We start from the raw sequence: 60,612 nt of genomic DNA, 5'->3' as shown, positions 1-60,612 counted from the left end.
GCTTTCTGGGTTTATTGTGTTTACCCTTTACCAATTTTGACTCAAAATTGGTTGTCTTGTTTTTGGTTTTCATAAGAAACTGTGCAAATAGTAGATTTCGGCGGTCAATCACCTCAGTTTCAATACATTCTATTAGAAACACAATTGGTGATTTTGGGTATATAAATCAATCCTTTTGAGTTCTTTCTTCTCCTGAATTATTCATCATTTTCTATTAATCCAGGTGCATCGATTGCTTTGACTCAATCGACTCAATGGAATAGAGTGGGGACGAAGAAGAAGAAGAAGAAGAAGAAGAAGAAGAAGGGGCAGTGATGGGGAAGCAGTAAGAGGCGATTGGGGGAAGTATTTCACATTGTTCCCTTCTATTGCGATAGGAAGGGAAAGCAGGGGTAGTTTTGACATTTTGAAATATTTTATTGACTCCTTGACAATTAATTAGGGGCAATTTCATAATTTTATTGGCTTTCCGTCTGAATCAGTGACGGAAGGGAGGTTTTTGTCGAGATCTTTAAAGGTTTAAGGGAAGTTTTTGCTAAAGTAAAACTATAGGGGAGGTTTTTATGATTGTCAGAAATTTTAGGGGAGGTTTTTATATTTTACCTATTATATAATATTCTAATTTATAGAATATTATGTATATTTTTTGCTACTAATAATATTATATAATATATTATATGTTTTTATTATATATAATATTATGTACTAGGCTCAGGCTAGGCTGGGCTGAGCTTATTAGGTAAAGCCTAAGCTCAAGCCCGTGGGCTTAAAATTTATCCAAGCCCAATATAGAACAGGCTAGGCTGGGCCAGCCCATGAACATGTCTACTCCTTTGGAAGAAGCAAATTACTTTTCCAACATATAAGATATGCCCATTGCTAATAACGTGGTAACAACCACAAGGGTGTTGGTTGTACAAATTTTGTATTTTGTATGAGATGCATGCATCGGAAAACAAGAAAAATGTTTGGGTAATACAATGTTAAATTGCTTATTGTTGTTTATTACACGTAAATGTCACTAACACCATGTAAACTGTAATGCCAATAATTCAATAATTATTGAACCGTTGTTGACCTGGATGGTTGGACCTTTGGCCCGAAAATCATCCAAGCAACCGGTTCCGTTTCATCCTTAATCCATTCTTGGATCATAAATTGTTGATTTGGTCAGAGATGCTCACCTGGCGGTCAAACCATTGAGCCATTTGATGGTTTGTGTTTTTGTAGGATGAAAGGACATCAAGAGATGGGGAGAGACTGAGACTTAGATTGAGGTTAGATCCTAGAGAGAGAGAAAAGCAATATTGCAGATCCAAGAGAAATCAATTATCAGATTTAAGATCTTAGTTCTCAGATCTCATATTTGAGATCTCAGAGAGATCCGAAGTTGTCACCGCCATCACTGGTGAATGTCACATGCTCCTCCTCCTCTTCCTTTCCTCCTTGCTTTCTTTCCTTGTTTCTCAACCGACAATGTCTCTTTTTGAGTTTTTTCTTATAAAAGACTAAGGACAGTGAAATCCTGATTTTCCAATCTAATCAGACTGCATGAACCATTCAACCCGGATGGTCAAACCACTGACCCAGAAACTGGTGGCTAAAGCGTTTCCGTTTTTGAATTAGGTTTTAAAACTTTGAAAATCATTAAGGTGACAGAAGAGGCAAAGGGTGTGGTGGGTTCATATAGGGGTCAAGCTACAAGAATAAAGAAAAAAAAGGTTGTGGGAGCTCTAACTACAGTTAGATGATTCAAAACTCAAAAGAATAAAATAATCAACAGCAATCCCAGTTTCTAAGGCTTTTGCGAGAATAAAAGGAAGATTGTTTGGGGTAGGGCCTAACAAGATAAAATCAAAAGACCAATCAGAAGAAGACAAGAAGCCAACACTCAAAAAATAGAGAAGAGATAAAGATCTGGTGTCCCTTTTGGGGGGATGGGATTTTGTTTGGGTCCTTTGAGGGATGCCGGACAAGCTTTGGTTGTTTTTGGGTTGTGATGTATCTTGTGTTTGTTTGGATCTTGTCAGCTTCCCTTGGGTTTTCTCTTTGGTTTGTCTTTTATCAGGTGATTTCTTATCAATTTTTTTGTATCTTTTTTTTTTTCTTTTAGATTATTTTTGGTTTAAAGGAAAAAGTAAAGAAAGGAAGGGAAAGGTAGAAAAACCTTTATAAATCTTGTATAGATTTTCCTTCTTTTCCCTTCCTTTCCCTATATTTTCCTTCAAACCAAACATAGTAATAAATTTTCTCTTTATCACCCAAAAAATTATCCTATTTGTCATTCTTACTAACATATTAGGAAGTCATTCTAATTTACAATTTTCTTCAAGGACAAAGTCTGGAGTGACATCTCCTGCAAGATTCAAAGAGAGTCTTCGCCGCACCCGTCAAATTGATGGTTCAGGTTATGATTTACTGTATTATTTGAATCATGGTTTTTAAAACTGACCCAGTGATCGAATTGGTCAGGGGTCTGGTTACTGGTTCGAACGATCGGTTCGTTCAGACAAAAAAATAAAAAAAAATTGAAAAATGGTCAAAACCATTCAAACGGTTAACCAGCCGATTCAGCAACTTACTGACCAAAAAAACAGTTTTGGGGAAAAACAGAACTAATCAAATAACCGGTTCCCGGTTTTTCTAGTCCGACCGTCCAGTCCGGTCCAATTTTGAAAACAATGATTTCAATACATCCATTCTTGGTGGTTGTTTATATTGTAACTCATTGGAAAATATTCTTATTATGGATCTTAAATGTATTAGGACCTTTGGTACGTGGATTCTATGTTATAAAGCGACTTGATGTCAATTTCCACTGCTCATGTTTATATTTATAACATTCCAATGGAATAGCTTGTATGAAATTGTTGCAGGAAAATTTATCATAAGTTAGAATAAATATATGAATATGTAAACTTATATAGAGAGAGTACTTCTAAGTTTTAGGAAATTGACTAATTTTATTCCTATTGTTTACTTATTAAAATACCTCTAAGTTTTCCAATAATTGACTAAATCCTCCTTACTGTTAGTGTTTGTTAGTGGAAGGATTAAAAAGATTATTTTGCCCATCATTCTTCTTTAAATTTTCAAAATGAAACTTTTGACACCTTATTGAAAGTGGGAACCTTAAAAAAAACTCGTCTAAAAATGTCAGAGATGATGGACCAATTTGAACAAAACTCATCTCTTGCGACTGGGAACCTTTAGAAGATGTCGGAGACGATGGCTGGAAGATGGGTTTTGTCATCATAATCAGAAGTACTCAAATAGGCATTACCAGCCGAATGGATTCCAATCAAGGGTGTCGGAGATACGTGAGTGGGGGAAAAAAACGGACGCTCTCAGTGGCTTTCAGTTTGTGACACATCTTGTATGTGTTTGGTTCCGTTTGTGTTTTTGCTGGATGAGGACCTGGATTTCGAGCTGACTAGGCCGAGCTGGGGGTGGATCAGGTGCCGAGCTGACCAGGCCGAGCTGGGAGTGGATTAAGTGCCGAGCTGACCAAGTCGAGCTAGGAGTGGATTAGGTGTTGAGCTGACCAAGCCGAGCTGGGAGTGGATTAAGTGCCGAGCTGAGTTGGCCGAGCTGGGTAGTTCCTTAGAGAAACCTGCAAGGAATCAATGTCAGAGGACCCGGGGTGCCTAACTCGGCGAGGTCGCTCTGATGGTTAAGTTAGTACTCTCGTAGTAAATTGCGAGTTAAAAATCATAAAATATGAGAGTTAGAATGTACTTCCCTCCTCCTGCGTCATTGGGGTTGGTGCCTTTATATAGGCCTTGTTTGATGTGGGCCCCACGTACCGCATCTGAGATTTCCCGGAGGTTGTGCCTGACCGGTCCGAGATCCTCGGAGGCAACCGCCATGCACGTTGACCATCTTCTGGAACGTTCGGTACGTGGGCCAACTTCCAAGAATCGTGGGAGTGTCGGGATATGCATGTCGAATTTTTTGGCAAGCACGTCTCGCAGGTCGCCACCTGGACCTCAGTCAGGCCGGCACGCCCTTGAGGGAGGTTGCTCCTTGCGTCGATGTCACCTCAGCTAGTGATGAGGTGCTGTAGGTCAGCCCTGGATGAGATTCTTCTAGCCGACTTGAATTGTGGTCGAGGTCGCCAGGTCGGCATAAAGGCAGGTCGCCAGGTCGGGGTAAAGGCAGGTCACCAGGTCGGCGCTAGAGGCAGGTCGCCAGGTCGCGACAGTGCCAGGTCACCAGGTCGGCGACAGTGCCACGTCACCAGCTGGGACACCATGATTTTGGCTAAGGCAAGTTGTCGCCTAGGTGGTTCTGGGTGTCACCCAGTTGTTCCGAGATGCCATGTGTCACAATGTCATTGGAGGGCCAAATCCGCCCTCATCAATTGCCAATAATCAAAACCCAAGAAACCCACATTAAGAAACCTCTACTATAGATAATAAAGATAAATAAAAAGTAAAACTCACCGCCATTTTTTCCTTAGAAAGATTTGAATAAAACTCAAAAATAGCAGACAAAAAAGAATTCTTCAATAGTATTCAAACTTCCTCCTCGACTACCCTCCTAGTACTAGCCGAAAAATTCAGAAATATCCAGCTTCTTCACCAATTGATCGGCACCACCCATTGACCTGCAAATATACTCTACATTTCCCCTGTATTAGTATTTAGTATTTACTCTCTCTCTCTCTCTCTCTCTCCGTTGTTCAACGTTAACAGTAAAAACATTTGCTAAATTCAAAACCCATCTAGATTTGTTTTTGTAAAATATCTAAGACCCATCCACTAAATTCAACTTTTTTTATCATATTGATCTATGTCATTGTAAATGACATTGTAAATGAATAAAGTGCATAATTGATTCATGTGATTTGGTGTGTTTCTGTGTAATACTCTTAAATGAGTCACATATGAGACTCGTGTTAGTTCAGAATCTTCACAGTCGTTGGATATATCTAGAGAGATTTATCCTGCCAACACTAGCACTGATGTGCCGCCAAGTTGGTTGGAGTGGCTTGTCTCAGTTGCTAAGGTGAGACTTGAGGTACATGTAGTGTGGGTTTTCTTGAAACCTTGAACCAGACCAAAATTTCAGTATTGCCCTGGACCTTGGAGATAGATGGACAAAACTAAAATATTACACCTGACCCCTAGACTCAATTATGATACTGGACTAGGTGTCGGATTGGGCTGCTTTTGATGTGCCAATCAGTGAGATCCTTAGAGGGGATCAAAACCTGGGTATGTTGGGACAGTCCAAGAATTCATCTGAGTGGGTGATTATAATGATAGGATCAGCCCCTTTACCGGACAAAGTGAATGATCGGGGAATGCGCTCTCTTTGATGGAAACCTAAACTGTCGATAGTTGATTTCAAACTTTGAAATTTGTTTTTGCAATATATATATATATATATTATGGTTTCAAAATGTTTGCAAAATGTTTTAATTCCCGGGATCCATGTGAGTAGAGAGTGCAACACTGTTCCTTGCAGTCAAGGGAGAGGTCATCTCTTTTCAGGTAGTGATTGATCATTAAGGGTTAAGAGGTTAAGTGTAAGACCATTGAGGGTAATACCTGATGGGCTAATCTTGCATCTGCCCACAGTCCTTGGGTTTTCATAAGGTGGCTGGACCCAATGACCATTTAGTGTAAATGTTGGGCCTATTAAGAGCCCATGGTGATGGACTCAGGGGTTCACTGTCTCCTATAGTGAATTCGGCCAGGCCTTGTAACAAAGCCTGGGCTGAACCCATGTGGTTGATGTGTAGATCGATGTAAGGGTCCCACGCCATACAAAGAGAGCCAACTGGGCAGCAGGTTAAGGAGTAAGTGAGCACATAAGCTTAATGGGCCTAAAGCCCAATTCGAAGTGGGCTTAAATTAGTTAATTAAAAATGGGCAAGATATGATTTATAATCTGATTAGGATTAGCTGAAGGATAAGATAAGTTTTATCCATTCAAGAGTCCAGATTCAAATATTAGATTTGGATCAAGAAACTCTCTCCTAATTAAATTAGGAGGCTGATCCAAAGAAGACTATAAATAGGGGGTGAACTCCTCAGTTTAAAAACATATAGCAATCTATAGAATTCTCCCCTGTTCTTGCCGCCCCTACCCAGTTCGTTATCCACTTGTGGTAGTGATCAAGAAGTGTTCTTGATATTACTTTTTGGTAGAAAAAGCAATTTGAAGTCGTGCTCACTAGCCCTTGTTCGATTCTTGCTGAAGAATCCTGGTTCTTGCTGAAGAGCCATCCTATTGATCCTGCTTCAACACGCATTGTGTCATCTTCAGTGGAAGCAGGTTTTTGGTTTTCTCCTTGGGCGTGAATACCTTCATTGAGAGTTACTACTACTTCGTCTCAGGTATATCCCTCACTTCTTATTGGTTTCAGATTTATTTCGGTTTTGTTTCAAGAATGATTATTGAAAATGCAATTTTCTAAAATAGGGAATGTGATTCCCAGATGGAAGAAAGAGAATTTTTTAAAATTTCGTCCAACCTTCGTGTAGGGTTCAGCCATCCATATGATGGATCTCTCATCCTTTCATCAGAGAACATACCGGCTGCGAGAAACATTCATATGCGGCAATACTCTCTAAACACCTTCAGATGTGGCAACACTCTCTAAAACCTTCAAAGAAAACAGATATATTGCTGAAAGTTGGGAGAAAAGACAAAACAAAGAGAGGATAGGGAGAAAATAGAGAAAGCAAAGAGAAAATAGGGAGAAAATGGAGAAAGCGAAGACCTTCTCGCCGGCGGCAGATGCTCTTCCCTTCGGTGAAAAATCCCCTCTTTGGTCGTCGCTGGATTGGTAGATCCGGGTGTTCTCCTCTAGGCGGCAGCTGCTCTTCTCTTTGGTGCGTTAGGTTATCGAGTGAGGAAGAAGATCTACCTTTAGAATGGTAGATCCGTGTTGCACCGGATCATCATTGCTAGACAACACGTCAGCGGCCACATCGGATCCACTTCAGGTCGGTGTTTCATGAAACGCCCAGCCGTTGGAGGAAGTGAGAAATTTTCGCTTCCCCCAACGGCTATATGTACGAAAACCAATGTAAATAAATGAATAAACATTTATTTGCGGTTTTTAATAAATGGGCGCACTAAACCGTGTTTTTTGAGCCAAAAAAACGTTTATCCCACCAGATGCTGATATGGCGCTGATGTGGAGCCGTTTTTTCAATAAACATAAACGGTTCCAAACATCTAATCAAATCAAATCCTAGTGAGGTTCCTATACTAAGGCTTTTCTTTTTTCTTCTTCGCTTGTGGCTACATGGGAAGCCTCATCACCAGAGGCTTTCATGAAGGTATAATTGTATATCCAGTTTCACATGGAATTCTAGATTCTGGTGTTCTTTCCCCAGATCAATGCTGCACCTTGGAGACAATCCTGCCCCCAAGAGCAAACAGTCATTTGGTTGGGCATCTTCGAAACGCCGAAGATGGCAGCCACAATCAATGACATACATCGTAGAATTACAGCTTAGAGGGCGGTCGGTGAAGCTCAACTGCTCAACAACGTTACAACTTCAAAACGCATATGATGTTGCTTTCCAGTGGAACATGTCTTTAGCTACAGGGCCAACACTACAAGACGTCGGAGGATCCTTCTGCAAATCCTTAAATTCCTTTAGGAAAATTTGCGTCGTGAGCTTGAATTCGTTAATAGACAGAGATATTATGGCGTCGAAGGAGACGATTTTCCTACAAAATCAATGACCACCCTTGACCCTTGAGGTTCAATTGTACCTCTACGAGAGCTTTGCGAGATGGACCTCTTTCAAGAATATGCCATTAAAGCTCTCGTAGAGCTCAAGAAAAATCCCAACAGATAGAGAGAGAGAGATGCCCTTTGAGTGTTAAACCTCTCGCAGAGCTCAGAAAAATCCCATTAAAGCTCTTGCAGACCTCAACTACTAGCCATTAAGTGGCATTTAAAAAGAGAATTGCCCTTTGAGTGCCATCTAATTTTCCTTATCAACCATCCAAACGTTGATAGAAAATGAACAGTTCTAAATCCTTGCCTCTTCTATTCAAGAAAGTTGGGGTCACGAAAATGCTAACCCCAACTTTCTTGAATAGAAGAGGAAAAGATTTGGGATTGTTCATTTTTTGTCAACGTTTGGATGGTTAATTAAGAAAATTAGATGACCACTCGAAGGGCATTATGTCTTTTCAAATGTCAGGCTGGTTAATGGCTGATTAACGATAGGTACTGTGTTGGCACGTTTTGAAAGTTTGGATACTGAATTATCGTGTTTTAAAGTTTAGGGACCAAAGTGACATTAGGCCCAAAGTACAAGATACTAATTGAGAATTTTCCCTAGCTTTTATGTTGTAGTATCAAGATTTTGATTTATATCATAGAATAGTGCAGGTTGTTGTATACTCAACTTCTTTACATTAGCATGGTATTCCTTAATTGTCATCCTAGTAAAAGTTTACCGGGACGGGTCTGAATTGTCAATTAAATTAATTAGCAAAGACATGGCATCCTTTATTGCCCTTCACTACTATATTCCAACAATAGAGGATCCATTATAAATTTGAAATGAATAAGACAGTGGTCATTAATGATTCCAACTCTTTATACCAAGCTACGTAAAAGGTTTACTAGGTTAGTAGCTAGGGAAACAAAGATAAGTTTGGGATAGTATGTGAGGTGCCACCAATACGTTGTAACTTGTATCCTTCTTCAATACTTGATGTTCCTTTTGTGAAACCCAAGTGAAAATTATAAAGCACTATCTTCATTTTACCACCATGGAATCATTGGGAAAAAGAAAACCCACAATCTACCTCAATTTGAGAGGTATATTTAAGAGATATTTAAGAGATATCTAAGAGTTCATTGAATTCCAAAGTTCTCTAGTTCACATCTCAAGAACTATAGTCATCTGAAGATGATTTTCTTGAAATTTAAGATAAATTATAGACATGGAAGTGCAAAAAGCTGGCAAAGGGTATTATAACACATTTCATAGTAGACTATAAAATGTGTTAATTATAATGTTCAAACATTTATTGGACGATGCGATGATGGTTGTAGGGATGTGAATCATTAATCATCAAAACATATATGTTTGAACCATAATTTAATCATAAAGAAAAAGGATCACATAGAAAGAACAAAAGAAAACATTTTCGTAAAGAAAAAACATCACACTACCTTGCATTTTAGCCTTCGCATTCTTGACAACATAAGAATTCTCTAATAGATACATTTAGAATTTGGAAAAGGAAAAACCTTATCATCCTTCCCTTCATTTCTTTAGTATATACTATGGTTTAAATGCCTACTCGTAATTGATTACTTAAATCATAACAAAGGAATTAAATTTATGATAGAAATTGTTGGTTGTTCATGTTGCATTTGAAAATGAAGAATTTACCAATCTAGTATGTAGGGTTTAATGTTATATCAAATAAGATTACCTTAAAATAAATCTTGCAAAATAGTAGTATTTCAGCAATTGATTTGTTGTTACCCTCTTCAATGTAGCTCACTTCTCTTTGTTGACAAGGATGTTGCAGCCACCCTTCACCAACTTGAAAGCACGGATGTTCAATGGAGATGTTCTAATGCATCTATTAGGTTTGGATTCAATCAAATGGGAGGAAACCCTAATATGATGGAAAGAAAGAACAAAAAGGGAGCTACACTGGTTCAAAGGGAGAAGAGGTTTTGATTGCTAAAATGAGAAGGAAATGAAGCTACACTGGTTTGAGACTTGTGTATAGCTCAGGATATGTAGTGAGAGCGTCTGGTTTTGAACCATTTATCCTCAACTTACAAGAACACAGGAGAGTGAGAGGGGAGGAAAGAAGGCCAGAAGAGAGGAAGAGAAGGAGAAAGGGCAGAAGAGATCAATGGACCCTTTTTTTCTTGAGCAGGGTCATTGCAATTTCAGAATTATAAAAAAAAAAAATTATGGAAGAATGTGACATGGAATCCGTGTTGGATTGCCACCTCATCGACACAATAAAAATGCTTACTTGGCATGGGAATCTGTTCCAACTTTTCAAAAAAAAGAAGTATTTACATGTCTTTCTCGAATCTGTATCGACTGGACTGGAGTTCAGAATTCTAAATTGGGCCTATCCATACTTTTCCCAACACAAAACCTACTCTCCATATGCAACTTCAGGGTGTTATTGACAGGTATAGAAAAGAAAAGCATTTATATTCATTTCTTTTACAAATGACAATTGTGGATAGGGTGGTACTTGTAGTTGGGTTTATCTTGTTCTCTTGTGCTGTTCTATACGTTGTTTCAAAACATATTGGGCTGCTCAAGTTACAGAGAAAAGTTGCTTCTGCTATCAAGGCAAGGATGGTTGGCCAGGGAGGAACCAGATCAGGGGATGCTGAAGATGGCTTTAAAACTTTTGCATGTTCCAACATATATAGATGTCCCCTTGGAACATATGCAAGTTGAAGTTTGAATTTTAATTTCTTTTTGTCAAACCAATACAGCTTTTTCTGTTCCTATTCTGTGATCTGTGCACAAAAAGCCTAAATCGATCCCTCCCATGACTAGCTTCCCAGCATGTGATGGTGACACATTTAAGTTTGGTTGGTTTGACATCATTGACATTCATATTTTTTTTCCTGCTGAAGAATGAATATATATTCCCCTGTGGACATCCATCCGGTCCAGTGTTAAAAGTCAGAGTGCTATTCTACTAATTTTTTCACTTTTCACTGGTGAATAGAGAAGCTTTTCCATGGATGTGCTCATCATCAACTCTGTACAACAGATATTCCAATCAGAAGGCAGGTTTTGGACAGAAACAACCCAGAATTTGGAGACATACTATGACTTCTCTTTAAACAACTACAGGCCGAGTGTTCTGATAAATTTTGTTTGATATGCATTTATTTATGTTGTAAATTTAAATTATTTTTATGGAATATTATTTGATATATAGATTTGTTATTTAATTTAAGAGATTAAACTAGGCTTTATTTCTAAATAATAACTAACTTTTATGGATTCTATATCATTTGAAATGAGTTTGTATTTTTATTTTCGAGGTAACTAACATTTGAAGCTCATACTTTTTTCTTTTTTCTTTTTTTTTTTTTTTTTGCAATGGTGAATAAACAATTCTGAAAGACATAACCTTTCTTGAATAAAATACTGGAGATTTATGCACTGGAGTACTATATTCTTCTCTTGCTGCTTGCTGGTAATTGGTTAGGAAATTTTTCACCATTTTCTTTGGGCATGTTTAATGCCCGTAATCCTTCTTGAACTATGAAAACCATTCAATCTATGGGTGACATGGCACTCTCTGCATTTGCAAATTGAAACTAATGTATGTTGGTATGTCTTTTTGCTTTTACCTCTATGCCTGCAAACAATACACACTACACACAGTTGTTCATAAACCAAGTTCCAGGAATCAGAAAGATCATCTACTTCAGTCTTGGGACTATTTACATTTCAGGCAGTTAAAGTTGAAGTTGAAAGAAAAAGTAAAAAAAGAAAGAAAGAAAGAATTGAAAGAAAACATGAATAAGAAAGCCATCGAATCCATAACCAGGAGGAGAGGGATAGCGACTAAGAGATCCCAGTTAACTAGTTCTCTGAAACTCCTGACACATCATGATTACCAACTGTTTCAGGACCAAACAAACAAGCTATTTCTTCTCTTCTAAGATCAAACTCCAGCAAAATTGTGATGAACTGGGTGACTTAGATGAAAGCCCAGATGACTTGAAGGAGCTCAATGGCCTTAGGCTACGCAAGAAGCCAGAAATTCTTTTGGTTCTTTGTGTTTAGAACATACCCTGCATTCTGTCCCTTCTTTTGAACTCCAATGCATGTGCACTTGCTATTCTCAATCAAATAATCTGCTATATCCATCGCCTTTGTTCCTCCTGGGCCTAGTGTACATCTGAATTTAAAGAAAGATCCATTCAGAGACTCAACTTGGAAAAGGCAAATTAATGTTGATGAAAAGTGGTCTTTCATCTATAAGCTTCAACCTCTAGGCGACCTATCAAAAAGTTGTATCTACTCAAAGTGGTTTTTATTACTTCAGCCAAAGCCAGAGGGAGAATATGATGGTCATTTTTTTTTTCTCAAATGAAAACAAGCTGTGTTCTCATATCTAAACTCTTTCTTTCTTTCTTCAATTTATAATCATACTTACCACTAAAAGATCCCAGTTTCATTGGTTCACTTTAGCTCATTTCAGTGGTCAACATGGTTTTTCCCCAAATGAGGGCCGACTTGATTCTCTCATAAATAGATACTCATTTAGGGGATGTTCTATGACATGAATGTTTTTTGTTCATTTGCTTTTGAAATTGACCCATCACCTAAAAACAAAAACATGTACTTGAACTGCATTTTTACATGTTTTTGTTTTGATGAAAAAAAAAAATATATATATATATATATAAAACATTTTGGTTTTGTTTCAAAAGATAAACCATGTTTTTCAAATCATCAAAATGATGGTTTTTGAAATAAAAACAAATTTTGGAGTAGAGGTATTGTTTATGGAAGATGATGGGAGACCATTAGATAAAAAACACGCTCTTCAAACCTGAAATTCAAGAATATGTTTTTCATTTCAGTTTTGGAAATGAAAAAACATATACAATCAAGAATAAGTTTTTCATTTTTTTGTTTGAAGAACTAATTTATCTTTAAAACTCAAAACAAGAAAAGAAAAAATCACACTGGAGAATCCCCTAGGAGATTCCAACAAAGAATTATGTTAATGGCAACTTCAGTACTTGGTTCACCCCTTAAAAAGAGGTTATTCAACCAATAAAAAAAAGGGTTGCATTTATATTTTCTTATGCCTTGTAGCTTATGTTTTAATTAGGCAATATATCAAAAAACGACCAAAATGTACGTAGAACCAGTCATAGATCTGTCCAAGCCAGCAGTTTAGTGGTTCAACCGGTTGGTTAGTTGTAACGATCAAAAGTATGAAGAAAATTAAAAATTGGACCAGGTCAGCTGTCCAGGGCTCCAGAATCCCGGGTCATAGGGTAACCGGTTCGACCATCCGAACTTGAAACCATTGGTGTGGTGTGGTTTATAAATATTGAATTCAATATTCAAGAGCTCTCTCACCCTAAGAATGTGGGGGAACGACGCTGGCCAATGACGAGGGTATCGATGGAGAGCTTCCTGCTTTGCCGAAGAATGGTAGCGGCCTTGTCTTTGCCTTCTATTTCCACTCTCTCTACCTGCACTCGGACTTTGGGCTGAGCCGCCTCGCATGCACTCTTCATCTCTTCAAGAAACTCAAGGTCTCCACCACCTTCCGCAGCGGATCCGGATGTGCTGGTGGCAGCTACCGGCAACGACGGTCTTCTGCGGAAGGTTGCCAGAGCGTTGCGCTTCCATGAGGATGGCTGTTCCACATGGAGGAGGATCAGCTCATCGTTCTCCAGCAGGCCATGAGAAAGAACCCACTGGAGTGCATCGGCCGACTCACGGCTGCCGTTGGCAACTAGCATCACCTTCTTTGTCGGTGCTTTTCCGGTTCTGGAGCCCCTTTCCATCTCACTATCACCTCCGCCGCCGCCACCACCACCTCTTCTCAGCCTACAGGAGGGCGTTTGGCATGAAAATTTAGCAACCCAGATACAAATTTAGGTTGCCATTTTCTTTGGTTCGTCAAAAATGATAACAAAAGTAACCAGTAATTAGCTCGTCTTTTGTGATTTAGCTTCACAACCTTGTGGTCGATGCTAAATATGGGTATGTATGTTATCAGGACCCGTCCATGAGACCAGGTCAAAGCAAACAATTGCCATCAAATTAGAGGCCTAGCTGGGATATGGATAGTCACCCTGGGTTAGGTGCAATTATTGGCTATGTTAAAGAGCTGTTTGGTCAATAATATGTTAATAACACCCCATGTCAGTAATGCAGGCGAGGTGGTGGTTGTGGGGCATTAGGGCTTCAACTTAGGCTGGGTTGAGTCGGTTGACCCAAACCCAATCCCATTTTTTGGGGTTAGGTTGGGGTCGGATTGAAATTAGGATTAAGGTTTAGGGTTGAAAGATATGAATCTGAGATAGGGACGGCAATTTTTTCCATTTCCCTTACTGTGGGGACGTTTCAGGGTGGGGATAGGGATGTATGGAAATTTTTCATTCCAATTGGTGGGAACAGGGAGAGTACCTCCCACCCTATGGGGCTCTTTAATCTTCACCTTATATTTATGCATGTATTTATATTAATATTTAAAAAAAATATGTTTGAATATATTTAAAAGATTATAAATTTTAAGTATTTTGTTTTTAAATGAAATAAAAAACAAAATGACTGACATAATAAGAAAATCATGCAGGGAATGAAGATAATTAACCTTGTCCCCACCGGCAAGGATGGGGATGGGAACGGGAATAGGGATTTTTGTGGGGACGGGGATGGAGAGTGGTTCCCGATCCCCGCCTTATGTTGTTACCATTCCTAGTTGCCTTAGGTTTGATGCCTTCCCCAACCCAAAACATACTTTGCTTCATTTTTCTTTCTTTTGCTACATATTTGTTTCATAGTTTTATGTATGAAAATTATAAAAAACATTTATTTATGTGTGAGTATTTATGTATATATACATAGAAGTATGTGGCATGTATGTATATGTGTAGAGCTATAATGAGCTGGTTCTACCAGATCGACCAAACCAAACCAAATTAGTTTTGGGTATATGATTTTGTCCTCATTGATGGAGCGCGATCTGACTACTCCTATCTAGAAGGCAAACCGGACTTCAGATGGACGACGAGTTGGATCGATCTACAAAACAGTCTATCAGAGAACCCGGGGTAATTGACCCAGTGAGGTCGCTCCGATGCTTAAGTCAGTAATTACGCTGTGAATGTGAGTTGAATGCTTGAGAGCTTGAGTGCTAGTGAGTAGAGTAATCACACGTACCTTTGCCTTGAGATTTCGAGTCTTTATTATATATTGGAGTAGCCGTGGGCTTCACGAAAGAGCTCCAGGTTCTCCGGGCTGTAGAGATAAGGTTGGTTCCATTCTTGAAGGAGAGCAGTACGTGGATGAGGCTTATCGTCTACCCTCGATTCAGGCAGAACCGGGATGAGTTCTTACCAAGATCTCGTGAGATTCGGGATCTGTTAGGGAGGCCTTTGGAGTTGGTTATACGATGCTTCGGCTCATTAGCTCTGAGCTGGAACTTCAATTCTTCAGTCCCAAACTGGATTGGATACCCGAGGTGCCTCTACACCGAAGCGGGTTTTGAGCTGAGGTGGCTAGATACCCGAACTGTGAATGTTGCGAACTGGGCTTGCTTGGTTGAGTTGTCATCCTTCAATCAGATCGTGCCTACATGTCCCCTTCCTGTTAGGTCGTGCCAAATCACCCTTCATCAATTGCCCCCCACTCCTTGTGCCAGGGGTCCCAACCTGGTGCGAGGAGTTCATTAAGGGCTTAGGTGGATTTGGCACGAGGTCTAGTCAATTTGGAGAGCGAACTGTTGGTCGGGCCTGTTCAACCGTCTGGCTTAACCACGAAATAACCCAGGCCGCGTCTCGGGCATGCGCGGACGTCACGCGGTTTATAGATTCTGCGGATGTCAAAGAGCGCGCTCAATCGATTTCGTCCTCAGGTATCGTGCTGCCGATTTTCATGGGAGTCGTTGGATCGCACAAGTCTCAGTTGTTGATCGCCATGTGGTGAACTATAAATAGGAGACCGAGGTGCCCCTTTCCTTTGGCAAAAATCTTGTGATTGAGCTCTCCTGAGGTCGCATCGGAGTCTTTCAGCTCGCCACTCCTTCCTTTGTGTCTGAGGTTGTTTTCGTCCTTTTGGTGAGTTTGTCTTCTTTCATTAATTTGTTCTCCTTTCCTTTTCCTGTTCCAGTATGTCTAGAGTGCTAGTATAGATAGGCTACTTAGTGATTCTAGTGAGCCTGAGGGTGCCGAGGTGCGGTCCTCGGCTCTCACTGGCAAGGTCAGCTCTTCACTTGAGAGTTCCTCTCTTCACCTCTTAGGAAAAACACCCTTACCCGACGTCGGGCCATCTCGGCCCGAGGAACCTAAAGCTCAGGTAGAGGGACCGACCTCCAGAGAGGGGGTCCCATCTTCTTCTCGGGGTCGGGATCCGGATGACTTCGGCCTTCCACGATGACCTCGGACAGATTACTGTCCTTGGTAGCCCGTTATCGTCTTCTCGGCACCCTTAATTTTAGTATTCCTTTGGGTCGGTACCCTTGGGTTCATGGTCACCATGTGCTCGTGGTTTTTGAGGAACATCTCGTAGCTGGGTTGCGCTTCCCACTCCACCCTTTCATCATAGAGATTATTAAGTTCTTTGACATTACCATTGACCAGTTACACCCAAACTCCATCCGAAACAAAGTTGGCACGATCTCTTTGTTCCACGAGTATAACCGACCTCTTTCCTTAGACACCTTTAGTTTGATCTGCTCGATCAAGAAGAACTCCGCTTGCCTGCGCGGGGGGTTGGCACGATCTTCCCCCGCCCTGGGTTCAAAATCCTGTTCGGTAGCTCGAACAAAGTACCGGCTTGGAAGAGGAGGTACTTTTTCGTCCAGAACCCTAAGGGGTGGCCCTTCCTGACTCACTGGCGAGTGGCCATCAAGGACCCCGGGGTGAGGTTAGATGCTGAGACTAGGGTGGTTGTTAATTCCTGGAGGGACCTCGGCTTGGAAATGAAAGATTTCTTGGCCAAGGAGAAGCTTGTACGAGTTGGGCTGAGTCCTCCTGGTAGGCCTCCACCTCGGCGCTCATATTACTCTTTCTTATTTTGTACTTACTTTGGCTCGTGACTAACTTCTTCCATTTTCTCTTGTAGAAGCTATGTCAGACGTCGATGCAGAAAACCTTCTGAAGAGCGTCCAGAGGGGGAAGAAGAGGAAGGCCTCAAAGAAGTCTCGTCGGGAGGTCGATCCTTCAGTTCCCGCCCAACCCGAGGTCGTTGCACCGGAGCTGATCTCGACCGAGCTCCCGGAGGAGGAGGTTCGTCCCCAACCTCTAGTCGTGGACCTGGACGAAGACCAGGATGAAGGAGCTCCACCTCGCGAGCCCGAGGGTGCTTCAGTGCCCGAGCCTCAGCTCTCGAAGGAGAGCATAATGACCCCGCGGCTCGGGCTCCTCAAGAGTAAAGATGTCGTTTTTCCCTGCAGAAGTCACAGAATGGGCTGACATGTCCACAAGTTAGCTTGGGGGCAAGGTGTCCAGTTACTGCATGGTGGTGAGTACCTCGCCCTTTTGTTCTCTTTCCTTATTCATCTGTTAATGATACTTACATCTGCTTTCTATTCGCCAGGTGAACTCCGCCATTCATTTACTTGTCTACCAGTCCGAGATTCGCTTGAAGCGAGCCCGGGAAGCCGAGGAGAACGCTCGGAAACTTTACCGCGAGCTGGACTTAACTCGGGGTGAGGTTCTTCGAGCTAAGAAGGGAGCTCGGAGCCAGCAGGAGCTGATCATTGTACTGACAGAGGAGAAGGAGAAACTCATGCGCGAGATCAAGAACCTCGATGCGATGATCAAGGAGCACACTGAGATCTTTGACACCGCCATCCAGGAGGCGCGGGCTCAGGAGAGAGAGCGTGTCGTCGAAGATTTCAAGGTCTCTGGAGTTTCACAATCTCTAGGTTGAGTACGGATCAAGCTCATATCGGTCCAGTTTCAAACTTTGCAAGTGGCTGATACAGTGGAAGTTTCCCGAGCTCGACCTCGAAGCTGTTTCCATGTCGGATGTCACTCCTGAGATGGCGAAGGCGGCTAATGAAGAACCCGACTCCTCCAAAGAGGAAAGCGAAGATGAATTCCTTGAGGCGGGGCCGTCAGGAGAGGCAAGCCGAGAGGACGTGGAGGAGGATCGCATGGAAACCGACCTACCTGGCAAATCGGATGTATAACCTTGCCTCTTTTCTTGGACCTCTTTATGTGCAATGTACATCCCGGGCCTCCGAGCTTGGTTATAGTAGTTTTTTTTTGTACTTAGAATTCTACATTAATGAAATATAAGTGTTTTGGCAATCTTCATGTGCAAAAAAAAATTCTAAGTATAGATTACTCCCGAGTTGGCGAGATAAACCAAATAGGAGCGAACTTTTCCTAAGTATAGGTTGCTGCCAAGACGATCAAACACTGTAGGGTACATACCCGAACTGTCTATGCTTGGGTTGCTTATTTGCCTAAGTGTTGGTTATCTCTAAGTGTCGAGCTAACGAGCTCGGCTCCGTGTGGGATTAACCTTACGTTGTTGTACGCCAAGGTGAACTAGACACCGTAAGGTTTGCACTCGAGTTGCCTATGCCTCATAGGCGACTAAGACTCGTCTGCCTAGGTGAAGAGGCGAGTAGGGCTTGTCTGCCTATGCTGAAGAAGCGACTAGGACTTGTTTGCCTATGCCGAAGAGGCGACTAGGACTTGTTTGCCTATGCCGAAGAGGCGACTAGGATTTGCCTGCCTATTCCGAAGAAGCGACTGGGACTTGTCTGCCTATGCTGAAGAGGCGACTAGGACTTGTCTGCCTATGCCGAAGAGGCGACTAGGAATTGTCTCAGTGCTGAGTTCTTCTGTTAGCTCGATGCCATAGCCCGTAGGCTTCTGGGAGTGACTCGCAGTCCTCTCTCCAGTCCATCATCCTTGGGTTGCAAGTTCATGAGTAGTACCTTCTTAGGTTATTAATATTCCATTCTTGTGGTACCTACTTCCCTTCTAAGGTTCCGAGTTCATACGTGCCTTCCCCGAATACCCATTTGACTCAGTATGGTCATTCCCAGTTCGGTCTGAGCTTGCCAACGCCGGGCTCTGGTACCATAACCTTTCGAAGAACTAGGTCGCCGACGCGAAAGTGTCATTTTCTGACCCGGGCATTATAGTACCGAGCTACTCTTTGTTGGTAAGCTACGGTTCGAATGTAAGCCAGGTCTCGTACCTCTTCTATCAGGTCTAGGTTGGTACGGAGCTCGTCATCGTTCATCTCCTTATCATAAGCCTCCAACCGTAGTGTGGGCACCTCGATTTCCGGTGGGATCACCGCTTCTGTGTCGTATGTGAGGTTGAAAGGGGTTTCACCTGTGGTAGTCTTAATGGTAGTTTGGTAGGCCCAAAGGACATTGGGTAATTCGTCCACCCACAACCCCTTGGCTCGAGCTAAGTGAGCTTTCAATCCACGAAGTATCGCTCTGTTAGTGAATTCTACTTGCCCATTCGCTTGGGGATGTTCCACCGAGGTAAAATTCTGTTGGATCCCCATTTCAGAGCACCAATTTTGAAACTTAATATCTTTGAACTATTTTCCATTGTCGGATATCAGCACCCGAGGTAGTCCGAAGCGACATACTATGTTTTTCCAGATGAAGTTCTGTACGTTGCGGGTTGTGATCGTTACCAAGGGTTCGGCTTCCACCCACTTCGTGAAGTAATCTACTGCTATAGCTAAGAACCTCCTTTGCCCCGTTGCTGGGGGGAAAGGACCGAGGATGTCGATTCCCCACTACGTAAGGGCCACGGGCTAGTGAGGTATTTCAGATCAGCAGCGAGTTGATGGTGAATGTTGGCATGCCTCTAGCACCTGTCACATTTTTTGACGAGCTTGAGTGCATTTGCCTTCATCGTGGGCCAGTAGTAGCCTTGCCTTAACGCTTTTTATGCGAGAGCTCTGCCCCCCAAGTGTCCACTACACAAGTCTTCATGTGTGTCGCGAAGTACATGCTCAGATTCTGAAGGTCGCAAGCAGCGCAGGTAAGGAAGTGTGAAAGACCTCCTGTACAGTTGTTCGCCTATGATGACGTATTTTAGCTGACTAGTGTTCTACCCTTCGGGTTGCGTTACATTCTATAGGTAAGGTCCCGTGGAGCAGATAACTCACGAGTGGCCCAATCCAACTCGGTTCCGCTTGTGATACAGGAGCGACCTTTCCTGCCCCCCCGAGAATGCTGGGCGTCGTGACAAGGCGTCGGCCTTGTCACAGTTCACATGGTGTTGCAGCTCGTGATGGCTAGTCATGACAGGGCGTCGGCCTCAGCATTCTCGGACCTCAGAATCTGTCTGATGAAGTAGGAGACGAAGCTGTGCAAGATCTCTCTGACTTTGGCCAAATAAGCTGCCATAGTAGGGTTGCGAACTTCGTACTCACCAGTGACTTGGTTAACCACCAGTTGTGAGTCATTGCATACAATGAGGTGCTTGGCCTTCATTTCCCTTGCTAAGGTTAACCCAATGACCAATGTTTTGTATTCTGCATCGTTGTTTGATTCCTCGAATCCGAACCGGAGAGTATATTCCAGTTTCACCCCGCTTGGACCGTACAGTATCAGTCCTGCACCGCTCCCCTGTTGGTTAGACGAGCCATCGAATTGGGGGATCCAGGGCTCCTTCATCCCAACTCGGTTTTGCTCTGATCGGGACCGGTGCCGCACTGGTCAAAGCTCCCATCGTGTGGTCGAGCTCGCTCAGCTTGGGGGTCATTGTGTTGAATGTGCATTCTGCCACAAAATCAGCCAAGACTTGAGCTTTTATTGTTGGACGAGGCTCATACCGGATATCATACTTGCTTAGTTCGATGAACCACTTCGTCAATCCCCCAGATACCTCGAGTTTGAGTAGGATCTGCCTCAGGGGTTTGTTGGCGAGAATGACGATAGTGTGGGCCGGGAAGTACGAGCGGAGCTTCTAGGCTGCTATGATCAGTGCATACGCTAATTTCTTAATTTCCGGATACTTGGTTTCTGCGTCCTGCAAAATTTTACTAACATAGTAGATGGGTTGTTGGACCCGATCTATTTCTTTGATTAGTACCGAGTTAACCACCTAGTCGCTTGTAGAAAGGTATAGTTTTAATACGTCCCCTTCTTCGGGTCGGGTTAAAACTGGGGTGGTACCTAAGTATCTTTTTAGCTCGTCAAAGGTGAGCTGGAATTCTTTAGTCCATTCGAAGTCCTTACTCTTTTTTATCGCATTAAAAAAGGGTAGGCAGCAATCTGCCAACTTGGACATGAAGCAACTCAGGGTGGCTATCTGACCAGTCAGCCTCTGAACCTCTTTTATTTTTTGGGGTGGTCTCATATCTAGTATGGCTTTTATTTTATCCGTGTTGGCCTCGATGCCACATCAGTTGACTATATAGCCTAGAAATTTACCCGAGGTGACTCCGAAGACGCACTTATTTGGATTTAGCTTCATATTATATCTTCGTAAAATTTGGAAAACACTTTATAAATCATCCAATAAAAAATTCGAAAGTTGGGTTTCCACGACCATGTCATCAACATAACACTATTTTATTGCCGATTAACGGCTCAAAAATCTTATTTACAAGGCACTTAAAGGTTGCCCCGGCATTTTTTAACCCGAAGGGCATGACCTTGAAATAGTATAACCCGAGCTCGGTTATGAAGGTGGTCTTCTCTTCGTTAGCAGGATCCATCCTAATTTGGTTGTAACTAGAATAGGCGTCCAGGAAGCTCAGCAACTCATGCCCTGAGGTCGCGTCCACTAGGTGGTTGATCTTGGGTAGCAGGAAGCAATCTTTCGGGTGCTCTATTCAGGTCGATGTAATCGACGCACATGCGCCACTTGTCATTGGCCTTTTTCACCATAACCGGGTTAGCCACCCAGCTCGAGTAATGGACTTCCCTGATAAAGTCTATTGCTAGGAGCTTCCCAACCTCTTCATCGACTACCCTCCAACATTTTGGGGCGAGGTTGCGCTTCTTCTGTCTTACTGGCCTAACTAAAGGGTCGATGTTCACTTTGTGAGTTATAATTTTTGAATCAATTCCGGGCATTTCTGTCGTGGACCAAGCAAAAATATATAAGTTTTCGAGTAAGAAACTTACTAGCTGGGAGCAGAGTGGTTCGTTGATCGAGGCACCGATCTAGAGAGTCTTGGTCGATTCGTCAACAGAGACCAGTATGTGGACCGTCTCCTCTATCGGGGCAGTTCGCTCGTTGGTGTACTCCGTAGGTCGCTCGAGCTCGACATCTTCTGCTAGCTTCGCTTTTCCTTTAAGAGCGGCTACAGAGCATTTGCGCAACTCGAGTTTGTCACCTCGCACGACTCTCACCTCGTAATCAGTTGGGAACTTCATCGCCAAATAGTAAGTGGATACCATCGCACGTAGGACATGCGTGATGGGTTGACTTACTATGGTGTTGTAGGGGGAGGGAGTCGCCACTACCAGGAAGGTGTGCTCAAATCGCACGATGTTCGGCTATGTGCTGGCTTCTATAGGTACTGTGACTCACCCAAGAGGTTTGACCTCCTCAACGCTAAACCCTACTAAAGGGGTATCTGCCAGTTTCAAGTCGCTCTGCTATAACTGTAATTTATCGAACGTCTCCTTGAAGAGTATATCAGCCGAGCTGCCTGAGTCTACCAATATTCGCTTTACTTTGAAGTCATTGATTCGCAACTTTACTACTAGGGCATCGTCATGAGGATACTAGATCCCGTGTGCATCGTCCTTAGTGAAGTATATCAGTCCTTCAAACCGAGGTTGCTTTGGTGGGTTTTCCTCTTCATTTTCTAGCTCGCAGACCGAGGTCCTCCCGGCCGCCAATGTGCACCCATCGATGATGGATCCGTCAGTAATCATGTTAATTACCCCACAGATTGGTCTCTCTTTTGGCAACTGTCGTGGCGGTTACTCGTTCTGCCTGTTGGCTTCTGGGGCATTTCTCCTCTGATCCCCCTGTCGGTGTGTTTGCTGATCTGTTTGTCCCCTTTCTTCATGTAAGATGAAGTTCTTCAGGTATCCGCGTTGGATGAGTTCCTCGATCTTGTCGCGAAGATTCATGCAGTTCTTTGTGTCGTGCCCGTGATCTCGGCGAAAGTGGCAATAAACGTTCGGGTTCCTTGCTGCTGGTCTCCCCTTAGCCTGGGAGGCCATTTAATGAAGGAGGAGTCCTTAATGGCCATTAGAATCTCTCCTCTTTTAGTGTTCAAGGGTGTGTAATTCGTTCTCTCCACAGATGGGGTCCTAGAGCGCCGACCTGATTTACGAGATCGCGAAGGGGACCGACTTCTGGAGTTGTTTCTTCCCCTGCTCGGGGACTTGCTTTTCTTCCTCTTCTGTTCGCCACTACTCGTCCCTTCATTTTCTCTCTTCCTCTTTTCTAGTGGTGGGTTATCAACCTTCTGATTGATCTCTTCCTCGGTACCAATGAACTCATCCGCTAACTTGAGGAACTCGGTGATGTTCTTTGGTTTATTAGCTACAACATGCCATTTAAACTCTTTGTGGGTGATTCCTTTTTCGGCTGTGATGAGTCTTACTGCCGTGTTGAGATCTGGTATTTGCAAGCAAGTGTTTTTGAAGCGCTTGATATAGCTTCTGAACGATTCTCCTTCCCTCTGAACCACATTGAAAAGGCTTTCCTGTGACTTTGGACACTTTTTGCTGGTGATGAAGTGTGCGGTGAACAAATCGGTGAACTGTGACCATCTTTTGATTAAGCCCGGCACGAGGTTCCGGTACCAAGTTCAAACTACCCCTTTAAATGTAGTAGAGAAGGCTACACACATGCAAGACTCATTAGCCCCAGCTAGGTGCATCTGAGACTGGAAAGAGTCTACATGGTCATTAGGATCGAAAGACTCGTCATACTTGTCTAACAGGGGCATCTTGAAATCTTTTGGCATTGGAGCCGCCAAGAGCTTGGGAGATAGAGGAGATCACCTGCAAAGTAGTGGAGGTGCAGTCTTTGTAGCCACCGAGTTCGCTTCTTCCTTCCCTTTGGTTTGCCCTTCTCGCTAGCCTGTTCTGACGTCTCCGTTGTTGCTTTTTCATCGGCTCGGCGTTGGTGCTGCTGACTTCAGTTTGATTTGGTATTGCGGTCCTGTCACGAGGTAGATTCTGGTTTCTTGAGGGATTTTGGGGCTGCCTATCCCGAGGCCTTGTCTCGAGTTCGCACCTCAAACCCCCAACTAGTTATTTGCTCCCGAGCCGTCTTTCTCTCGCTGTGAGTACCGAGGCAGATTAGGTTGACTATCTCCGGACCTACTTCTGACATTTCCTTGTGAGGCCGGCGGAGTGTGCTGGTCGTCTCTTCTCCCATGGGGCGAGATCTAACTCCTGAGAGGAATCGGTACTTGTGAGGTCTCTTCGCCCCGATGGGGAGATCGGTTGATTCTCTAGTTAATCCCAAGGAGATTCGGGTTCTGACCATGATGGGGCCCTGGGTGCCGAGGTGGGACTGATTGCTAGTTTGGCTGTAGTGGAGGGAACTGATGTTGATACTGCTGGTAGAAGTAATACTGTTGGTACTGTTGAAACTGCTACATCTGGATCTGAATAGTCCGGATGCACTGAACGAGGTCGTGGAACTGGGAATGCCCAACTCCGGGAGGAACCACAGAGGGCTCAAAAAAAGTTGTGCCTACCACTGGGGAAAGTGGGGCGCTCACTTGTGTGGTGCTCGGGGGTGCAGTCAATGATGGGACTCCAGACGCTGTGAGCGGAATGGTGAACTGGCCGATGCACACTATAGGAGCTTGGGGGAAGGTTGGTTGCTAGGCTTGCACCCCGGTGGTGTTCATCTCGACACTTTTCCCGGTGTGGCTAGAGGATGCCATTGAAGTTGAAGTTGAGCTTGAAACTACAAAGAGATAGGGATGACCTTTCGGTCGTTTCCCACAGACGGCGCCAATTGATGGTGCGCGATCTGACTACTCCTAGCTGGAGGGTGATCCGGACTCCAAATGGATGACGAGTTGGATCGATTTGCAAAACAGTCTATTAGAGAACCCGGGGTAGCTAACCCATCGAGGTCGCTCTGATGCTTAAGTCAGTAATTACACTGTGAATGCGAGTTGAATGCTTGAGAGCTTGAGTGCTAGTGAGTAGAGTAATCACTTGAGATTTCGATTCTTTATATATTGGAGTAGCCGTGGGCTTCACAAAAGAGCTCCGGGTTCTCTGGGCTGTAGAGATAAGGTTGGTTCCATTCTTGAAGGAGAGCAGTACGTGGATGAGGCTTATCGTCTACCCCCGATTCAGGTGGAACCGGGATGAGTTCTTATCATGATATCGGGAGATTTGGGATCTGTTGGGGAGGCCTTCGGAGTTGGTTATACGACGTTTCAGATCGTTGGCTCCGAGCTGGAACTTTGATTCTTCAATCTTGAACTAGATTGGATACCCGAGGAGCCTCTACGCTGAGGCGGGCTTTGAGCCGAGGTGGCTGGATACCCGAACTGTGAATATTGCGAACTGGGCTTGCCTGGCTGAATTGTCATCCTCCAATCATATCGCGCCTACATGTCCCCTTCCTGTTAGGTCATGCCAAATCACCCTTCATCACTCATTAATACTCAGTTTAGGACTAGGATACCCTTTTTTTTCAATCCCCAAACTTTACTCCAGGTGGAGGGCCTTAGAATTTTATTAGAGGGAGGACTTAGCCTCCTTTGCCTCAAATCTAGATAATATGCACACTACACTCAGAAAAAGAAAAGTCCCAAAACCTATTCACAACGATGTCTAGGAATAGATAAAGCATCATCAAACATTACAAGATGTATATTATTTATTCATTTCATTTATTTATATATGTATGTGTGCACCTATCTATCTATAGGTATGCATGTATGTGTATATGTATATGTATGTGTATATCAATCAACAATTTTAAAATTAAATAAAAAATTTTCAATGATAACTATGCTCTTTTGCATTTAATAACGCTAAAATTGAATTGATCTCAACTATTGAGTCTAAGAAATAAGAACATCCAACAAAAGGAGGTAGAGAGATGGGTCAATCCCAACCCAACAAAAAAGGATTAGGGTTGAGGGTTCCATAGCTTGGGTTGGGTTAGGGTTGATATCAACCTAATCGAATCCAGCCCAACTTGCACCCCTACAGGGAATATACTTGATGGCTGACGTGGGGCATTATTATTGGTTAAATATCCCCTAACAAAAAAAGGCTATAATTGTTAGGGTAGACAATTTTTCCTTCCCCACTAGTACCCAACCTCCCTAACCTAATTGGGTCAGGGATGGAGATTGCCTTGGCAAGAACAGTGACAAAGATGGGGATGAAAGCTGTTGCCCCGCCCCAACCCTGATTATATATATATTAAATATGTAATATTATTTATATTATATTATATTATTATTTAGATTTTAATTATTTTCTTTATTTTAAATAAATCTTCCCCCCAAAACTTTTAATTGAAAAATAATAAGGATTCAGGTCCTTGATAGAAACTCATCTACATCAAGGATCGGGAATGGAGGTTAACTTTTTCCTAACAGAGATAGCTGAAGGATGAGGATTTACAAGTTGGGGATGGGCATCTAGGTAACAATAAATCAAAGCAACAACGGACTAAGATAAACTTGGGTTGATTTGCATAAGGCTTTTGTATCCATCTGATATCATTTACAATTTTCATCGAGAAATAGAATAGATTCACGGGAGCCACGGCCCACGGGGGCATATGATCTACTATGAACACAAATGTAAGAACCTAGCTAAGTGACCAATCACGACATGTGTACAAAACACTTGGCATGTTCATGATTGGTCATTTAAGTCAAGCCCATACCCCACTGTATATACATTGGCGTGTTCACTTATGATTGGACCCACATTGTGCATCCACACTAGGAATGGCAATGGGGTGGGTCAAGGGTGGTGATCATATTCTCCATCCCCGACTTTGATCCCCATCGAGGATAAAAGCCATCTCTATCCCTGTTCCTCGACGGAGACAGATTCCTTATAGGAACCTAAATCCCTAGAAATTTTTAATTAATATATTTTTTGAAAAATAAATTTATCTAAAATGAAGAAAATTTTTAAAACATAAATAATATTTTAAATATATTTTGATATATAATATCTATTTAATATGAATAATATTATATATATTATGGGTTGGGGGTGGGGACTCCACTCCCCATCCCCATCCTCGCCCCGTGAAGGCAATATCTATCCCCAATCCGATGGGGTTGGGGAGGCCTTGTACTCGATGGGGATGATGAAAATTGCCATCCCTAATCCACATATGGATAATACAACTCTTGGATCCCAATTGTCAAATGTGAATGTAGAAATGGAATAGTTGAATAAACAAGTGTGTTTGAATCGTCATTGACTCAGACGATTAGACCATTCAACTTGAAAACCATCCAAGCAACTAGTTCCGTTTCACCCTTAACCCAGGTAGTCGAACCATCAACCCATTCGACCTGAACAATTGTTTTTGGCCATTTTTATTTTAATTTTTTTTTTTTTAATTTGAAACGGGCTATCTATTTGAACCGAACGATTGAACTAGTGCCCCGAAAATCACCCAGCAGTTCAGGTTCCGGGTCGGTTTTTAAAACATTCGAATAAACTCTACAACACTTTTGCTAGATGGAGAGAACGGTTTTAGTTATACGAGAATTTGATAGATCGAGGGAGCAGACTTAGCAGTCTCTCTGTTGCGTTTGATTGAAGTAGTTTTGGTTGGACCGTCGGAAAGGGTAGTTTGCAACTTGCAAGTTTTGGCGGGAAAGAGGATGAGTTCGTCGGCGGTAGAAACAGACACGCCTGACCTGGTGTGTCAGCTGGACAACGTCCAAGGAATGGTGGACGCCCTCAGCTGCGTTAGATGGAAGAGACAGCAGGTTTGTTTTCTGGTCTTCCTCATCTCTACTGCCTACACTTGCCTAGGGTTTTACGATTTTTTCTTTTTTTAATATAATAAAAAAAAAAGAAAAACTTGAGGGATTTCTTTCTATGACACCCATTTCTGAAATTTATAGGGTTTCGATAACGTTGACTCATCTGATCATTCTTCTCGGTTTTCTCAATCAGGACGCGGTTGTGGAATTGTCGGAGCACGGCGTGGTTTTGATTGTCGAAGAAACCGGTTGCCTTCAGGCCAAAGTCTATCTGAAGCGTGAAGTACTGGTTTTTAATTGAATTTGGGTTTGTTGAACAGTCTACTATCTCTTCCAATGTACAGCCCAGTTTTCTTTTTTCTTATTTAGATTTCTGCTTGCAGCTTTTTCTTAGTTATGAATACAGTGCTGAGGGTCGCCCTAGATTTGGAGTAAGCCTGAGCCTTTTTGTTGATTGCCTAAACACATTTTCTGTTCCTGGACATTTAAGCACGATCGAGATTCGGTATCCAGGACCAGACATGCAGCTCCTTCTCAAGTAAATCCCCCTCCTTTCCATCCCTATTTGATTAACTTAACTGATTTTTGCTTGTGATTTGATCACGTCATCCTCATTTATGTCTCATCCTTATCCTCAGTCCCTTGAAAATTCTAATCTAGTGTTCATCAATTGAGGCGCGTTTCTGTCACAAGTTTGGCTTCAAGACATAAGGACTACACCTTGTTCATGCTAGCCTTCAATCCATGAGACTGTTGAGGCAAATCAAATGGAGATTGCCTTGCCTTGAGGTGTATGCCTCCTCTCCTCACCTGACATCCTTTTAAAACCATGCTCTTAATCTTGAAGCTGATATTTTTTATCTTCAATTGGGAATTTTGATTGCAATGGATTCTTTGAACATGGAATGATTTTTAAAGAAAGCTTTGAGTTGTGCTTGAATGCATAAATATTTCAACAAATAAAAATGAAATATAATATTTAAAACAATAGGCTATTTAGAATATAATTGATTTGTTAGTTGTTACAGCAAGAAAACACTTAAGTTCTGCTTCATTGACTTATAAATTTATGAGTGTGAATTTCTATCTCTTGCATTCTGTTGTCATCTTTCTTGCTTGGCAGTTCTTGAAAGCTAATTTTTCGTGTAAAGCTAGGTCAATTGATTCACCAGATGCTTGCATTTATGCGGAGATAAGAACCAGGATCCCGGATACAATTTCTTGGGACTACAACTTTGAACCTGCAGGAAGGACCCCACTTAGTTTTACCGTTAAGGTGCTCCTTTTATCTGTCTTCCCCTTAAGGATCAATACATAATTTTCATTTGATAGGTAACTTTCAACATATAGTAGTTGCCTTCCAGTCTGCAGCTCTTAAGGAGGCTATTGATGATCTTGAGTGGCCAGGCTCAAGCATCCAGATAGTTGTACAACCAGATCCCCCCTCTGTTACCTTTAAAGGTGAAGGCCATGGAGACTTACAGGTACTGTTGATACCATATGTGTGAGAATCTTGCTACTAATATCATATCATCATCATTGGTTGGAATTATTGTCCCTTTACAGATAGATTTCATGTACTATGCAAATACTGATCTTTTGATTGCATTCCATTGTGATCGCCGTGTATGCTACAGGTATTTTTGGAATCTGGTGCATTATTACTGATGATTATTTATTACATTTTTTAGCCTAGTGGCTTTTGGTTCTTCAATTGACATGTGCAGGTATAAGTACAAGTTCCTTCGTGCAACAACCTCGAACATTCCTAGCAGTGTCATAAAGGATAGCAGAGGAAGCAAATTGACTATTGGTAGAGGTGGAATGCTGAAAGTGCAGCACCTGGTCTCAGTTGTAAGATCCACTCAACACTCACATAATGATTCTGCTGGCTATCAACAACCTAGTAGGATTGCTTATATTGAGTTCTATGTCAAACCAGAGGAAACTGAAGATCCTGTGAATGATTCATAAGGCATGTTATATATCAGATTATGAAATGTTTAATCTAATACTGGGTACTACAAAGTTTTGCAAACTACTAATGAAGGGTCATTTTCTAGGTTTTTCTTCCTAGCCAAGGTTTTTCAATCCTGCTTTCCTTTATTTTTACTAATGAAAAAAAGGGAAATAACCAGCACACTAGATTGAGAGAATTAATGGAATAGAGTAAATACGATAGAAAGTTAACTGTTATAATCTAGCCCAGGGACTGGTGTCCCCATAAAAGCTGTGGTCTTACAAATCCACATCTAACTAATTAATCTGCCATGATATTACTCTTATCTGAAAGTTTGAAATTATGGTTTTTTTATCAGCAAATGTGAAATTATGGTATTCATCTCAAGGATCAAAATATCAATATCAAGTATCATGTAGGACAGCTCGAATATGGATACATATATAGACATGGATACGGATATGGATATGCTTTGAAAACGTTTGGAGGACAGATATGGAAATGTTTGGATACACTACAAAAATATATCGAATCACATACATAAATATATCTTATCTATGAATAAGATATAAATACATGAAAAAATGCAACGGTATATGTCATCTTATAAGGAATATTTTGATAGTTATACAATACTACATGAACAAAACAATGGTGAGAATAGATTTGTAATTATATCCATCGGATTAGGATTATCATTCCTCCTATGGATGCAAGTTGGGCATGATGGATCAGGTTTAAAGTCAACCTAAGCCCAATCCTAATTGGGCTTAGGCCGGATCTGGACTGAGCCTAAAATCAAATATGATCCATTCAACCTGGGCCCTGCCAGCCAGCCTGCACTGATTTGATACGCTCAGGTTGGATTGGGACTGGACCAGGTTTGGGTTGGTAAATCAATCCATCTAAAATTTGACATACATGCATAATGTATGTATGCATGCAAGTCAAACACGATCTGTTCAACCTGGGCTCAGCCAGCCAGCCTGCACTGGAATTTGATACATTCGAATTGGACTTGGGCCCAGACTGTGTTTGGATGGATAAATCAATCCATTATAAAATTTGACATACATGCGCAAATGCATATATGAAAGTATGTATTTTTGTATGCGTCGTGTGTGAGGGGGGGGGGGTAAAAAAAAAAAAAAAAAAGCCTATCTGATTAATCATAAATAGCATTGAAGGCAAAATTGGGTTGGCAGATTCTGGTCCATATGCTATACACCTGCAAATGGTAATTTCTAGAAGGCACAGAAGAAAAAAAAATTCTGGTATCATATCCTCCGGTATTGGATTGGCAGAATACCGGAAGATATGATACCGGAAAAACTTACTGCCAATCAACTGATAAGAGAGGTGACCTGACCAATAAGGTGCTATTCATCAAAATTCACGAGGTGCTTTGATTGGATAAAGCTCGTTGTGTACCATGTCTTTTCAGTATTATAGATTGTCCCTAAACAATGTCAGAACATTTCTCATTTGCTAAGAATTTTAAGTACACAAGCAATTATTCTCTCTCTCTGGCAGAAATGCGGAATTTGAATCTTTATTGCAAACTAATCGTTTTAGAATTGTACAAAATCCGAAGTTACTGGATTTCCATTTCTTTCAATGTTGAAAGCATGGAAAATAAAGAGTATCAGAAAACCAGTTTTAACAAAATTTGCATAGCTAGAGTTTAAGTTAATCGAAACAGTTTTCTTTAACATTTTGGTTGACCTATTCGCATGCTATCTGTGCAACATTAAATATCAACGTTCAAAACTGTTCAAAGTTCAAACCTCCCAACTGCCACTATTTTCGGTGACCCTAAAAACCAATATCATATCGATACTTTGAAACTTACTAATATATTTTTCCTTTTTTTTTCTGACTGATAGACACTAAGAAGAGAAAGTCGGAAATTTAAAAATTAAAACCCACATAAACAAACAAATGAAGTGTGCTATAGTGGTGACGTTGGTTACCTTTCAGCTTGAGCTCAAATTTTGCGATAGGCTAAAAAAATTATACTTTTCTGCCTCCAATTGCCTCTTCTGACTTGAGTGTGAGAACTAAAATCCATCGTTATATTTAGCTGCAAAATTAAATGGTCTGCTTTCCTGCAATTGATATGTTGTGTGTGGGGAAAGTGTTGCAATAGATATGCGGAGAAATAAACCATTGAAATAGACAAGTGGACTGGTAAAACCTGTATCAGTTAACATCACTGCAGTAGAACCAAGTATGTCAACCATGATGACAGTCGTTGCCAGCATCATTCTTCAGGAAATAAATCTACCTTTCTTGCTGAACTTCCTTCTTCTAAGCATTAACATGGGGCATGATTACTTCTACATGTTTGCACTACACATGCTTGGTTTGAGTTCGTTCCAACTTCCAAGCAAGTTATATATTATGATACTGGCACGCCAAGTTTCCATTTTACTTGTATTTGGGAGACAGTACCTGTATCTGCTTTCCCCATATGATCATTCCTGAGATGCATCTTCTTTAGTTTATCGGTAACATTTAGTCAAGGAACTCAGGCAGGAAATAGGAGATCATCTTATTGGGATATTGACCACGCAGGAACAGCTACATCATCGATTAACCCATTGTACTCAGCTGATATTCCAGTAGGAAAATCAACACCAATTATGAGTTTATGACCATTGACTGAGATCTAAACCTTGTTTTGCCAAATATTGAAAATGGATGTGAAGAAAATGAAAGATGTAGGAATAAGGCATTTCAAAGTGCTTATTTGGGAAGAATGAAAAAGTGATTGGGGTAGACCAGGTTCACCACTGGAAGTCTTCTCTGAATTCTAAAACTGCTGACAGAGTAATTCTAAGTTCCATACCATGACACCTTTTACATCAACGCCAAGGACTTTAAATGCAAGTTCTTCACCTTTTCAGGAATAGAGATAATGTTTATAGGTAAAGAAAAGGGCAGTTTGCAATTATTACTGTAACAAATAGCACAACGGAATAATATCATTGGCATCAGCTCTGTGAGCATATTAACTAACAGAAACAAAGATGTGATCCGTCTATTTTGAACTATTAAGAAGAGGAAATAGAAAAAAATATATATCCAGAAAAGTTATAAGAAAAAATAATTCTATTGAATGAATTACAATAACACAACGGGTAAAACTTCAATACTACCTGCTACTCTGTATTGACATAAGATTTGAAAATTGGAGATTTAAAACGCATCTTTATCAAAGGGCCCAGAACAGATGGTAGCCAAAAGTAAAGTGTAATAACCACCAAGTTTACCACCTTTCCCATCTCTAATTTCTTTTTCATCAACCCTGTTCAGTATGGACATTACTCAGATTTGTTATTATTCATTAAAAACATTCAGTAGCAAGAGCTGAGAGATCAGCACATATCCAATTTGAGATATGCCTCTACCTGTCAGCAGAAATCCAACACCATCATCTTAGCTCAGATCAGCACATATCCAACGCCATAATCTTAGCTTGTTGTATATAACTAGAATGAAAGGAAGCTTCTTTCCAATATCATGTCTTTCTCAAAATTCTGGCCTTTAGCGCATATAGTATGCAAGATAAGCATAGAGTTGTCAAACACAAAGAATTAATATAATGAAAAATATATAAAAACATAATCATGCTTGGTACAGAAGAAAGCATAAGCATTTGACCACCTCTAAAAGCATCAGCCTTTGGCATTTAATTTTTCCAAAAGGATCTTGTTCAAAAGTCCTGGATTGGCCTTGCCTTTAGATAATTTCATTACCTGAAAGTATTTAACCAAAATGTTTAGAATTATTTTAAAACAAATATAACCAAGAGTTTAAGTATCAAAATAGGAAATTATACTCCCAAGAATTCATACTTGGCCAGCAAAGAATCCTTGCAACTTAGTTTTTCCTCCACGATATTGTTGAAGCTGCTTTGGATTTTCTATCAGAACTTTATCCACCATTTTTTCGATCTCAGCAGGATCTACTATCTGTTATATCCAAATAATATGTGAGAATATCTAATTGTTTAATGGAAAAAGATTGTGATATCATTAAAAGAACAGGGGTCTCTAAACACATGGAAAGCATTGCAATATCACTTTCTGCATAGCATAAGAGATAAGACATATGCATGATAATGCAAGAAAATATCTAGAAGACAATGGAAAAGAATACTATGGCAGTACCTGATGACAACCTTATTATGGGATATGGGATATAGTATACAGCATAAAACCTTATTATGTCAAAGGATGAGAAACGTCTATCAACTGATCAAAAGGGGAGAAGTCTATTAACTTATTGACTTGAACTGAGTCACTTTTTTTTCTGCTAAATGGCATGGATTAGTATTGCATTAATAATATAAAAAACAAGGGCTATCACCTAGACTATGAGAGCTCTACATGAATAAAGAGAAGAAACCATGCATATGTATACCCTGAAACACCTACTAACCGTGCATAGGTCTTTATACACCAAAAACAGAACTGAAACTAGTATCGACCCATTGGCCCCTGAAATGGTAGTTAAAAAAACTAACTCCTTGAGAATCAGGATTCACCTAACCAGAACTATTTCAATGTTTCCAATAAGATGCAGGGAATCGGACCTTAGCCTATAGAGGATGTCAGAGATCCTCTCCTTCCAAATGGATCAGCAGTCCTGCCATTGCAGTAAATGGCAATTATATTATGAGATTAAAGGGGCAAGATCTTCAACATCCAGGATGAAGCCCTAATTCCACTGAACCTTAGATTGGTCAATTTAATAGCTAAAAGACTTGTGAAGTGAGTTTCCTTGAAAATTGGCATTGCCAAATGCCAATTCAAGTTCACCAGCTGTTACACATTGGCTTGCTTCTAGATTCTTACCTTTTACTGATCCCCCTATCAACCTACTCAAAAAGAGTATCTGGATAAAGCCAGATGAGATCATCAACCAAAAATAAAATAAAATAAAACAAATAAGGTCTTGTTTTAAAAGAGTATCAAAGCTCTCCTAGATACTAGATAAGATCATGGAAAGGAAACAATGAGGGAGTTATTCCTACGTCTTGTTTGCAGGATTTGTCAGTTGGGTACAATGCTTGGAATTACTGGTTTTTTGTTGGTTTATCACCTTCTTGTGAGCCTTGAGGAACTTGCTTTTGTACATGTACATATCGTACAGTGTTGTGAGGATTATTTATTTGTTATTTTACAGTTGCTGTTAGTATGCTGTCAGCCAGTTTATTTCTTTCTTTCTTATTAGCTTGTTACTAGGGAGTGCTGCCAGGGGCATACTTGTAATCTCTCATTCTTTTATATAAAGTTAATATAAATAATAAGCTGGGTGCTGCCAGCTACAGTTTTGAGACTCTCAATCGTATCTCTCTCCCTTCTCTTCTCTTCTCTCTTGTCTCTCTCTCTCTCCATGAAAGATTACATGGTATCAAAGCATAATTCTGGGCTATAAAGAACCGTTTCTCTCATCTGAACCAAGCCCTATTCTCAGTTTCTTTTTTTTTTTTTTCTCTCTTGATCTCTTGGACATGGAAGACAGAGAAACCTAATCGGACTGGTCAGGCCACTTGCGGCTGCTTTCTTTGGGTTCTTCCTTGGTCATAACACCAAGGAAACTCTAGTAGAAGAGGGGCGATGCTGTAAAGACTCTCTTCTCTTTGTTCGATGCTGTGAAAATTGATTTCTGGGTTTGCACCTTCGTACAGGTGCTGGACAGGGTATGTGTTCCTTTTTTTTCTGTGGTCAATGGTGTGAAGACCTTGTTTTTTGGGTTTACACCTTTGTACAGATGCTGGACTGTTAGTAAGCATGTGCTGTAGTCAAACTGCTAGTAGACTGTTTTAACGACTGGTTGCTGGACTGATTACTAGGCTGTTCTAATAGCCAAACTAGCACTGGGCTGATTTCAGCAGTTTTTCTCTTTCCAGAAGTAAAATTCTTGGGGGTTTAGCACTCTGATTGTGGCTGTGGTGTAGTTGTGTGGGATCTGGTCTGTTACACTTGTGATTCTGGTTCTTGTAGTGTAGACTCTCTTCCTTAATGGCAAACTATGATTCAGCTTCATCTGGGGTTACACCAACCCGTAGCACAGCTGGTATGGGAGGTGAAAACATGATGTTTCCCATGCCAATTACCCCTTTAAATGGCCTAAACTACCTAGAGTGAGCTAAAAGTGTAAAACTTTATGTAACAGCAAGGGGAAAAGGCTAGGGGTGATCATTTCAGCCCGGCCTGGGCCTGGGCCCACATCAGGCCTGCAAATTTTAGGGCCGGGCTTGGGCTTAATACTTCAAGCCCGGCCCGGCAGCATATATTTAAACTTACACATTTTGTGTATAATGTATACATATGTATACATGTTATTTTACATTATATTATATATTTTATATTTAAATATTATAACATGACATGTATAATTTATATTATATATAATATTTTATACTATATAATGTATAAAATAAGTTCATATGCATGTTACGTCATTTAATATATAGATATGTAATGTTATATATGAGTGACATTGGCCCGAAATCAGGCCCGGCCCGGCCCGGGCCCATATAGACTTGGGCTAGGGCTTATGTTTCAGGCTCGGAACCCCGGGCCTAAGCTATAATCCTTATCATAAGAGCAAAGCCCGGCCCGGCCTAGCCCAGCCAATGATCACCCCTAGGAAAAGCTGGTTAAATGGAAGAGTGAAAGAACCCAAGAGTGAGACAGTTGAACATGATAGGTGGGACCAAGAAAACAGTATGGTGATGTTTTGGCTCCTTGCAGTCATGGAACCTGATGTGAAGAACTTTATGTGGGCAGACACCACTAGTAAGATTTGGGAATAGGCCAAAACCACCTATTCTGAGCAAAGGCATTATGCCAAGATTTACCAGTTGCAAGCTAAATCCTCAACCTGTAAACAGGGGAATAGTAGTTTGTCTGCCTATTATTCAGCCCTCACTACAATATGGAAAGAATTGGATCACTATCAGGCTATAGAATGGAAACATGATGATGATGCTAAGGCCTATAAGAAGCTAGTTTCTCAGCAGCGGGTTTTTGCATTCTCGTTGGGACTAAACCCTGCTTATGAACCCTTAAGAGTTCAGATCTTAGGAAGTAAAGAGTTGTCTTCGGTTCAAGAGGTGTATGCCCTTGTTCAATCTGAGGAAAGTAGGTGGAGTGTGATGGTTACAACTGAGGGGGAGCAACAGGTAGCAATGACTGCAATGGGTAGTAACAATATGGGAAAGAAAAGTGACTCCAAGAAGGTTGATGATAAAGACAAGTTGTTTTGTACCCATTGTTGGCGCTCAAGACATACACGTGACACGTGTTGGGAGATTCATGGGAAGCCCAAGTGGGTAGTGAAGAACCAAGAGCAAGGTAAAGTACAAGGTCAAAAGAAGCCGAATACAGCACATAATGCAGCACATGTGGCAACCCAAGATACTCGGTTTGTTGGTACTACACGAGATCACTTTACTGGTTCTGACCCCAAGTAAGATATCATGAATTCCTTCAGAGATCACTTGGAGTCATATGGTAGGGCTTTGCGATAGATGGATAGTTCAGTTACTGGTACTCCTACTTCATTCGCGTCTACATCAGGTAATGAGGCATTTGCATTCCATGTCACCACTACCACTGACTCCCTTGGATCATTGACTCAGGGACCTCTAACCACATGACCAGTAAGCCAAACTTGTTTCAGACTTATAGCCTTTTGTCAGGAGGGGATAAAGTGAGGCTTGCAGATGGATCATTCTCCTCCATTACATTTCAATGATCAATATCTTTTTTTTTATAAATAAATGAACTTTTTATTGATTTGGAAAAGTTAGCACATACAAGCAGCCCTTGGAGAGGCACAAGTTGCGATCTCTCCACTAAAGAAGAAAACAAAAGAAATAAGTTACAATTGTGCCCAATACAAAACTTCCCTCGCTGACCCTTACTTGGCTAGACAGTCCGCCATAGCATTTGCTGATCTCCCCACCCATTGTATTCTTAGGTCCATGTTTCTTGACAGCGCCTTAAACTTTTTAATTTCATTCCTGAAGCACCAACTTACTAACTCTGGGTCTTGCAACCAGCTTATTACAACCTTTGAGTCACCTTCAACTATTAGCCGGTTCACCCCTAATTGAGCTGCAAACTGTACACCTTGCGAGGCAGCAGATATTTCTGCTCTAGTAGAGTCTCCCACTCCTAGCGGACCTGAGAAAATAAATATCACATTCCCGACTTCATTTCTCAACACCCCACCTACTCCAGAAGGACCTGGGTTTCCTAGACTGCTTCCATCAAAATTCAACTTCGAGAAGCCTGCAGGAGGTAATGACCAGCTTGTTCTCACTTTATTCTTGGAAGAGGAACAGCTTGCCACTGCTGCCCAATTCCTCCAAATGTCATTAAAGGAGAATTGGTAAAACAAGTCAAAAGATTTCAGCCAACGAATCACCCTACCCGATGCAGTCCTTTAAATCTTGAGGGTTCCTTTCCTTTTCCAAGAAAGTTCTAGCATTCCTTTCTTCCCAAATTGTCCATATCAATGCAGCTCTTGCACACATCCACATGATTTTACCCCTTTTCTGTTGCGAAACATCGAGGTATCAAAAAGCGTTCTTAAATCTGCTGGCAAGTTCCAACTGCTCCCAAACAAAGAGAGAAGCCAGTTCCATAATTCTGCAGTAAAGGAACAAGAAATTAACAAATGATAACAGTCCTCACTTTGAGATCTGCATAGGATACACCAGTTGAGGGAAATACAGAGAAAAGGTCTTCTCTTTTGTAGATTATCCAAGGTATTTACTTTCACATAGAACACTTCCCAACAGAATGCCAAGATCTTAGGGGGAACAGGTCTACACCAAACTTCCTTAACAAGGAAGGCCTGCTAGGGGTTAGAACAGCAAAGGGATTTGAAAAAAGAAGCACAAGAGAAAGATCCATCCGATCTAGGTGTCCAAATTCTTTTGTCAGGTTTAGAGGGGTTCAAACAGACTTGCTCAAGAAGGCAAAGTAAACTGACTAAGCACTTAATCTCCGCATCCCTTAAGCCTCTACGGAACCCAAAATCCCCAGGCCAAGGATCAATATCTCTTCCCCATGGCCTTAACCTGAATTATGTATTGCATGTCCCTCAACTTCCTATAAATTTGTTTTCAATCACTAGTATCACAAACTCTTTAAATTGTAAGGTAACCTTTTTTCCTAGTTCATGTGTTTTTTAGGATCTAACTTTTGGGAGGACGATTGGTAGAGGGAGCCTAGTGGATGGTCTCTACATTCTCGACAACAAAGCTGGTCTCTCGGTATCGTCCTCAAAGTCGCATAGTCAATCAAATAAGAGTCAAATTTGGAAAGGGACAAACTCTGGATGAAGATTATGGCTAGTATACATGGGCTGGAAGACGATGACTGGGATCCAGGAATCTTGGCAAGGACTACAGCTGCTTCTCCTTGGAAAGCCATTCATGATTTGCTTCCGGTTTTCTCCCCTTGGATAAGGTATGATCTAAACTCTGGTAATCTCGTAAAATTCTGGGAAAAGCCTTGGGCTGGGGACTCATCTCTGATGGACCAATTTCCCTCCTTATATGCGTTGTCAGACCTGAAGAACAATAAGGGATACGGATTTGGGCTGCTTGTTGTCTCTACTAGCCACCCTTGAAAATGTTTTCTTGGACCCAAGTAAGGATGACTCTAGAATTTGGACCCCATCCTCCAATGGTTTCTTCTCCTGTGTGTCGTTTTTTGAGACCTTGGTCCATCCTCCTGTTCCCTTTGGCCTTTCCTTCCCTGTTAATGAGATTTGGAGTAAACCCATTCCTCCTCAGGTTGGTAGTTTTTGCTGGGAAACTTTCCTGGAAAGAATAAACACAACCGACTTGCTTCAAAGAAAAAGACCTAATTCTTGCTTACTTCCCAATAGGTGTGTTCTTTGTAAAGCTAATGGGGAAACGGCTTACCACCTTATGGTTACTTGTCCAGTTACTAAGACTATTTGGGAATGGGCTTCATCCTTGTTTTGATGCACTTGGAATCCCCTGGTGAGTTTGCAAAGCTTGTTCTCTCCCTTGTTCTCTAGATGTCCTAAGAAAAGAGGGAAAATCATGTGGAGAAGCATTAGAGCAGCTGTGTGCTGGTCCGTATGGGAAGAGAGGAACTCTAGACTTTTTTAAGACAAGGAAAGATCTATGGAGAATTTAACCGAATTGATACACTTAAGGGTCAGTCATTGGCTGAAATCTTTGGAGCTTTTTTCAGAGTTCTCCATGGCTGATCTTTTGAGAAAGTGGAAAGAAGTTACTACCTCGGCTCAGTGCAAAAGGACCTCTACACCTTCTTGGTCCCCCCCCCCCTTCAAGACTCATGAAACTGAATTTTGATGGTTATAGTTTAAGGAATCCTGGGCCTTCTGAGATTGGGGGAGTTTTCAGAAATGAGGCTGGGATTATTTTTGTTATGTTCTCTGGCCCTATTGGTGAGGGTGACTCTCTTAGGGTAGAGATTTTAGCAGCTTTGGAAGGAATCAAAAGAGCAAGAGAATTAAATATTCAGTGCTTGATCATTGAAGGGGACTCGGAGGTGGTAATTAGGTGGTTGAAGGAAGGCAGCAATGGTTTGTGCAGCTACAGAAATGAAAAGAAAAAATTTAAATGGCTGAGTAGAGATATTGAGGTGAAGTACCGTTTGGTGAAGAGAAGTGCTAATTCCATGGCTGATGGGTTAGCCAAGCAAGGGGTGTTTAAGGATTCTTTGTTTTGGGCCACCTTTTAGCTTTCCTTCTTGTTCTCTGTTGTGAGGGAATTAAGATATTTTACCTACCCTCTCTTGTACTCAAAGTTTCACAATTTTTATAATCTAATAAAACATTCTGTTATTGATCAAAAAAAAAATGAGTCAAATTTTAGGGTGGCATAGTCGGTTAGGTCATGTTTCATTTGAAATAATAAAGTCTTTGTTTCCGATTTTATTTAAGTCATGTTCAGTGTCAAACATGTCAGCTGAGCAAACAGTGTAGAACAACTTTTCATTCAAATAATAAAAGATCAAGTTTTCCTTTTCATATTGTGTATTCTGATGTATGGGGGCCTACCACTATAATCTTTGAGGGCGGTATAAGTACTTTATCACATTGATCGATGATTTCTCCTGCTATACATGGGTATTCCCCATGCGTAGCAGAGATGAAGTTCCAAAGATTGTGAAAGACTTCCAGAGGATGGTGTTTACGCAATTCCATGTTGAAATATAGATCTTTCAATCAGATAATGTAAAAGAATATTTCCATGGTGAGCTCAATGAGTTCTTTGCCTCCCATGGATCTATTCATAGGAGCTCATGCGCCAAAACACAACAACAAAATGGTGTTGTAGAAAGAAAAAACAGAAACCTCCTTGAGGTAGCTCGAGGGATGATGTTACATATGAATGTTCCAAAAAAGTTTTGGATGGATGCTATACTTATAGCTGCTTATGTCATCAATCGCATGCCCTCCAAAGTGTTGAACTACATGGCCCCTCATCAGTTGTTGTTCCCTTAGTCCCCTTTATTTTCCATTCCCATGAGAGTATTTGGTTGTCGTGCCTTTGTCCATGATTTGTCTCCGCCTCGGTGTAAGTTAGACCCTCGGTCCATCCCTTGTATCTTTCTGGGGTATCCCTCCTCTCAAAAAGGGTACCAGTGCTTTGATCCCGTTAGTCATAAGTTTTTTGTGTCTAAGGATGTGTCATTCTTTGAGTCTGAACCGTTCTTCCCTGCTTCTCCTTAGGGGGAGAGTAGTGTGGAAGAGAAGCAGGTTCAGGTTTGCCAAGTCTCTCTTCCTTCTATTCCGGACCTTGCCCCCTTTCGTGTCTTCCAACGTACACGCCGTAGAGATCAGCAATGTGACAGAGATGTGGAGCAGCCAAACATTGAGCAACCAACACCATAGACTCCCAAAAGGTAAGTCTAAACGCTATTGCACCTATTGATACCCCTACTCCTACTGTGGATGATCTTGCCATTCCTATTGCTCAAAGAAAGGGAGTCAGGTCATGCACTACCAAACACCCCATTACCCAGTATGTCTCCCATGATCACATTTCCCCCTCATACCGAGCCTTCCTATCTGCAATCGATTGCATCCCTATACCCAAAAATGTTGTAGAAGCCTTAAAATGCCCTAAATGGACAGATGCCATGAAGGAGGAGATTAATGCCCTCCATAAAAATCAAACTTGGGAATTGGTAGATCTTCCAAGGGGGAAGACCCAGTGGGGTGCAAGTGGGTGTTTACAGTTAAACACAAGGCGGACGGGACAGTTGAAAGGTACAAAGCAAGATTAGTAGCCAAGGCGTACACTCAAGTGTACAGGGTTGACTATGATGAGACTTTTGCTCCAGTAGCTAAGATGAACTCAATTAGAGTCCTTCTGCCATTAGCTGCTAACCTTGACTGGGAATTGCATTAATTAGACATAAAGAATGCCTTTTTAAATGGTGACCTAGAAGAGGAGGTGTACATGGTTCAACCCCTTGGATTTTATGCCAAGGGAAGTGAAAATAAGGTGTGCAAGCTGAGAAAGTCTCTTTATGATTTAAAACAATCTCCCAGTGCTTGGTTCAGTAAGTTTCACATGGCAGTTCAGCAAATAGGGTTCAAGCAATGTTAGTCTGATCACACTCTTTGTGAAGAAATGTCAGGAACAGGTTGTTGTATTGATAGTGTATGTGGATGATATCATCATTACAGGAAATTGGAGTTCAAAAATACAAAAGTTGAAACAATTCCTTGCATCTAAATTTAAAGTGAAGGATCTAGGTCCCCAAAAGTATTTTCTAGGAATTGAAGTCGCCCGCTCAAAAAGGGGCATCTTCATTTCTCAAAGGAAATACACCCTTGATCTGTTACAAGACACAGGTAAGTTAGGCGCAAGGCCAACAGATACTCCCATAGATGTTGATCATAAATTGGGTGACTCTGATGGTGAACCTCTAAAAGATATGAAACAGATCCAAAGGTTAGTGGGAAAGTTAATTTATTTGTCCATGACCCGTCCAGACATTGCCTATTCAGTTGGGGTCCTAAGACAATTCATGCACTCTCCTATAAAACCACACATGGAGGTAGCAGAGAGAGTTCTTAGATACTTAAAAAAGTATCCAGGAACAAGTCTACTATTCAGTAAGCATAATCATCTAAAGGTGGAAGTCTTTACAAATGTTGATTAAGCAGGTGTTGTGGATGGCAGAAAGTCCACAAGTGGGTATTGCACATTTGTGGGAGGAAACCTAGTGACCTGGAAAAGCAAGAAACAAAGTGTGGTAGCAGGTTAAGGGCTGAAGTGGAATAATAGAGCTATGGTACATGGGGTGGCTAAAGTTCTTTGGCTAAAAAACCTTTTAGGAGAGCTTGGATTTGCTGTTCATAATCCTATGTCTCTTTACTGTGACAACAAGGCAGCCATAAACATCGCTAACAGTCCTATCCTACATGAAAGGACCAAGAACATTGAAGTGGACAAACACTTCATAAGGGAAAAATTGAAAGAAAAAGGGAAATTTGCATCCCTTATGTCAATTCCAAGGAACAATGTCCTCACAAAAGGACTTCCATACTCGGGGCACAATGAGTTATGTGACAAGCTAGGCATGATACACATATTCAGCCCAACTTGAGGGGGAGTTGGTAACTCTGCATTTTGATGCCTTAAGGGCATCATTTCAGGGGTATTTTCTGCCTTAGAATAGTCAAAGTATGCCCTTTTCCTATTTAAATTCAATGTTGTGACCTCTGAGTGTCTTTGTGCAAATTTTGTGCAAAACTAGGAAGTTGCATGGCTGAAATGCAGATTTTGGGAAGCTGGTGTGAAGTCCAGCTGAAAGAGGGGCATGCTCCCCTCTCCTTAGCAAACCCTAGGGTGCCTTTTAACCTATTTTTTTCATCCTTAGCAAACCCTAACCACCCCTAGTTGTTTAATCTCCACCCTCCACCTCTTCTAATCTCCACCATCCATTCTAGGGCACTCTCTTTGTAGTTTTTAAACCCTAGGGTGCCACCTAACTGCTAATCCTCACCATTCAGCCCCTAACCATTAGATCTCAATCATCCACTCTAGGGCGCCACCCACCTCTTTTAATCTCCACCTTTCAACCCTAGGTGCCTCAATCTCCTCCATTCACTTATGGGCACTCAAATCTCAGCCCTACATAATATTGGGCGCCCTCTTCTTTTCTTCTCAACCCTAGGATCACCCCAGAATCATCCTAACCCTCCATTAAAAACCCTAGGGCACCCATAACTTTTCTAAAACCCAGTTGCCGCCCCCCTCTTTCTCTCTATTCCCAATTGTGTCCACCCTTCTCTATAAAAATGGCCCCAAGGGCCCTATAAAAGGGGTTGGTCAATTCACCCAATTCACAAGGCTAAGGTTTTTTGAGGAGTTCAAGGGTTGTAGAAGGGGAGGACGCCCGATTCTTGTCAAGAGGGGTTACTGCAAGCTATTCAACCAATCTGCAACTACCGCCACTGGATCTGATCAACCATTCTTTTCTTTTCGTCATTTTCTTTTCCGTTATTTTTATTTCAGCACTCTTTTAGATTTAATTCATGTTCGTTTCTCTGTTTTGCAAATCTGAATTTGTCTGGTTCAATACTAAGGTGTCTCGAGGGGTTCGAGGGCTGAAGAGGGGAAGGACGCCCAGATCTTGTCAGGAGGGGTTCCTGCAAGCTGTCCGGCCAATCTGCAACTACCGCCATTAGATCCGAATTTTGGATTACTTTTATTTATTTCTTTTATTAATTTTAGTACTTTGTTAATTTCTGAATTTTAGTTATTGTCTTGTTTAATTCCGAACCTTTAATTTCAGCATTAATAAATTTTATTTTCTTATTTTCTGCAATTCCCAATTGTATTCTCCTTCTCGGATCTAAGTACGTAGCGGTTTTTCCCTTGCTTCTCTGTGGATACGACCCGCTCTCACCCATTTACATTTGTTTGAGAATCGGAAAAATTTTATAAATATTAAAACTGGTGTTCCGAAGTGGTTAACAACACACTTCCGGACACATCAGGAGTGTTGTGAGGATTATTCATTTGCTATTTTACAGTTGTTGTTAGTATGCTGTCAGCCTAACATGTTGTCAACTAGTTTATTTCTTTCTTTCTTATTAGCTTGTTACTAGGGAGTGCCACCAAGGGCATCCTTGTAACCTCTCATTCTTTTATATTAAGTTAATATAAATAACAAGCTGGGCGCCACCAACTACAGTTTTGAGACTCTCAATCGTATCTATCTCTCCCTTCTCTTTTCTTCTCTTCGCTCTTCTCTTCTCTCTCATCTCTCTCTCTATGAAAGATTAAATATAGGATGTAGGATGTTGCATATGAGGTATTTTTTCTCTGCCTCACTCTGCTCCTTTTTTGGTGTTTATCCATTTAAGCTCCTTTGAGCTACAAAACCCACATTCATCTTCTATGGTTTCTCCTTTTTATTTTATAAATTTTATATTTACCATAAAAATCAATAAAGTGGGGATGCTTGCCTGGACCAGATCCTTTTCTTCTATAAGTGCTTTGACGGTACCTCCATTGGATATTAGCTCAAAGAGTATCTGCATAAGAAAATGATAGCATCAGTTACAAGCATGAAGTAGAAAAAAAACATTTTTCTTTGTTGGCACCGAGTAGTTAGTAAAGAATACATGAAGCCAAGGTTGTCTTGAAGCTATGATGTATTTCATGTTTGTGCTGCCTGTTTGTCCTAAGACTCAAGCTTGAAGCTTCTACAATTAAGAGATTTATGCACTACCATTGATTACCCAACATATTATCTAGCCATCAGAGATTAAAATCTTCAAGTAATGCAGATAACTAATCATAAGGTCATGTAATAGTAAAGTCCAAAACAGTATATACAAGTAGTATGAATACCAAGAGCAGCAGCTAACCTCTTTCCCAATCTTCCCACTGATTGTTCCACCTTTTATAGATGAAATTAGTTCAGCCAGCTCCTGTGGTGTAAGTTTAATCTCATTTATAGACAACTTTTCATTATTCAAATAAGCAGCAATGTCACTCATTATCCAATTAGCAGCCATCTTCACTTCTGCTCCCCTTTCAATTGTTGCATCAAAAAAGTCTGCAACCTGAGACAGGCAAATCTACATGTGAAGACTTGAGACATGTTTTGGATCATTATTGCAGTTCAATTCATATTGGCTAACCAACCACTAAACTATTAATGAGTAAAGAATTTAAATATCATCTGACAGGAATGAGTTGTGTTGCAAAACTTCACGTATCTGTCACCAAGTTGCTATTGCATCTAATACACTGTAATAACAGACACAAATATACAAATCCAGATTGAAGATATACAGGGAAGAGGCAACCATAGGTATACCCCAGCTTCCAAAACAAATCTTGATAATAGGTACTCATCATGTTCAGGAATAGGCCTTACATTCATGTCATTGGTAAGAAAAAGGACATCTTGCATGCTTAGACCCATCCTTTCATATCGCCTACGCTTCACTTCTGGAAGCTCTAGTAAAGATGCACGAATATTATCAACATATTCCTCACTAAGGACCACTTCTGGAAGATCAGGTTCTGGGAAATATCGATAATCAGCAAGCCCTTCCTTTTTCCTCATTGTAACTGTTCTCTAAACAAGAAGCAGATGTCATAAATTAGTGATTGAAGTAAACAAAATAAAAACAAAAGGCGAATATCCTAACAGGTTCCACATTAAAATGAACAAATAAGCAATTGAAACCTGAGCCCCTTCTTCCCAGAGTCGAGTTTCCTGTATAATTTGGTTATCCTCTCCTTTACTGTAGAGATCAACCTGCCTGGAGATTTCAAAATCAATCGCCCTATTCATTGCTGAAAATGAGTTCATATTCTTTATCTCAACCTGTAAACACAATAAGATAGGCATTGGCAGACAAATTTTCAATCATATACTGGAACCTATTCATTGCTGAAAATGAGTTCATATACCACCACAGAGTGCTAAATTTTCAACAATATACTGGAATCTATGAGGCAAGATACAGAATAAACTCTCTGTCCTCTATTATGGACCCCACTGCCACCCAGAAAAGAAAAAAGAGAGAAGGGATAAATAAAAGGTCAAAGCATTGATAAAAACTATTGCTCCCACCCATCAATCTAAGCATCATAGGAATGAAAAGAGAAATCAGAAGTGCTTATTTATTTGCCAAGTTTTAAAAAAGAAATAATTTGTTTTGGCCTAGGTTGTCTTGGAAAAAGAACTAATCAACTAACATGTAATAAGTTGAAATTAATTACCTTTGTTCCATATTCTAGTTGCCCAATAGGCCGGACTGAGACATTTACATCACAACGGAGTGAACCTTCTTGCATATTCCCATTACTCACACCCAAATATCGAACCAACCTCTGTATCTCTGCTGCATACTCTGCGGCCTCAAGGCCACTTCTAATATCAGGCTCCGAAACGATCTCAAGCAAAGGCACACCTGCTCTATTCAAGTCAACCTGAAGCAAGGCCTCACAAAATTAACAAGCTTCTAAAAGAAACACCAAATTCACAATTTAAACCCATGATGCAACAGGCACCTTTAAGAAATAGAGGACAAATGAAAAGTAAGAAAAGATCAATGGCTAATTAAACACTGAGTAAAAAAGTTTGATGCCAGTCATTTGATAAGAAAATGCCTAAAGAGATCAACTAAATCCATAAACAACTGCCAAAATCCTCAGTAAAATAAAACCATGCAAAATCATAACCCATTCTAAGACATGAAAAACAGAAATGAAAGAAAATCAAATCAACCAAATCAAATAGCATATGCAAAAGAAAAAGGAATAGAATAAGAAATTTGAATGTTTTAGAAACCACAGAATGGAAAATTAAAATAATATTTCATATTAATGGACAAGGGGATGGATAAAGTAGCAATACCTGTGAGTAACTTCCATTTCCTGAGTGAAGTAACTTCCCTGCATCTTCTTCCATATGAACCCTGGTTATTCCAAACTTCCTATGCCCGCCTCCATACTCAGTGGGAAGATCCAATTCAATGAACCCACCAGTAGCAATCGGGATATCAAACTGAGATATCTGGTAGCCCTTTGGAAGATCAGGATAAAAGTATTGCTTCCTATCAAATTTTGAGTTCATAGACAAATTGCAGTTGAGTGCAAGGCCCACTTTTACAGCAAACTCAATGACCTTAGAGTTCAAAACTGGCAGAGTGCCAGGTAGACCCATGCAAATAGGACAAACATTAGTATTGGGTTGAGACCCATAGAGGTAAGCACAGCTGCAAAAGGCCTTGGTGAGAGTGTCGAGTTGGACATGCGTCTCTATACCAATGATTGCTTCATAGTCGTGTAGGATTTTCTCAACTTTTTTTGTATGGGTACGCGGAGAAACTTTCATCTGAGTTTGCTGGTTCTCCTGTGTTGCAGTTTGGCTTTGAGAGCATTTCGTGGTGCAAAAGAGAACACCATTTTTCCTGGAGAGAAGTGCAGAAGGGTAGAGGAGAAAAGGGCGGGTTTGGATCCCCCTAAATAATACCGAAGCCATCCTGGTGCTCAGTTATCCTTCTATGATATCAAACAATGCAAGAGATGTCTCTGCAAAGCTAAAAGCTGCACACATGGACGACAAGGGCAAGAAATCATCAAATTGCAAACCAATTTAGCAAACTGATGAATGAATAGGCTATATCTTCATTCATTTGCCTAAAAGGGTAATGAATTGCAAAACAGCTTGAATGAACTGTAGAGCATCAAATATGGTTACTGAAACTTTCAATGATGATAGTTATTCTAGTAGAAAAAAAAATGAAAAAAAAAAATCAGTTTTGGTTTCATTCGTAGAAGAGCAATTGACTAAATTCCTTCGTTTTCGGAATAAATTCCAGAAAGAATAACCAGTTTGAAGATTCCTTGGAAATGCATTCACATTGCTCACCTGGAAACCAATGAGAATCATAGGAAAGACAGGTTTTGAAACATACCCAAATAATACCTTCATATTTCACATTGAAAACCGACTGAAAATACATAATTGATAGATTTGGAAGACACCCAGGAAAGATTATCTTATTCTCAGTTGAAATCAATGCGACGCACAAAAAAGGACAGATTTTGAAGAATTCCTACAAAAGAATATCATGTTCTGATCAACAAGAACCACAGAAAAAGCAGAAGAATGACCATCAAGACTTCTGACCTTGACCTTATTAACTTATTAAGCAATGGATGGTACACAGGTTAGGAAGAGTGATCCATTTGTCTACAATCTTCAGTGCAACATTTCCCGGTTTCCTCGTCTCGAACCACTTTGAAACTTAGAACTGCCAAGACTTACTGGGTTTATGGCGCTGGTCTTGCATCCAATATCTCTTCAAATTTGTATCGCAAATACGAAGGAAAGAATCTAGAGGCTGCAGACTCTTGGTATGGTTTTAGGCCATAACCCAGAACTAAGAACTTGCTATGTGTGATGTATCCATATCCAATTCCAGTCATCTCGACTCACACTCACCAGTCACCGTTTCAATGTTTCATAGCCAGTAAACTCGGAAAACTCGGCAAGCTACCGAGTCGAGTCAAAGGCTCGACTCATCCGACTCTAGGTCAAAACTAGTCGAGTGATACCAAATTTAGATTTATGTAATCGATGTACCAAATCAATCCAAAATATAGACCATTAAAGTGGTTTCTTAAGATCAATCTCAAGTCTCAACCATTCAAGTGATGTAATCAAGATTTCTACTAATATGGCTCGTCCAAATCTCCCAACTCCTAAGAACAATCAATTCATTGATTTGACCATCCAAATAATGCATAAAACGTTCGAAAAGAATAAATGACATATCAAATAAAATCTAAAATATGAAGGGCAAATTTCTTAAAACGTTAGGATATTGATTAATTATATATCTACTATTTTCGTATTACCTTAAAATATAAAAGGGCAAATTTCTGTTTTTTTCTATTCCAATCATTTTTGCTAAAACATTGGTATTCCTTTTGACCCTGATTGGTCATTAATCGATTGGTTAAAGCATTGGTATTCCATGGATAACATGAGGAATGGCTCGCAAATATCCATGATTAACAGCATTGGTATTCGATGAATGCATGGGCAAATTGAGGAATTTTGAGTTAAAGATTTGTAGGATCGGATTTCTGAATGTCTTGATGAATTGATAAGATTTGATTGGTTCAAATGTATTCGAATCGAGGAATTTGAAGTGCAGGTGGTTCAGCTAATGGAATGGCTCAAATCGGAATCTTTTCCATAGAAGAAGCAGAATGGGAGTTTTAGGTCTGACATTTGGTGGATGGGTGGTTAGAAGGTTAAGGAAGATTTTGGTAAGGTTTAGGGGCCTTGGAAGAAGTGTCATGATGTAGATCTTTGATTTTGGGAGTAGCGAGTGATGAGAGGGCTCAAATTGAAATCTTTTTTATGAGAGGGATAAAATGGGGATTTTATGCCTAAAATTTTGTGGATGGGTGATCGGGGGGTTTGATGGAGGTTTTGATAGGTTTGGAGGTGTTGGATTTTATGTTACGACGAATATCTTAAATTTAGAGAGTGTTCACCAATAAGAATATTTATTTGGAATCTTTTTAAATGAATGGTGAAATGGTCATTTTGAGATTTGAAATTTGATGGATGATCGATCGGGAGGTTGATGAAAGTTTTGATCATGTCCAGGGTATTTGGATTGTGGGTTTTGGTTGTTGTATCTAGTTCCTCAAAATGGAATCTTCAATGAATGGATGGAAAAACCAAGGAATTTATGGCAGAAATTTGTTGTGATTGGATGTTTATAGGTTTTGTTTCATATGATGGGGTCTAATCATGTGATAGGTGTGGTGATGGGGCACAATTGTAGTTGTTAGAAGGGAATATGTAGTTTTAACAATGAATTTGAGGGTGTTTTAATCGAAATTTGGTCTTTTAGGGTTTTGAGATATTCTAGAGAGAATTGTAGGGTTTGATTGGACATTTGGAGTGTAAGGAGTGGGTTACAGAGGGGACCGAGCAAAAATCGGGTGTTGATGAAGGAATGGGATATCCATCACATGGATGCCCAAGTCTTGCGGAAGGGACTGGGCGAATTTCAAAAATTTCTCCCATCTTTGCAAGGAATCGAATTCCCTGTTTTAGAAAAACATATTTTTCAATGATCAATCTTGAACCATTAACCAAACCAAATCTGAACCAAAAGTAGGAGGGAAGATATACCTGATACGGAGAATTAGTATCTCCCAATGGAGGTGTTCACGCCGCCCAAGGAAGGATCCAAAAACTACTCCCACTAAAGATGGTGCAGTGCATGATGGAGTAGAATCAGCAATGTTCTTCAAAAGAACTTGACCCTTCGCAAGAATCAACTGGATGGCTTGTGAGTACAGCTCCAATCAATCTTTTCCCAAAAGATTGGTATCAAGATCATATTTTGATTTCTCCCAAGAACTGGAGATCGAACTGAAGGTAATGGCGGTGGCAGTAAGGAAGCGGCAAGAGAGTATTCGCAGGGTGCAAAATTCTCTCTTCTTGTGATTTCAACTCTGAAGAGAATTGAACATCAATCCATACAAGTTGCCACCCCTTTCTCCTTTCATAATCTTAAAGGGATCAGCTCCTAATCCCATTAGGAGTTGATGATCCAAATCATATTTGGATTAGAAGTCCCTTTAAGTGATAAGGGATAACCCTTATCTTATCTACAGATCAGATCAGCCATTTCCTAATCCAATTAGGAGGCTTCCAGATCTAAATCTCATTTAGATCTTGGACTCTCTAAGTGGATAGGGTCTAGGCCCAATCCTATCAGCTGATTCATCTCAGAATTCGCCCCTTTTTAATTGATTGATCAAATCAGTCCAGTTCGAAATGGGCTTAAGGCCCATTTAAGGTTATGTACTCACTTAACCTTTCAAACTGCTGCCCAGTTGGGCTTCCTTGTATGGTGTGGGACCCAAACATTGATCTACACATCAACCACATGGGTTCAGCCCAGCCTTTGTTACAAGGCCTGGCCGAATACTATGTTATGGACAGTGCACCCCCTGAAACCCATCTTATGGGCTCTATGGGCCCAACACTTACCCTAAGTGGTCCTTGGGCCAAGCCACCTTGTAACACCCAGGGACTGTGGGCAGATGCAAGATTAGCCCATCAGGTATTATCCTCAATGGTCTTACACTTAACCTCTCAGCCCATAATGATCAAACACTACCCGACAAGGGAGGACCTCTCCCTCGACTGCAAGGAACAGTGTTGCACTCTTTGCTTACATGGATCCCGGGAATTAAAACCTTTTGCAAATCATTTCAAAACCATAACATATATATATATATATATATATATATATATATATATATATATATATATATATATATATATATATCTTTATATAAATATATTTTGCAAAACAAAATCTCAACAATTGAAATCGGCTGCCGGCAGTCTTGGTTTCCATTAGAGAGAGTGCATCCTCGATCATTACCTTTGTTCGACAAAGGGGCTAATCTTATCACTATGATCACCCACTCAGATGAATTCTCGGATTGTCCCAACATACCCAGGTTTTGACCCCCGCTAAGGATCTCGCTGATTGGTACATCAAAGACAGCCCAATCCGACACCTAGTGTCGTATCATAATCGAGTCTAGGGGTTAGGTGTAACTTTCCAGTTTTGCCCATCTATCTCCAAGGTCCAGGGCAATACTGGAAATCTGGTCCAGTTCAAAGGTTCTATTAATCCTACACTGCATGTGCTTCAAGTCTCACCCTGGTAGCTGAGACAAGCCACTCCAATAGTTGGCAGCACACCAGTGTCAGCCTTGGCAGGATAAATCTCCCCAAACTTACCTAATGGCTGTAAACATTCTAAACTAACACAAGTCTCATTAAGTGTCCAGTTTAAGGGTATTACACAGAAACACACCACAGGAACATGAATCAAATGTGTACTTTATTCATTTACAATAAATTCATAATGTACATATTTCTGATTGAAGCTAAGGGCATACAACTGTCTAACAGTTGACACCTACCAAAGGGAAGAAGGGTATGACCAGAACAAGAATCATAGAACCGAAAGATAGAGACTTCAAAAGAAAACAATCTTGAACAATGCAATGAGTCAATCGAGTCTCAGCGTCAACTGGGGTCCAAGCTGCGGTAATACCGCACATCCTCAGGAAGCAACATGCCCCTCGCCATCCGAAGAGCTATGTAGGGATCAGTTATGTGATCAAATACAGAGACATCGATGTGAGGAACGAAGCGAGGAATATCCGAGGTGTACAAGCCGACCTCACGTTCCTCTTGGCCGACCTAAGGTTGAGAGATGACAAGACCCGTAGAATAATGTTCGGTATTCATTGGGTTGTCGCCTCCCTCGAGGTCGATGACAGGAGGAGCAAATGACTATGACCTCACCTCGGCACTGACTGAGGTACCCTCCATTGATGAATGACGTTCATTCCTCCGCTTCTTCCTCGTAGCCTTTTTCTTGGATGCTGCCAACATCGACTCCGTACTTGCCATATCTGAAAGAAGGGAAAGAAAGGTTAGCCGAGCTAAATTTCATTAAAATACTGAATGCAAAAGTAAAGGACTTAAAGACTGACCTACCTATATGACTCAGGTTGGCCTCTATAAGCATGGGCTCGGCCAAAAGAGTTTCTACTGAAACCTTCCAACGGACAAAATTTTGAACCGCAACTCGTAGCTCTTCATTGAACCCTTCACTAAAACTCTGACACTCACTCTACCAAACAGTACTCATATTTCAGCGACTACTCTTAGAAAGGAAGAAATACCTGCTCTTCCAGTCCTTAACCTTGGAGGGAAACTCGGCTAACACCTTATAGCTGCTACAGAAGGGGAGATAGAAACAGAAAGGGACATCAGGAACTTTTTTCATAATATACAAGCCATAGAAGATATCTAGATTTAAAGGGAAGTCGCAATGGTTACATAAGTAGATCAGCCCTACCAGAGTCCGAATTGCATTGGGGTGAAGCTGACCTAAGGAGACACCATAGTACCTCAACACCAAAGGAATAAAAGGATGTAGGGGAAATTGGAGGCTAACGATCAACGCCTCCTCAAAAACACAGATAGCATCTCGGCCAGGGCTCCAGGGGTATTCGTTAGGGCCAGGCTGGATGCAATCAAACTCGACAAGAATCTAGTAAAGACTGTACAATTCTACAATGTGCTATCCAAAAAGCGCAATTGGACCAAAAATCGACTCCGCTAATCGGACTTCTACTTTCGTCTCCAGTTGAGGATCAGAAAACCCCCCATTGGGACTCCTCTCCCAAACAGCCCGCCTCATCATCCCACCTATGGTTGAGCAACCTACTCCCTGAGGGATCAAAAGACATCAAAAAATGAAGACTACTCACTGGAAATAGGATAGAGAAGACTGGCACCGGCGACGACCAAAACCTCGACAGGCAAACCGAAAGAAACACTTTAACCGAAACCTCCTTAGATCGGGCACTTCTCCAGAAAAATCCAAAAACAGTGTAAGTGGGGACCTCAATGGGGACCCCATATTTATAATCCGCTGGGCAGAAGGGTGAATGTCAGAGATACGCTAACAACAAATCGACAATCGAGATGAAGTCACCGCATGCAGGCAATTTCAAATTCAAAACTTTGCGCACCCACTAAGCGTGCACTTCTGTTGAATTTGAAATTTGAAATCCATTGTGGTTCTGCCCAATCTCAGATTGGATCAAGAGAGCGATCCGAGTGACCTATGAACTAGTCGGACCAATTACCTTACTGAGAGCTACTCCCTTCGCCGAGTTAACGTAGGCTCAAGAGTGGGGGCAATTGATGAGGGGTCATTTGGTCCTCCGAATCACATCGTGACATGTGGCCTTCAAGCGACACCACGGCACAGAGTAAGCGAACTATGACAAGTTAGCCTAAAGCACCTTGCCCAGGCCGACCTCCACCTCGATTAGGCCAAGATGACAGGTATCCCAACTTATAGCAACCTGCTTCAAAGACTAGTCAAGCTGTAGAAATTTATGGCGACCTACAAGGCGAGCTCGCTGACTTGTCTCAAGAACACTTTACCAGTCCGAGATCTCCAGAGCATTAATGCATCGACCGTTAGACTGGCCTACCACACCGCACACATCAGTGTTACTCGGATGGACCGCAACCCCTACATAGAATGCATAACCGACGTAACAACTCACCCAACCAAGTGGAAACGGCTCTACAAGAACATGAGATCCGTTGTAACTTGTAAGGAGGCTCAGACCACTGACGCATATATAAAGTCCTCATTTCTACCTGTGAAGGTACGCGTGATTACCAGCTTTCAAGCTCTCTTGCTTTCTAAAATATTCTCAAAAGCATTCTCTGACTTAAGCATCGAAGTGCCCACCCCAAGTAAAGACAACCCAGACACTCTAACCCTCTCTTGCAGAGTAGAACAGCTTGGTCACCTCCAGCTCAGTTTAGCATAGCTTGGCACTGACAAGGAATCATCCGTATCAACGTCCGAATCACTTGACACGAGGGAGAAGCCAGATCATGCTACATCATATTCCAAGTCTCTGCTACAACCAGCATGAGACCTCTCCAATCAGCTATAATTGGCACCATGCTTCCCAATTTCCTACTTGAGAGCATAGAACAAATACCTACCAATCCATGGGTTATGGGACAAAGTTCAAATACGGAAGTACTTTACTAGCATGCATAAATGGTGGAATGGCCAAAACTCAACATTATATACACTCCCCTCATTATACCTCACGACTCGCATAAACTCTTATCCCTCATTAATTTCTATTCAAGCAACAACTTTCATGGTATATTTTGTTGTCATAATTACATCTATGTGTGTATGATAGATTGGCTTCAACATATATGTCAATGGATAAAATTGTTAGACAATGTATGCCCTTAGCTCCAATCAGATTGATGTACTTTTTGACATTTATTGTAAATGAATTAAATGCATAATTGATTTATGTTATTATGGTGTGTTTATGTGTAATACCCTTAAACTGGACACTTAAGAGACTCATGTTAGTTTAGAATCTTCACAGTCGTTAGATAGACCTAGGGAGGTTTATCCTGCCAAGGTTGACACTAATGTATTGCCAAGGAGGTTGGGGTGGCTTGTCTCAACTGTCAGGGTGAGACCTGAAGCACATGTAGTGTGGGTTTGTTTGAAACCCTAAACCAGACCATTTTCCATTTATGCCCTAAACCTTAGAGACAGATGGGCAAAACTGGAAAGTTACACCTAACCCCTACACTCGATTATGGTACTACACTAGGTGTTGGATTGGGTTGTCTTTGATATGCCAATCAATGAGATTCTTAGCAAGGGTCAAAACCTGAGTATGCTGGTGCAGTTTAAGAATTCACCTGAGTGGGTGATCACAGTGACAGAATCAACCCCTTTGTCGGACAAAGTGAATGATCGAGGAATGCACTCTCTTTGATTGAAACCTAAACTACCAGCAATTGATTTCAAACTTGTTGAGATTTGTTTTTGCAAAATATACATATATAGAGATATACATATATATTATGATTTCACAAAATGTTTGCAAAAAGGTTTTAATTCCTAGGATTCATGTGAGTAGAGAGTGCAACATTGTACCTTGTAGCCGAGGGAGCGGTCCTCTCTTGTCGGGCAATGTTTGATCATTATGAGCTGAGAGGTTAAGTGTAAGACCATTTAGGGATTTTACCTGATGGGATAATCTCAGTTAAGTCCATAGTCCCTGGGCCTTCATAAGGTGGCTGGAGCTAGAGACCATTTAGTGTAAATGTTGGGCTTGCTAAGAGCCCATACTGATGGGCTCAGGGGTTCACTATCTTCAGCAGTGAATTCAGCCAGGCCTTGTAATAGACACTAGGCTGAACCCATATGGCTTTTGTAAAGATCAATGCTAGGGTTTCATGCCATACAAAGAGAGTCAATCTAGCCAACAATTAAAAGGAAGTGAGCCCGAAAGCTTAATGGGCCTAAAGCCTAATTCGAACTAGGTTTAATGAGATTAATTAAAAGGAGCAAATTTGGATTTATATCTGGATAGGGATCAACAAGAGGACAAGATAAGTCTTATCCACTTAAGAGTCAAGATCCAAATAAAGATTAGGATCAAAGAACCCTTTTCTAATTTGATTAGGAAGTTGATCTTGAAAGGATATGAATTAGGAGGGCGAATTCTATAGAGATATTATTTTTTCTGCAATCTGCTTTCTCCCTCTGCTCTTGCCACCCTACCTTGATCGATCTCCAGTTCTTGGAATGATCAGGATTTGATCTTGATATTGTTTCTTGCTGAAAAAAACAATCTTGAAGTTGTGCTCACATCCCTGCGTGATTCTTGCTGAAGAATCTCTTTGTTGGTCTTGCCTCACACTAAACTGTGTCATCTTCAGTGGAGGAAGGATTTGGTGAACTCTTTGGGCGTAAAAACCTACGTTGGGAACTACTATTGATTCCATATCAAGTATATCCCTCCCTTAATATTGATTTTAGATTTAGTCCGCTTTGTTTCAAGAACAAACCTTGAAAAGTGCAATTTTTCTAAATCAGGGAATAGGATTATCAGAAGGAAGAATGAAATTTTTTGAAATTTCGCCTAGCCACCTTGCATGGTTTGGACATCCATATGATGGATCTCCCTTTTCTTAAAAAATTTATACTAGTTTCCTAAAATTAAGATGCACATATTCTCAATTTTTTTACCATTTGTACTTTCATTTTGTATCATTGATTGATGTACTTTTTTGGAATTTGTTTGAGTTTCCCTAGTGTAAGGCCATTATCCAATGTTGGTCTCAGCTATTTGGTTAGTGGTTATTCTCAGTATCAAACCTGTGTGCATACTTGACAATCCAAAACTTTATCATTACACCAAATAATGGTCCCTTTTTCCAAAAGCTTAGTTTGGGAAGAATATAAATAAATAAATATAAATATGTAGCGTGTAAATATTAGGCTCAAAAGTTTGGGAAGAGTGTAAATACAATGTTTAAAAATACCATATACAAGGTTTTGCATTGAATATATACATATTTGCACTATTTTCAAACTGAGCTTAATACATATATGCATATCTTAATTTTTCCACCAGTATCCATATATATCCAAAAGCATATTGAGATACATTTTCAGAAAATTGACTTCAGATCAGTACTTGATAACTTAGCAATGTAAATTATGTCGATTAGTTTTTGAAGGGCAATTTTTCTTGGGGCATGGAGACACCGAAGGCCAAGGTACAGCAGGGTTGGGCCTGGTGGCTACAGCAATTATATCCTTCCATCTCCATATTTAGTTTTAATTGTGTTGTTTATATGGCCCATTTTAAATAAATTGTTAGCATGAATTTTAGTGGCTCAGTGGGACCAGGTGCATGCGTTTCCTCATGCATAATTGCATGTATGTCAGAGAGAGAGAGGCCAAATGCCTACTTCAAGACCAGCAAAGCAAACACAATGTATCAAAGGCTATTAATGGTGGCAAATGAGTGGATTGGGTGGGGGCAGGTCAAATACCAATCAGAGGTCGAACGCCCCAAAAGTGGGTCCTTACCCCCTCCCAACCCCAAAATGGCTGCTTTCTAATTATCTGAGAAGTGGGATCTGCTCCTCACAAATGGGCGCCCCACACGCACATTCACGGTGCATTAGAAACATCTCCCTAAATAATAACTAATATGTACGGGAGATGTTCCTAATACATGGTAGAATGTGCATGTGAGGCGCCAGGTGTGAGAAGTATATCCAATATAATTATCTGATGCCCTTTCACAAAATTAGATCCTATTAACCCAAAACCTCTTATCCTACTGTTTATCTAATTGACAAATTGTACTTTTATTATTTTTAATATTGAATTATTGTCTTAAAACTATACTAATTTTACCTTTACCATTAACTCGGTTAATATTCCCACAAAATCCATAACATATGACACCAAGAACTAAAACAAAAATAAGAGTGAAAGGGGCGTTCGGTGATGCATGCAGAGAGCGAGAGGGGAACGAAACAAGGGTAAGGGACGAAGAGAAAGTTGGGAGAAGTGGAGAACGCCGCTGCTATAGGAGTTGCAGCGGACGATGGGAGAAAGAGAGGGAAAGAGAGTTGTTTGGGTCATGGTTGAATTGGCCTTAAATGACAAATGGCTGTTCAGTCATCACCCAATCACCTTGGCCACATTGGCATGGCCCAGCCAGTTCCGCAGCATATACCGACTCTGCAACCATGATCGCGCTACACTATTTTCGTAGCTACCCACCTTATCCTCTCAGTCACGTCAACCACACGTCAAGCGGATAAGCACGACCAAGAACAAGAGAAGGGATGAGGACAACTCTACAGGGGAATAGGAGTCTTATCTTAAAGACCTCGGCGGTTAGCCTCATCCCGGCAACCCCGGAAGCCTAATCCAACTAGGACACGGACCTTCGGCTATAAAAAAGGTATCCCCCGCTCAAGTTAAGAGATTCCAACTTCTAGCACCCATACTATTCTCTTGCTCGGACCAGCACCCTCATTGCTCATCTCGACCATCCACCATCGTCTACTAACTTGAGCATCAGAGTGCCTACCTAGGGATAACTTCTGGGGCCTCTAACTTCCTTTCTTGATCACAGATCTTGAAACATCGCTTTGTCCTTCCACCTTGGCAAGCGGACGCCGCCTCGTGTGGTCTCCGTCGCCGAGTCTAGCTCGGTAAAAGACCGCCATGCACGACCCAAAAAGGAGAGGCCCACGTAGACCACGGCCCCAGACAACAGGGACGCCGAGATCCGGGAGCTCCGACAATGTTTGGAGGAGTTGGAGCGCAGGCAAGTCCAGAGAAGCACGACACCGCCTGTAGACCAGCCCGTGCAGCCAACTGCTCAGCCCATTAGAGAGCCACCCTTCGTCCAAGAAATAGTGGACGAGGTACCCCCCACGAGGTGGTGGGCACCCCAGTTCGACAAAAACGATGGGAATACCGACCCTACCGACCACATCAAAGTGCTGAAGGCTCAGATGATGTTGCATGGATCATCTGAGGGCCTGATGTGCAAAGTTCTCGTGGCCACCCTCAACGGCCCAGCCCTGACCTAGTATTCCTCTCTACCCCCGTGCTCCATAGCATCGTGGGAGCAATTGGAGACCCGATTCCTGTCACAGTTCACGGCGAGCCAAAAACACAGGAAAACTTCAGCTAGCATCATGCAAGTGCGACAAACGAAGACAAAATCTCTCAGAAACTACCTGGTGAGGTTCAACAAAGAAGCACTACAGGTCAAGAACCTGAACCAGTCCGTGGTCATCACCGCCATACAGCATAGACCCTGCCCCTCGCCATTCAACTTCTCCATCTCCAAGAACCCTCCGCAGACGCTAGTCGTGCCAATGAGCCATGCCCAGAAGTACATTAACACAAAAGACGCCTACACAGCTACGGGACGAAGAAGAAAGGCCTGACAAGAAAAGGAGAGACAAAAAGGAGTGGAAGCTAGAGATATCGGATTGGGACCATAAGAGGCAGGACCGCCAGCCTGACTGCAAACCACGGACGCCCCCGTCGACCTATCGGAACTTCACGCCATTGAATACACCGTAGTCTGAAGTTTTGATTCAAATTTGCAATCGCAGTTATGTCCGGTGGCCCAAAAAGATGAAGACATAGGGCAACAAAAGGAGTTGTGACAAATACTGTGAGTTCCACAAGGACCATGGACAACTACTTCGACCTCCGCAACCACATCGAGGACCTAATCAGGCATGGGTACCTCGGCAGATTATTCGACAAGAACAAGAAGCCAGCACAGGAAGAACTGCACGCAGAAAATGCTTGGTCACCACCCTGAGCTCCTCCTACCAGCGTAATCCATGTGATATCTGGGGGATTGCCGCAGGAGGGGAGAACAACTCGGGGCGCAAGAAGTATGCGTGACTATGGGAGATCGACAACCGGGGACAGAAGAAGAGGCGTGATGAACCGATCACCTTCACTAACGATGACCTCCGGGGAGTCCAAACCCCTCATAACGATACT

General features: G+C 41.3%; 3 protein-coding genes across 9 annotated transcripts; 1 reads left to right on the top strand and 2 right to left on the bottom strand.

Annotated features, from left to right (window-relative positions):
- Positions 1 to 11,077: 11,077 nt before the first annotated feature.
- LOC104602753 (uncharacterized) lies at positions 11,078 to 14,104 on the bottom strand. The gene is made up of 2 exons (XM_010266550.3): positions 13,092 to 14,104; positions 11,078 to 11,895 (listed from the first exon to the last, which is right to left on the bottom strand). The coding sequence occupies exons 1-2, from the start codon at positions 13,523 to 13,525 to the stop codon at positions 11,739 to 11,741; spliced, it is 591 nt and encodes a 196-aa protein (XP_010264852.1). The 5' UTR covers positions 13,526 to 14,104; the 3' UTR covers positions 11,078 to 11,738.
- Positions 14,105 to 27,331: 13,227 nt separating this feature from the next.
- On the top strand, positions 27,332 to 29,669 carry LOC104602752 (PCNA domain-containing protein). Its single transcript, XM_010266549.3, has 7 exons — positions 27,332 to 27,596; positions 27,787 to 27,876; positions 27,977 to 28,131; positions 28,749 to 28,869; positions 28,958 to 29,077; positions 29,160 to 29,230; positions 29,321 to 29,669. The coding sequence occupies exons 1-7, from the start codon at positions 27,489 to 27,491 to the stop codon at positions 29,565 to 29,567; spliced, it is 912 nt and encodes a 303-aa protein (XP_010264851.1). The 5' UTR covers positions 27,332 to 27,488; the 3' UTR covers positions 29,568 to 29,669.
- Positions 29,670 to 32,571: 2,902 nt separating this feature from the next.
- Positions 32,572 to 49,133, bottom strand: GATB (GLU-ADT subunit B). Of its 7 annotated transcripts, none has more exons than XM_088894821.1 (12): positions 48,762 to 49,132; positions 48,501 to 48,687; positions 47,484 to 48,175; positions 46,847 to 47,056; positions 46,308 to 46,448; positions 45,993 to 46,196; positions 45,478 to 45,675; positions 45,073 to 45,141; positions 33,414 to 33,530; positions 33,223 to 33,314; positions 32,967 to 33,100; positions 32,572 to 32,863 (listed from the first exon to the last, which is right to left on the bottom strand). In XM_088894821.1, the coding sequence occupies exons 3-10, from the start codon at positions 48,108 to 48,110 to the stop codon at positions 33,234 to 33,236; spliced, it is 1,647 nt and encodes a 548-aa protein (XP_088750947.1). In that variant the 5' UTR covers positions 48,111 to 48,175; positions 48,501 to 48,687; positions 48,762 to 49,132; the 3' UTR covers positions 32,572 to 32,863; positions 32,967 to 33,100; positions 33,223 to 33,233. The 7 variants fall into 7 exon arrangements, with proteins under 7 accessions (XP_088750947.1, XP_088750945.1, XP_088750946.1 ...); XM_088894819.1 differs by having other exon boundaries at positions 48,547 to 48,687; XM_088894820.1 differs by having other exon boundaries at positions 48,547 to 48,687; positions 48,768 to 49,132.
- Between the last annotated feature and the right edge of the window lie 11,479 nt (positions 49,134 to 60,612).

The sequence above is a fragment of the Nelumbo nucifera genome, chromosome 1, assembly GCF_055504915.1.
Source record: "Nelumbo nucifera cultivar China Antique chromosome 1, China Antique-T2T, whole genome shotgun sequence".
NCBI classification, from domain to species: domain Eukaryota; kingdom Viridiplantae; phylum Streptophyta; class Magnoliopsida; order Proteales; family Nelumbonaceae; genus Nelumbo; species Nelumbo nucifera.
This window is presented reverse-complemented; position numbering and strand designations above follow the sequence as displayed.

What these genes read in the sequence shown, in the direction of transcription:
- LOC104602753 (XM_010266550.3), bottom strand. Translation starts at nt 13,525, where the DNA reads ATGGAAAGGGGCTCCAGAACCGGAAAAGCACCGACAAAGAAGGTGATG. An exon ending in CGTTCCCCCACATTCTTAGG is followed by an intron (nt 11,896 to 13,091) that starts GTGAGAGAGCTC and finishes CTTTAAATTCAG; the next exon opens with ATGTACACTAGGCCCAGGAG.
- GATB (XM_010266548.3), bottom strand. Translation starts at nt 48,110, where the DNA reads ATGGCTTCGGTATTATTTAGGGGGATCCAAACCCGCCCTTTTCTCCTC. An exon ending in TTCTTACCAATGACATGAAT is followed by an intron (nt 45,676 to 45,992) that starts GTAAGGCCTATT and finishes TGCCTGTCTCAG; the next exon opens with GTTGCAGACTTTTTTGATGC. An exon ending in AAGGATTCTTTGCTGGCCAA is followed by an intron (nt 33,315 to 33,413) that starts GTATGAATTCTT and finishes AAATACTTTCAG; the next exon opens with GTAATGAAATTATCTAAAGG.
- LOC104602752 (XM_010266549.3), top strand. Translation starts at nt 27,489, where the DNA reads ATGAGTTCGTCGGCGGTAGAAACAGACACGCCTGACCTGGTGTGTCAG. An exon ending in AAGTCTATCTGAAGCGTGAA is followed by an intron (nt 27,877 to 27,976) that starts GTACTGGTTTTT and finishes TTCTGCTTGCAG; the next exon opens with CTTTTTCTTAGTTATGAATA. An exon ending in GACATGCAGCTCCTTCTCAA is followed by an intron (nt 28,132 to 28,748) that starts GTAAATCCCCCT and finishes GTGTAAAGCTAG; the next exon opens with GTCAATTGATTCACCAGATG.